Raw genomic sequence first — 72089 nt, 5'->3', positions numbered from 1 at the left:
GGCAATGGAGGGCGATTAGGGCTCTCGAGACTGGGATCGCTCGCAGTAAATGCAGGAGCTACGTGGAGTCGAGGGACCTGAGCCTGAGTAATGAGCAAAGGGCGAAGGCGGGGCGGGGTGGGCAGAGGGCGTGACCGGGAAACGAGACCGGGCTGGGAGCGTGTCATAGCGTTGCCAGAGCAACAAGGGTAAACAGGAAATGTTTTGGTCGAAGGAGATGACTCAAGAGTGAGCGCGGAGTAAGAACACAGACTCGATAAACAATCTCAAATTGATTAGAGACATTGGGATTAAGGAATTATACAAGTTAAATTGAGCAGGTATACATATCATGGGACACTGGTACCGAAGTGAGTATAAGAATAATGAATACTTTTACATACTCGGTGGACAAATTGAGATATTGAATGTACACAACGTGTGAGCCAGGATAAGTAGGTATACATGGGCGACTAAGGTCTGAAGACACAGTAATGGTGCTTTAGCAAGGGTTCAAGTTCACATGGGCACGTGGTTGATTTTGGTTACATTAAGGTGATGCCCAAAGGGCATGTGGTCTGAAACCAGTGGGTTAATTTACATCATAATTTTATATGAGCGGTGGGCGGCCTCAATATAACACAGGTAGTGGTAATGCTGGGCCAGAGAGATATAGAGATATCACAGTGCAACGTACATAGAAGTGTACACATGTAGCATTTGATAGGGGAAGAGGGTTACAGTATTAAACGGTAATGGTGTTATTTCACTCATCAAGTGTGTTGAGCCCATGGTTGACCGAGTCAACGCGTGAAATCCATTTGCATTCGGCTCTGTTTAAGAGGTTAGCCATATTGCCACCTCTAATAGGTAGTGTGGGTTTCTCAATGACCATCCATCCTAAATCTGTATCAACATGTTGCTTTTCCAGGAAGTGTGAGACCAAGGGAGCAGTCAGCACTTTACAATTAATTCTGCTCTTATGTTGAATTATCCGTTGCTTGACCATTTGGGTGGTTTGGCCAATGTAGGTGAGGTCACAAGGGCAGCGGATAGCATAGATGACATTTTGAGTTTTGCAGTTCGAATGGTGGGTAAGTTGGTGAGTATGTCCGTTGTAGTTGAATTCTTTAGTGTTGAAAGTCAGTTCACAAACACTGCAGGATTGACATTTATAGTGTCCAATGACAGGATCCATTCCCCAAGCAGCTGTGATAGTGTGTTTCTCAGCGGGTGGGTTTGGCCAGGTAATGGCATGTACAAGATGGTTGGCGATGTTGTTGCCCCTTTGGTATGAAAATAAGGGCGGTTCCTGAAATTGTTGTTGGGAGTGTAGGATGGGCCAATTTTTCTTGATTATTTTAGCAATCTTGTTGCTGTCAGGGCTGAATACGGAGACAAAAGGGATTCTAGTCAGTGTTTTTCTGTTGTTTGTTGTAAGGAGATCTTCACGATGATTGTACCAAGCCCGTTTCTTGGCTTTGGATACCAGGCGTCGTGGGTAGCCTCTGTTGATGAGCTTGGTGACCAATATGTCAGCCTCCCTGAAATAGTCTTTTCGCCATTTAGAATTTCGGCGGATTCGCAAGAACTGGCCATAGGGCAGACCATCACGTAAGCCTCTGGGGTGGTAGCTTGAATAATGTAACAATGTGTTACGTTACGTCGGTTTGCGGAAGAGTGATTTCCCAAGGGCGCCGTCCTCGGCATGGATGGTGACGTCAAGGAATGGTAAGTCATTAAGTTTGTATTCGCTTGTGAATTTTAGGTGATCCTGTGCGGTGTTCAGCCAGGCAACAAAGAGTAGGAGAGCGTCGGGTGATCCATTCCAGATAAGCAAAATGTCATCTATATACCGACGCCACAGATGAATCTGAGGTCGGTATGGGTTGACGGAAGTGAGGATCAATGATTTCTCCATGTCATGTACAAATAAAATGCCGAAGTTTGGGGTGGAGCAAGCGCCCATAGATACTCCTTTTATTTGCAAGTAGTAAGTGTTTTTATACAGAAAGTAGTTATTTTGAAGGGCGACACGAAGAAGGTCCATAATGAAATCAGTTGGGATCTGTGTGGGTTGAGGTCTGGAGAGTAAGAGATTTTTGATCACTTCGAGTCCTTCACTGTGGGGGATGTTGGTGTAAAGGGACTCGATGTCCATGCTAGCCAACAATTGGGTGTTGAGGTCAAAGGCTTTGTCCTCTTTGGTATTATTGAGGTCCATTGTGTCACGTATGTAGGTATCGGTGGTAGGTACGAATTCCTTGATGATTGAATCTAAATATTTTCCCAGAGGTTCCAATATGGAGCCACAGCCGGACACGATGGGGCGTCCAGGGGGTTTCCTGGCGTCCTTGTGTATTTTCGGGAGGATGTAAAGGACGGGTGTCCTCGGATGTGGGTCGATCAAGTATTCAAATTCCTTTTTGGTAATGATATCGCGATTCCTGGCTGCTGTTGTGATTGAGAGAATCTTTTCTTTGATGTCCATCAAAGGGTCTTTTGAGAGAGGGTGGTAATGTTCGGTATTTGAAAGTTGACGTTCAATCTCTTGGTCGTATTGGGTGTTGCTTAGGATGACAATACCGCCCCCCTTGTCAGCGGGCTTGATGAAAATTTCGCTGTTATTTTGAAGGGAATTGAGAGCCTGTTTTTCAATTAGGGGAAGGTTGTAAGGAATGAACCGAGGTGTAGCTTTGAGGTCCATAACTTCTTTCATGACTAACCGTTCGATCATGGGCTGCATTCTAATTGGCTGTGAACACTCTAAACCAGGAACTGTTGGCAGCCATCTTGTGCCTTGGTAGAAGCGAGGCACAAGATGGCAGTAGAATGAAGGTGGAAAACAAGAAGAGGGTGCAGGGTTGTAACACCCTGACCCCATAGGTCTGTTTAGGGGACCTAGAAGGACTTCTAGGGCTAAAAAAAGCTTTTTTAAATAAAAAAAGCTGTGATGCGCATAGGGTGTGCCGATCCAGCTGTGAAAATGAAAAAAAAAACGAAGTGCGGGCTCCCGTGCTTTTTTAAATTAAAGCCCTCCGGTGGGCCAGGTCCCAGTGGCATGTGAAAAAAAAGTGTGGGGCGGCCCAATCTCACCTCACACTGCCCAAGGGACTGCCACCCCCTGGGGCAAAGCATGAATATTTGTGGGGGCACACGGCCCCCGTCACCCCCCGGGGCTTGTTAGTTTAAAGTTAGGGGGCCTCTAAGGCCCCCCGAAGCCCCGGGGACCACCACCCCGGGGCATTAATTCATTATTATTGCAGGGGGGCACACTGCCCCCCTGCAGCCCCAGGGCCCGCCAGCCCCCGGGGCTTTTAAAAACAAAACAATTTAACCTGTGTGAGGGGGCTCGGGCTGCCCACACGCCCTGAGGACCACCACCTTCACGGGGCACTAAATATTCAAAATAGGGGGTCCGTTATGGACCCCAAGCCCCGGGGACCACCACCCCCAGGGCTTTGCATTAAGCAGGAGGGGGGCCGCGTGGCCCCCTTCCTGGAGCCAATGATGGCCCTTGGGACTGCTACCCCCAGGGCCGGCTCCTGCAGTGTCTCGGGGTGCCCACCCCCAGGACACTGCTGTTTGCTATGGCAGGGCAGAAGTCTCGTGGCTCCCGCCCTGCAATAGCAAACTTGGTTTGGATTTTGAAAGAGAGAGCAGGGAAACCGGCTCTCTCTTTCAAAATGCAAACCAGATTGCTTTTCCACACGGGGAGCTGCATGTTAGCAGCTCCCCATGTGGAAAATCAATGCCAGCTCCCGAAGGTCGCGTGGAGCAGGCGGGATTGTGGAGGCATTGGGGCTCCCCTCATGGTCCCCATAAATGTGTTTAGGCCTCGCGGGATGGGGTCCCCGGGGAGAAAATAAATTAGTGGTAGGTGCTAAAAAAAAAACATTACGGAAACATTTAGAGTTGCGACTCCAGCGCAGCGCTCAGCGCGACCCCCTGGTGTCAACGTGCTGGGAGCGCGACTCCCAGCGTGGCCCCCTGGTGTGAAAGGGCTGGGTACGCGACTCCCAGCGCATCCCCCTGGTGTGAATGTGCTGGGTGTGCGACTCCCAGCGTGGGCCCCTGGTGTGAACGCATTGGGTGCGCGACTCCCAGCCCAGCCCCCTGGTGTGAACGCGTTGGCTGCGCGACTCCAAAACGCACTGGGTACTTGACTCCAAACAAAAAAAATATATATTTTTTAAATATACATCAAGCTTATGTGTTTAGATCTAGGGTGGTTCTAAAAAGAGCCCTTGTGTTTCTTGGGAGATTTTGGTACCTACAAGTAAGTACCTATGCAGAGTCTAAAGTTGTTAAGAAAGACTCTGTTACCCTTATCCGTAAAATTTACACCATCTCTCCTGTAGATGCCATTCATATTAAAACGCAGATTCTTGTTGTAAATGGACCCCATCCTATAATCTCTGAGATAAGCAGAAACAGCTTTATTGAAATTTTTCCTAGCTTTCTCAATCTGTGTACAAAATTGATTGGACCAGTTCCATTTCTGTTTTTGGCATATGTTAGAATAGACAAAGGCAGTTTGGAGGAAAAGTGACATCAATTCTCCAAAGGTGTCCTTCATAAGCATTTCCAGATCTACCCCAGTCAAAGTGCCTAGGTCATTGCCACCACAGTGCAAAATTATGAGGTCAGGGTGTTGGAGATGCAAAAAGGATTTAACCATTGGCATCAATTGGTGCCACTTTAATCCTCTCTGTCCAATTCATTTAATGTCTGCATTTGTCAAAGCTAAATCTTTGTCAATACCTCTGCTTTCAGCATACATTTTGCTCCAGAAAATATAGCTGTGTCCCACAATCCACTCTCTATAAGCATCTTGAAGTGAGGTCTGGATGCACTCAGAAGATGTCTGTATGTGAAATGGGCAGTTTGAAAACTAAGACTTTTCTAAAATGGTTGATAAGATGAAGTTTTAAAAAAGAAAAGAAAGGATTGGCTGGTTGAGAACATTATAGACTGAAAAATAGGGTGCGTGTTTCTGTGTTTTAACAGCATGTTTCTTATTGGTAAGTAAAAACTGTTTGAAAGGAACATTAGATAGGATAAGCTGATATTTTGAAAAGTCAAGCGCACTTGCTGTTTGAATTTGCAAAATTGTGTGCTGAACTTGTGACTGGGTGTTCAGTTGACTGTACCATGAAGTGTTACTATGGTAACAGGCATTAAGCAGAATGGGGGTAGGGTTGAAAGTTATGTCAATTGGAAAGAGTTGAAATGTGTAACCAATAGAAATGGGTCTTTTGAATTAATGTGGGAAGCAATGTGATTTGATATTTACATGTATATGTGTGCAAAATGAGAGGAATAGTGTGCCATTTTTTGGTTTTGCTAAGAGTAGTGCACTACAGACATTGTGTGCATAAGAAAATCTGATGTGTGATTCAGATACTTCTTAATCTACAAATCAATTTGAAAGGTGAGTTATTAATTTGAGAGGTGTTGTATGTGGTGCCTTTGTTTTTAATTAGACTACTGAGTTTCTCCTGCTAAAGTCCAGGGAATAGTCCTGCTTGTCTAGAATCACACTGTGAGTCTGTGTCTAATTGTGCAACCATTGTGACAGAAGCATGTGGTTACTTCATCGCTTTCCTGACACATAACTGCTTAAAAACCTATTCTGTTGTGAAGTCTTAGTAGAATTAGAAGCCAGTCACTGCGTATGCATTCGCAGAAGGATTCAGGCGTTCACACTAGCAGTGCTGTAGTGAAATGTGTAGAATGTATGCAGTCACCTAACCACTTCTAGACTAATGAGACTCTTCTGCTGAAGAGAATAGTCTTGCTTGTCTATAATCAAACTGTGAGTCTGTGTGCACTTGTGCAACCATTGTGACTGAAGCATGTGATTACTTTATGTCTTTGCCGACACATAACTGCTTAAAAAATCTATCCTGTTGTCAAGTTTCAGTAGTATTAGAACCCAGTCATAACGGTGTAGCTGAGAGGCAAGATGGCCGCCGACAGTCCGTAGGGGATAGCAGCCTCATCCCACTCTCCCTATGCCGACCAGGATTGAATGGTAAAAATAATGACAAATAATTGTCCAAGATCAGAAAAGGATGGGGAGTAGCCTGGCTACGTTTGCTACATAACAGAGAGTACATGGTGATGGTCGAGGATTTGTATACTCCGGTATCTACTCACATGTGGCTGCAGACAGAGGGGCGCTTGCTGAGAAAACAGAGCAACCTTTGGAGAATAACAGTGACCATAATCAGGGAGGCAGTGGCACATCTCCTTGTGAGCTGGGAGGTGATCAGACGGACTATGGCCCCAAAGGCCCCATAGGTTACCAAAAGAGCAAATTGAACATAAGCGGAGGGAGGAAGAGACTGGGACACAGAGTGAGCCAGACACCCCTGCAGCGAGCCTGAGGGCAAAGGCTCGTCATAGGGCTCAGACACGGAGAGAGGCTGCAAAAAAGCGCGAGCTAGAACGCTTTGTGGCAAACGAGAAAAGAAGACAAGATCATCACAGTGACTTACCTGTGGACCCTGTGGACCCTGTGAGGGAAGCGATACTCCGGCAACCCTTGATATTCGAGTCGTTCTCGCCCCGCTTGGAGCGAGCGATTCCAGTACTGGCGGACAGATCTGAGGATGCAACTGAGGGTGTGATTGAGCAGGGAGATGAGAAGCACGAAGAAGTCAAGATCCCAAACCCGATGGCACAGCCCATCCTGCAGGGTTATGGAGGGTTGTCTGCAACAGGGGGAGCGGAGACTGCGGAGACTGCGGAGATCGTGCATACTGCAGCGGATCCAGCGGATTCAGCACTGGAGACTACGCTGCGAGATCAAGCCAATGTGCCGAAGGAAGCGACGGGGACTGCGGAAGCTGATACAGCGGAGCCAGACGGAGCCGAGACGCGAGTAGCGGAGAGTGTGGAGTGCTCTGAATCTGCCGAACCTGCCGAAGTTACAGAACAGGTGATTGGACCTGCTTTTATGGGCGGTGGCGATGAAAACACTGTCGAGGGTTGGACTAGAGATCTCGGTGTCAGCACAAAAAATAAACTGAAGCCGCTCGAGCCTCAGCAGCTTATGGAATTACAGTTTAATGAGCAGTGGATGGCGGAAACGACCATACAACTGGTAAGGCAATCGAGTGATGCGCGTGAACATAACGACGCGCAGGAAACGATAACTTGCCCGTTTAATGAAGAGGGGGCAGATTTGCTTTCAAAGATGGAAAATCCCGACTTATCATTGCCACATTCATTACTTCAACCTACTTCTGTTACTGACTCAATGTCATCTGAACAAGGCTCGATGCAACAAAAAAGCTCTGATACAGGGTTATCTGAGGTAACTCTGCACTCGGTACAGTTAGTCGAACAAATTGATTTCACAGACTTGACAGAAGAGGGAAATGAATTACCCTCTAGACGACTGGAGGCAGAGGTAGAGCTTACACACGAAAGTATTAATGGAGCTGCCTATAATGCTCAGCAAGGACATACACCAGCGCGACAAGAGGGGAGTATCCGCGCTCTAACAAGTTCATCATCGGGGATAAACAAAGGTTATACGGTAGTGGCAACATTTGCAATAAACCCAAGCAGTGGTGCTATCCCTAAAACAATAAAAACAATTATGAAACCAAAGCCTCATAGATTGGATGGTTCTATAAGGTCTATCAGATCAAATGATTCTACTTCACAAGATCGTAGAAAACTTGAAAAAGAGGGGGGCAGCAGCAGTATTAGACGCCTTTCTATTCAAGGACAACATAGGGATGAGGGCATCCTACCACGTAACAATGATAAAGATAAAGAGGGGGAGGAATTTACCATTACTGAAACTGAAACAGATTTGAGCTCCACCTCGCCTCGTGATTCATCAAGTAGTTCGCAGGAATCAGAATCAGACTATTATCCCTCGGTATCTGAGGTATTTGAGTTGGAGCAGAAAGAAGTTGTTAAAAATCATAAACACAGGGGGTCACACTCAAGAGCTAGTAGACAACCGGCTGCGACACAGAGAGGTCGACCTAAAAAGCTAAATTGGGATAAATTACCTCCATTACAAAAACAGCAAGATGGCGTAAGGCGAGATGACTTACAAGTGAAGGTGATTAAGGAACAGGAGCGGGGGAAAGCACAAGAACATGATCATCAACAACAAGAATCTCCAGATCCAGATACAGACATAGATAGATTTGATCTTTTATTCTCTACGCTCAAACAAATGCAAGAAGAAGCTCGACTTGAAAGCAAAAGAGCAAAAAGAGCAAATAGGAGAATACAGAAATCTCTTCATAAAGTAAACAAACTGTACACTGAATTTTCTGGTAGATTGACGGAGGTGGAGGAGAGAACTGGTAAAGTAGAAGACAAGGTGGTAAAGTTTCATGAATTCAGACAAGGGCAGGAGAAAACTGAGGCTGATATACTGTGGAAACTTGAAGGCTTTGAAAATAGGCAGAGGCGGAACAACATAAGACTGCTTGGGGTGGAGGAAGGGAAAGAGGGTGGAGACGTAAGAACATACGTGGTGGAGTTGTTGAAAGGAGCCTTCCCTGAGATGAATAATTGGGACTGGGATAAAGAGGTCCATCGATTTCCTCTGTCACAAAAAAAGGGTAATGTGAGTCCGAGAGCAAGAGCTATCCTCGTTTACCTGGGGAACTATTTGTTAAGAGAGGAACTAATAACTAAGGCTAAACCGTATAAAAAGCGTACATATAAGGATATAACTTTTTTTGCTCTCCCAGACTTCTGTCACACAACAGTCGAGAGAAGATGGCGTATGAGGCAACTTATAGTACCCTTCCAAAACCTAGGGTGTGAGGTTTATTTGCTGTTTCCATCTCGACTTATAGTAGGTTGCAATGGTCAGTTTAGAGTATTCTTCTCTGAAATTGTTGCACAGGAGTATTTGGCCTATCTCCGAGAAGAGAGAACACATAGGGAACAGGGTAGGGAACGGAATAACTATTCCAATCAGATTAAAGATACAAGACAAGTAGTTTCCATAACAAAGAAATAAAATGTTATTGGGATTGCGTAACTGGTCACTATTTGAATAAATAGTTACATAACAATGGAGTATGGGAGAGTGGAGGAGGGAAAGCCCCCTAGGGGCTCGGCTGTCACATATAGGTCAGGATTGACCTATTTGCCGGTAAGGGAGGGGGGGGGAATTGGGGGGGAACTAGGGGGGGAATTAGGGGGGAGACAGGACACGGCATGGTACGGCACGGCACGGCATATAAAAGAGAGAAGTACTTCAGTGAATGAAAAAACTGAACTGAGAGAATGGCCGGGGAAACGAAAATATGAAAAAAGAAAGAATAGAAATAATAGAAATAATGATGATACAGAGCTTTTAGAAGGGAAAAATGTATTTGGTGAGGGGGACAAATGTGAGGAAATGGGAAATAAGGTAAAAGGAAACAAATTGTACAATATGTATAATGCGAATCACTATGGTAATAAAAAAATGAATTACTTATGGGGACTAGATATGTAACGTGGAACGTGTGCGGGTTAAATGATACTCAGAAAAGGTTAAAAATCTCAATGTTATTAAGACAGATGAATGTGGAATTTATTTTTTTACAAGAGACACACGTTATGACTTCACAGGAATTCTATTTAAAACAATTGGGTTATCAGGTATTAGTAAGTTCACAGCAGGGTGTCAAAAAAGAGGGGGGTAGCAATACTATCTAGAAATAAAAACTTGCTCCTAAGAAAAAAAGCACTAGATCAATGGGGGAGGTGGGCAATGGTTGAATGTATGATAGATGGGGAATGGACTACGTTGGTAACTGTATATGGATCAAATGAGGATGATCCGGAGATTCTTCGATTTTTAGATGTGGAGCTAGCTACATGGGCACCCAGAATTATTATGGCAGGGGACTTGAATATCAATGGGGCTGATGGTTTAGGCTTAGGCTCATTCGGTAAATACTCTGGGAGAAAGAGGCGCGTTTGCCAAGCCTTGCAGGGATTAGTGGCAAATAATACTCTATCTGATGTTTGGGGAAAAAAAATGTTGGAAATAAGGGTTATACATATTACTCGGCCCCACATAAAATCTGTGTAAGATTGGATTATTTTTTTATATCAAACACACTCATACAGGAATCAACAATAGAAAGACTCCCACGGATCCTAAGTGATCACAATCCCCTAATCCTTACACTACCAAAACCATCAAATATTCGAGAGCAAAGACAGTGGATGTTTGAAAGAGGATTATTGCAGGAAGAGAAATACGTGAATCACATGAAAGTATGGATTAAAGAGTTTTTTGAGATTAACAGAGATAGCTCTACTGTAGGAGTAGTATGGGATGCTTTTAAAGCGGGGGTCCGGGGAGAAACCTTGAGTTTTAATTCTTATAAGAGAAAACAGGAGCAGATGAGAAATATGGAACTCGCAAAAGCAGTACTTAAGGCTGAGGAGAAATTAGAGGAATGTATAGTAGGCGGTATTCCAGTAGATAATGCAATCATGGAACTTCTAAAAGTGAAAGGGGATGCGGAGGGAGAAATCGCTAGAAAGGCTGCAAAATTATATACTGCAAAAAGAGAAAAATGTCATGAATGTAGTGAAACAGTGGGCAGAACTTTAGCTGTTCGAACAAGGCAGCAAGAAGCGATAGGAACTGTAATGGAGATTAGGGATACTTCTGGTAGGATCCATACAGAGTCAGGGGAAATAAGGGAGGTGTTCAGAAACTTTTATGAGAAGTTATATGAGGAATCAATAAAGGGAGATGCTACTAAAATTAGAGATTATCTACAGGAAATACCAGTGATTAGATTTTCGGATGAAGAGGCAGATACTTTAGAGGAAGTCTTTCAGTGGGAAGAAATTAGGAACGCTATTTATAATCTCCCCTCTGGAAAAGCGGCAGGCCCAGACCAGATCCCAATAGAGTTTTATAAAGTATTTTGGGACATTTTAGAAGCTGACATGGTTAGGATGTTGCAACAGGCACAAATTGGAGATTCAATACCTAGGTCATGGGGGGGGGGGGCTGAAATAGTGATAATCTTAAAGAAAGGTAAGCCTGCGGAAGAACCAGGGTCATACAGGCCTATTACCTTGATGAACACGGATACTAAAATCTTTTCTAAAATATTAGCAACAAGATATGCTAAAATAATAGATAGAGTAGTGAGTAACAATCAACACGGTTTTATTCCTGGAAGAGGCACCACGCACCATACACGTAAGGTAATAACTTTACTCGACGCCACAGAAGTCTCAGGGGACCCAATGGCGATTATGCTACTAGATGCGGAAAAGGCATTTGACCGAGTCTCCTGGGACTATCTGTGGCACATTCTTGAAAGATCAGGAGTAAAAAAAAAGTATATTAAAGCAATTCAGGGGCTATACATAGATCCTGTGGCCTCTGTGCGTGTGAATGCGGGGATTACAGCACAATTCCAGATAAGGAGAGGTACGAGACCAGGTTGCCCCTGCTCTCCATTGTTATTTGCAATGTATATGGACCCATTAATTCGGAGAATAGAGACTTGCGATAGAATTAAAGCACTGCCCACTAGAATTGGTTATTGTAAAATATTAGCGTACGCTGACGATGTTGCAATAATCACACCGACACCAATGGAGGCTATTATCCAAGTGGAAATAGAAGCTTTGAAGTTTGGTGAAATTTCGGGTTATAAACTTAATACTAACAAGACTCAGATAATAAAAAACCATAACACCACGTGTACAGATACACGAGTTGTCCAGGCAGGTACATAACTCGGAGTGTCTATTTCAGCCGATTTAGACCATCTAGTGGAAAAGAATCTATCACCCCTAATTAATAAAGTACGGAGAGATCTAGACAGATTAGATAATTTACACCTATCAATAGTGGGACGAACAAATGTGGTAAAGATGTTGATTTTACCTAAGGTTCTTTATTTTTTCAGGGCAATACCTTTATTATTCGAAGCTAAATTGTTCAAGAAGATAGAAGATATGATTAATAGATTTATATGGGCAAAGGGGAAAACCAGGAGAGCACTTAGATTTATGACACTTCCACGGGAGAGGGGGGGGTGGGCACTGCCAGACCTAAAGTTTTACTATTGGGCAGCAGCCATGCAAAATATGGGTGGTTTAGCGGGGGGTGCAGAATCTGATGGGTGGAATGTGCTGGGATCACTAACAATTTATGGTTTACTGTTGGGTCCGGAAGCAGAAAATGTTTTTTTGAAACACACTGAAACCAGCTATTACAAAAGGACACGATTTAGAACGCTACTAGCGGCTTATACTGTCTGGAAAGCCTTTACTAAAAGATTTGGGCTGGGGCGGTATAACTTCTACACAAGACTGAGAGGGAATCCATACCTACCTGTGGAAGTAGTCGCTGATACTATATTTATAGAATGGGAAAGAAAAGGAATTAGAAGGATGGGTGACCTAATGGATCAGCAAGGTGTCTGCCAGTTTTCCGAACTACAAGCCAAGTATGCAATAGATAAAAGACAATTCTTTAAGTACTTACAAATAAGGAGTCTTTTGCACAATAAACAAGGTGGTGTGTCAGGATTTAGTAAAAACACAAACATGGAAGTTATCGAAGCTGGCGAGGAATGCACTATAAAGAGATTCTACGCTGAGTTATTAAATTCAAAAGAGGATGATATTGAAAAATGGGCAAGTAAATGGAAAGATAGTCTGGAAGTTAGGGAGGAAAGTTTTTATATGTCTCTGGAAATGGGGTATACACTGTTATGCTCAGCACCTCTCCAGGCGCAACATTACAAAACACTATACCACCTATACCATACGCCAGCAAAGATAGCCCAATGGGGGGGACAGGAGGAACTAACTGCTTTAGATGTGGAAATTCAGAGGCAGATTTAATTCATGTATTTGCAACATGTCTTCACTTGCAGCCTCTTATAAAGAAGATACAGGGGTTCTTGAATCAAGAGTTAGGAATAAATACTCTCCTAACCCCCCCCAATAATTCTCTTGGGGATAAAGGAGGAGGAGAGACAACGTCAGGATAGATGGGAATCCTTTTTATTCTTAGCTATGGCAGTCATGAGACTATGCATTGCAACTGCATGGCTGGATCCATTACCACCATCATTTCAACAATGGCTGGCTAAATTACTATCAATATATAATTTGGAAATTGAGATATATGCAAGGAAAGGGAAAAAGGGAAGGAAAACTGGCAAACAAATTTGGGATCCCATTACTCGCTGGAAAGAAGGGACTATGGCTTGAAAGGTTTGAAATGCTTGAATAATATATACCTTGCTAAGATGTTTATTACTGTTTAAGATACATTTAGGTGCGCTGATTTTGGCCCAATCTAGGGGGAAAAGTTTGTAATCATGCTTGGATTTTATTTATCAATGCACTTACTTGTTTATTTTTCTCATGTCATAGTAATTTTTCATTTCTTCTTTATTTGCATTTTCTTACACTAAATATTTCTTTTTGTCTTAGCTTTATCTCTCATCTTGTTCAATATATGATATGCTATGTTTTATGTAAATGTTGCCGTGCCCTGTATGTATGTAAAAAAGAGGGGGAAAAAATTCTTCAATAAAAAAAAATATTAAAAAAAAAAATTAAAATAGAACCCAGTCATTGCTTATGCATTTGCAGAATGAGTCAGGCATTCAGACTAGCAGTGCTGTAGTGAAATGTGTAGAATGTATAAGGTCACCTAACGCCTTCCTGACTAGTGAGTCTCTTCTGCTAAAGTCCAGGGAATAGTTTTGCTTGTCTAGAATCACACTGTGAGTCTGTGTCCACTTGTGCAACTATTATAAACCAGAAACATGTGGTTACTTCATCTTTTTGCTGACACATAACTGCTTAAAAACCTATCCTGTTGTCAAGTTTTAGTAGTATTAGAACTCAGTCACTGCTTATGGATTCTCAGAAGGATTCAGGCATTCATAATAGCAGTGATGTAGTGAAATGTGTAGAATGTATGCAGTCAGCTAACCCCTTCCAAACTAGTGAGTCTTTGTAATTGCACTTCTCCAATCAGCCATCCAGCACCATGTACTAATCCATTCACTGCGCCAAAACCTAAACACTTATAAATTCACCCAGGCACTCTCCTTGCAGTACTCTAATCATTGAGTCAGTACCCAAGTAGTCATGCAGTTACCCAGGCCTTAACACATGCACTGCTACAAACCCCTGTCTACTATGCATGCAGTCCTCTAACCACCTACACACTTGTCTTTCACACCTTTAATTACTCAGACAGTATCCATACACTCCAGAAAACACCCTGTCACTCCCCATGCTTTCCTCCAGTCAACGATCGAGCACCATGTACTAATCCATTCACTGCGCCAAAACCCAACCACGTAGAAATTCATCCAGACACTCTCTCTGCAGTATTCTAATCATTCAGTCTGTACCCGAGTACTCATGCAGTGACCCAGGCCTCAACACATGGACAGCTACAAACCCCTCTCCAATACTCATGCAGTCCTCTAACCACCTACACACTTGTCTTTCACACCTTGAATTACTCAGGTAGTAACCATACAATCCAGCAAACACACTGTCACTCCCCAAGCTTTCCTCCAGTCAACGATCCAGCCCCATGTACTAATCCATTCACTGTGCAAAACCCAACCACGTATGAATTCATCCAGGTATTCTCTCTACAGTACTCTAATCATTCAGTCAATACCCAAGTACTCATGCAGTGACCCAGGCCTTAACACATGGACTGCTACAAACCCCTCTCCAACACGCATGCAGTACTCTAACCACCTACACACTTGTCTTTCACACCTTCAATTACTCAAGTAGTAACCATACACTTCAGCAAACATCCTGTCACTCCCCATGTATTCCTCCAGTTAGCCACCCAGCTCCATGTACTAATCCAAATACTGCACCATTACCCAACCTCCTATAAATTCACTCAGGCACTCTCCTTGTAGTACTTTAATCATTCAGTCAGTACCCAAGTACTCATGCAGTGACCCAGGCCTTAACACATGCACTGCTACAAACCCCTCTCCAATATGCATACAGTCCTCCAACCACCTACACACTTGTCTTTCACACCTTCAATTAATCAGGTAGTACCTATACACTCCAGCAATCACCCTGTCATTCCCCATGCACTCCTCCAATCAGACATCTGGCATCATATACTAATCCATTCACTGCGTCAAAACCCAAACACTTATAAATTCATCCAGGTACTCTCATTGCAGTACTGTAATCATTCAGTCAATGCCCAAGTACTCATGCAGTGACCCAGGCCTCTACACATGCACTGCTACAAACTCCTGTCCACTACGCATGAAGTCCTCTAACCACCTACACACTTGTGTTTCACATCTTCAATTACCCAGGCAGTACCTATACACTCCAGCAAACATCCTGTCACTCCCCTTTCACTCCTCCAGTGACCCATTCAGCAACATGTACTAATCCAAACACTGCGCCAAAACCCAAAAACGTATATATTCACCTCTCTACTCTCCTTGCAGTACTCTAATCATTCAGTCAGTACCTAAGTATTCATACGATGTCTCAGGCCTTAACACATGCACTGGTACACACCCCTGTCCATTACACATGCAGTGCTCTAACCACCTACACACTTGCCTTTCACACCTTCATTTACAATTTCAATTAGTCATTATAAAAGAAAGTGCTTACATTGTTTTTATATACAATGTGTTTGTTTAGTAATAGAAAAGTATAGTTTATAGATTTATTAAATTACATTTATTTATATTTATTTTTTACAGATATTGTTTAACATCATTAAAATAAACTCATCATGCCTAAAAATCAGCAAACAGAAAAGGACAGAAAAAGGACTATTATTTGAAGAAAATTCAACAAGTATTGGATGACCAACAACATGTGGGGAAAAGAATAAGTCTTTCCGTAAGAGAACAACACAATTTATCAAAAAACTTTCAAAGCCTACAAACAATGTGAACATTAAAGAAAGTTCAAATAATGCTTCAACGACAAAAAAGTATAATGAGAAAAGAAACGTACATAAAAGGAAATCACATTCAAAAGACACAATGTATGGTAAAAGGCGGAAAAGTCAGTATTCAGAAATTAGGAAGAAAATGTTTTACAATAGAGTTGTTCCTAATTTGTTGAAAGATGTGAAGAAATACAAAAAAAGAGCACTGTTTTATAAAAAGAAGAAGGAAATAGAAATTATTGTAGAGAAGGCTTTTGAATTAAAAAGGAAATTATTCATTTTACTTTTAAACAGACTTTGATCACTAGATAAACCAATCCATTTTATGAAGGCCAAGAGTAAGAAGAAAAGAGTAATTAACAGAACTAATTTGTGTGATTTTTTTGGCGTGAATAGAAACATAGTTCAAGTTCAGAGACTTTCTTTAATGAAGAGAGTTATTTTCAGACCAATAATTTATTGCATGCAGTTGATACCAGTGGCGAGCTTATGAGGTTAGAAATGGTTGTCCAATTGAGAAAGAGAAGATGGTTCCCAGAAATGTAGAAGAAGTGTTAGCTGATGAAGTTCTAGGGAGACGTCCTAAAGCCCCAGTGTATATTTGGGATTGCAGTAGTATTTGTAGTATACGACAGGAATCTATTGATATTTTACGCAATTTCTTATGACAATGTAGTAAAAAAAAGTGTTAAACAAAAGATTAAGATGTTGCAAGGACTAGATCCTTGCAGAGTGTGAAAATTACGGGTTTGCAAGGTCATTCTCTGTCTTGTCTTTCCAGAAAAGTATGTCAAAGTGTTTTTCATCATTTCAGGATGTTAGCAGTACATCATTCTCAAATGCGGAAGTTAGTCAGACGATTGTATTACGCAAAAACTCAAGCACTAATGTTAAATGAGTTGAACAGTGCTCTTTTGTGTGGGTCAGTATCAGATGTGAAGAAGGTTTGTGATGAAATTGGAAAAGGGGCGACCGCTCGGTCCCCCCGAATGTATGGATGGGTGCCCCGAACCTCCCGGGAAACCATTTTGGGCGGGGTGGGCGTAGCCCGGCTGGTATGCCCGAAGCGGCGTAGCCGGGACGCGCCTTCCCCCGCCTGAGAGAGGTTGTCCTAGACACCTCGACGGAAGACCACGCCCCGTAGGCGTATCGGGGACGGGTACACGCCCTCCCGCAGAAGAATAAAGGAGCGGGAATCCAGAAGATCGTCCTCTTGTTCCTCGGATCGGAAGGCTGCACCCACTCGTTGCTCGTGAGCCCTCGACGGAACAAGCAGCAATTTTGAACGTGGTAATCCTGTTTTTTCTCTTTCAGTTTCGAAGGACCTTGTGGATCGACCAAGGGCGGAGGACTCGAAACCATGCCTAGCAAGAAAGCAGGAAAGGGTTCCGAGACGGAAAGGGTGTTACGCCTGTTGTCGAACCGGATGGCTTGTATGGACCGAAAGCTCGGTCAAGTCCAATCACTCGGTAGAGGTTTGGCGGAGGTGAAGAAGCAATTGGCCGCATTGAACGACCCAAGTCAGCCGAAAAAGGTAATAGGCCCGGCCTTGCCGGGAGTTGTCCCCGGAGTTAGAGGGAAGCGGGTAAAGGAGAGGGCGGTTTCGGGGGGGGTCCCAGTCTCAGAGGTACCCCCTATCACCCCCCTCGTACCGACTGAGAATCCAGATTTAGGCCAGCCGATCCCGGTGGTGATAATCCCGGCCGAGGATGATGAGATGCCCCCAGAATTGGCCGCACAGTTGACGGCATGGCTCAAATCGAAGGTGGGGGGCACAGTGACCCAGGGAGATCCGGCCGAAGAAGCCAGAGTACTAATGAAGCAGTTACGGCAATCGAGAGATGTCGCAAAGGCGAGTGTTCCTCTTGTTCCCCCACAGGTGGCACCTGGAGTACCAGCAGCTGGTCAAGAAAAGATGGCGGCAGCAACGGCCGATCCGGGTAAGCTCGCATTGCCATTGATGGTGGGGGAGGGCTCAATACCCTCAAGGCGGGAAACGGTTGCACAGCACATTCCCATGGCCACGAAAGAGTTAATATGGGGAGACAAGTATGTCAACATGTTTTCATTGTTAACTGACCATCGCGAGATGGAGTATGCTAAAACGCAGAAAGATTTGTGGCACCCGAGTGTTTGGAGCACCAAGATGGCCGAGTTCAGGGTGGACGAGACAGTGACGAACTGGGTTAAGGCCTTCTCTATATTTACCGCAGTCATGGGGGAACGTAAACCCGAGGTTATGACTGAGTTGGTTTGCTATCAGAATCGTATTATGGATTTTTATTCAATGTATGAGGGAGAAGAATGGAAAGGCTATGACATGAAGTTCCGTAAAGCAAAAGAATATAATGCTTCTTTGTCTTGGGATTGTTTGGACTCGGTGTCATGGCACAAGCAACTCCTGCCAGGGGCGACAGGTACGTCCTCGCCAGGCGGGAGCGGGTCCGGAGTGGTCCGCCAAAAGCCCGGGGTGCCCTTTCGAGCAGGCACAGGTGGGGGCTACCAGCCTAGAGTTGGCGGGAATGGCGGAAAAGGGGGGGTCTGTTGGGGCTTCAATCGAGGCAACTGTAACAGACCACAGGGGACATGCAAGTTTAAGCATGTGTGTGCCGGCTGTGGGAATTCCTCACACCCGGAAAGTGCATGTAGATCAAAAAATGGCGGGACGGGGGGAAAAGGTGGGTCTAAGCAGGAGTGAGGTAGACCTTTGTGACCGATTGCCCACACCCGTTGATCTCATGGTTATGATTCCGTGGTTAAACAAATACCCTGATCATGTATCCGCTGGGGTGTTGAGGAAGGGATTCTTACATGGCTTCCACATCCCAGTGGGGGATTTTCGGGGGAACTCCTTTTGTAGAAACCAGTTATCGGTACAGCACGACCCAGGCGTGGCAGAAAAGAAAATAGCAAAAGAAGTCAGTTTAGGGAGAGTGGCTGGGCCCTTTCATTGCCCGCCGGTGGCCGAGTTCATCTGTTCCCCGTTAGGGGTTGTCCCGAAGAAAGATCCCGGGGAGTTTAGACTCATACATAACCTTTCTGCTCCTAGGGGTTCCTCGGTGAATGATGCCATTGACCCAGAAGTTTGTTCAGTACGATATGCATCGTTCGACGATGCCGTGGCCATGTTGAACCACCTAGGCCCTGGGGCGCTGATGGCGAAATGTGATATCAAATCAGCGTTCCGGTTGCTTCCGGTGCACCCGCAGGATCAGCGCCTGCTAGGTTTTGCATTTCAGGGAAGTTATTACATGAATAAATGCATGCCCATGGGTTGCTCCATTTCTTGTGCTTATTTTGAAATGTTTAGCTGTTTTTTGGAATGGGCCTTCACCGAGGCTACAGGGCATAGACATGTTATGCATTATCTGGATGACTTCCTTTTCTTGGGGGCAGCTGGTGATACAAACTGCGCACAGGCGCTGTATGATTTCTGCATTCTTATGAGTGAATTTGGGGTCCCATTGGCACCAGGTAAGACGGTTGGACCATCTACTTCACTGGAGTTTCTGGGAATTGAACTCGATTCTGTGGAGGGGTGTTTCCGATTACCAATGGAAAAGGTGGTCAAGTTCCGGGCTTCCTTGATGCAATGCATGGATGGGGAGAAAGTGACCCTGCACCAGTTACAACAAACGGTGGGTCAGCTTAATTTTGCCTTGAGGGTGATGCCTATGGCCCGCCCCTTTTCGCGCTCTATCGCGCAAGCAATGGTAGGTCTCAAGGAGGGTCACCACCGTACGAGACTGTCGGGGGAGGTTCGCCAGGATATGCGTATTTGGTTGGCATTTCTGGCGGACTTTAACGGTCGAGTCGTGTGGAACTCCCCGCCAGAGTCGTCGGAGGAACTAGGTCTATGGACCGACTTGGCTGGGAGCGTGGGTTTTGGCGCCATCTTGGGTAATCGATGGTCGGCACAACCATGGCCAACATGGTGGCACTCCAACGGTCTCACAGGTAACATTGGGTTCCTGGAGTTATTCCCCATCTGGGTTGCTCTGATGACATGGACTGACGACGTCAGGGACCGCTCGGTGGTGTTTTGGTCTGATAATATGACTGTTGTCGAGTGTATTAACCAACAAGCAGCACGCTGCAAATTGATCCTAAGATTGTTGAAAGAAATTGTGCTGCTTTGCATGAGATGGAATGTACAGTTCAGGGCGAAACATGTGCCAGGTGTACTGAATCATGCGGCTGATGCACTCTCTCGTTCACATATGCAGGCATTCAGGGGTTATCTGCCCACTGCGGACCTAGAGGCAGCACCATTCCCCGAAGCAATGTGGCTAATCGGTGCCCCGGATTACAAGACCTCGTGGCAGCGAGTCTAGCCCCCAGGACAAGGAAAGCATACGAAGGAGCGTTTCGTTCCTATTGCACATATTTGGGTCCCACAGAGAGTCGGAACTGGGGTCAGGAGGAATCCTTCCTGGGGTACCTGATTGCACTGCATAGAGAGGGCCGATCAGTGGCAACGGCCAGTAGGCATAGGGCGGCCATTTCCTTCATGGCCCAGGTACATGGAATAAAGGACCCTACAGGTTCCTTTTTGGTGAAGAAAGCCCTTTGCGGCTGGAAGCGCCTTGAGGGTTGCAAGCAAGATACGAGGCACCCGATTGGCTTAGACAGACTGTCTCTGCTTTTAGCAAAGCTGGATGAGACGTGTTACTCCCATTTTGAAGCAGTTCTGTTCCGGGCAGCGTTCACATTGGCATTCCATGGGGCTATGAGGGTGAGCGAACTTGTCGCAAGGAACAAGAAAGATATGGAGGGAGGCTTGTGCAGGGATCACATCCAAATAAGGGGTGATTCGATGGTAATCGTGATAGCCATGTCCAAGACTGACCAGGGGGCTATGGGAAATAGTGTTGTCATACAGCCCAAACGTGGGTCCCCCATCTGCCCGTTGAAGTGCGTGGAAGACTATTTGGCGCTAAGAGCGGCCGCATGGGGGGGAGTTTGCTCCGACATAAGGATGGCACCCCACTGACGAGATTTCAGTTTCAGAGGGTGCTAGCACTGGCAATCGCTGACGCGGGCATGGACCCGTGCGATTTTGGGACCCACTCCTTTAGGATAGGGGCTGCTACAGAGGCTACAGCCAGGGGTCAGAGTGCTGAGGAAGTGAAACAATTGGGCCGTTGGTCCTCGAATTGCTTCAAGAGGTATGTGCGATTGCACATGTTGTGAGTGATCAATTGACATGCACTCATGTTTTCTGTCTTTTGTTTACTTTACAGTTTCGCGAGCCTGCCACGCGGGGCGGAATTTGAGGTCGACCCAGCATCTGGAGACCAGCGGTCAGAGGCCACCGACTGGAGAGAGGATGGTATGGGTCGTGGGCCACTCATACGTGAGGCGCGCCGGTGACGTATTCAAGGAAGGTGACGCGATTCACGCACCTGGGGAATACGGGTTCAGAGTGGCCTTCCATGGGAAGGGTGGGCTCATTTTTGACAACTTTGAGCCATTTTTCGAGGGACTTCTAGGGCGCATAGGTCACCGCCATCTGTAGTCATAGTACACCTGGGAGGCAACGACTTGGTGACACTGGGTAGACGAGTGTTACTTGAACGAGTTTTGTCGGCTGTTAGCTGGTTGGCTAAAAGAGTCCCGGGGTGCACGATTGCCTGGTCCCACATGATTCCTAGAAGGAGGTGGCAGGGGGGCCTTTCGGTGTCAGCACTGAACCATTCAGTTAAACGGGTCAATAATAAAATTGGTAGATTGTTCCATTCTGCACAGTTGCATAACATTCCTCATGGGTGTATTTGTGGTGATCATATGTATCTGAACGATGGGGTTCACCTGTCCAGGGAGGGGAATGACTTACTCATAGGAGACTTCATTGCATGGCTAAGGGGTTTGAGGAAGCATGACCTTTAGGAGGAGTTGGGGGGACCGGATAGTCGGTCAACTATCAACTATCCGGTCTGTGGCGGTAAGGTCATGATCGGTGAGCAGTAATTTCAAGGTCCCTAGAGTGGGGCGCCACCCACAATGGATGGGAGCGCCCGGGGGAAGACGGCCATTGGCCCCTTCCACGGGGAGGCGGCACCCACTAAGGATGGGGCGCCTATGGGGAGATGGCCATGGGCCCCTCCCAGGGGGGGAGGCGGTTAGATGCCCCTCCTACTAACTTCCCGGGGGCCGGATATCCGCGACGGCGGATAGAGAGTGTGGGGATGGGGGGAGAGTCCACGCTGTCCTTCCTACAGAGACCTCATACGGGAACTCGGACGACCCTTAAGATGGCGTCGAGTAGTAAGGGGGCCCCCACCACGACAAGGGAAGTTACAGTTGGCAATGAGGGTAGAGCCCTCTGCGCATGCGCCGCTCACACAGTGAGGGCGGGAGTCTGGTAGTAGGGATCTGACACCGGTTAAGACCTTGCCGTTGGCCCTTAATGCTAGGATGTACAATTTGAGTTAGAGTGTATGCATTTTCAGGATGTTAGCCAAAGTACATGACTGCATCGAAATGTAATAAATGACAAATTGTACATAATGCATAATGATGAAACTTTTATTTAATGTTTTAAATTTTGTTTCATATTTTAATAAAGACGGCCGGGAGGGTGACTCCCTCCCGCCTTCCAAAAGTTCAACTATTGTCTGACTTCCCATCCTTGGGGATATGTGTTGGGAGGGGGTGGCGGGCATCCCGGCCATATGGAAAAGGGGCGACCGCTCGGTCCCCCCGAACGTATGGATGGGTGCCCCGAACCTCCCGGGAAACCATTTTGGGTGGGGTGGGCGTAGCCCGGCTGGTATGCCCGAAGCGGCGTAGCCGGGGCACGCCTTCCCCCGCCCGAGAGAGGTTGTCCTAGACACTTCGACGGAAGACCACGCCCCGTAGGCGTATCGGGGACGGGTACACGCCCTCCCGCAGAAGAATAAAGGAGCGGGAATCCAGAAGATCGTCCTCTTGTTCCTCGGATCGGAAGGCTGCACCCACTCGTTGCTCGTGAGCCCTCGACGGAACAAGCAGCAATTTTGACCCACCCACCAGCCCCTGATAGCAAGTGTTTGGAGGAAATAAAGTTTTATGTGTGATGAAAGTATAGGCCTCTTTTCCTTGGTGAGAGAATGAGGGAACGTTGAGAATAAAGATTTGATTTTAGCATTGCAGAAATGTCTTCTTGCAGGAAAGAGCAGTTGATAACACAGTAAGATGATGTGGAATTTTTCTTTCCTTAGTAGGTAAACAACTGTCGTATTTATTTGTCGGGCGGTAAGGTCATGATCGGTGAGCAGTAATTTCAAGGTCCCTAGAGTGGGGCGCCACCCACAATGGATGGGAGCGCCCGGGGGAAGACGGCCATTGGCCCCTTCCACGGGGAGGCGGCACCCACTAAGGATGGGGCGCCTATGGGGAGATGGCCATGGGCCCCTCCCAGGGGGGGAGGCGGTTAGATGCCCCTCCTACTAACTTCCCGGGGGCCAGATATCCGCGACGGCGGATAGAGAGTGTGGGGATGGGGGGAGAGTCCACGCTGTCCTTCCTACAGAGACCTCATACGGGAACTCGGACGACCCTTAAGATGGCATCGAGTAGTAAGGGGGCCCCCACCACGACAAGGGAAGTTACAGTTGGCAATGAGGGTAGAGCCCTCTGCGCATGCGCCGCTCACACAGTGAGGGCGGGAGTCTGGTAGTAGAGATCTGACACCGGTTAAGACCTTGCCGTTGGCCCTTAATGCTAGGATGTACAATTTGAGTTAGAGTGTATGCATGTTCAGGATGTTAGCCAAAAGTACATGACTGCATCGAAATGTAATAAATGACAAATTGTACATAATGCATAATGATGAAACTTTTATTTAATGTTTTAAATTTTGTTTCATATTTTAATAAATACGGCCGGGAGGGTGACTCCCTCCCGCCTTCCAAAAGTTCAACTATTGTCCGACTTCCCATCCTTGGGGATATGTGTTGGGAGGGGGTGGCGGGCATCCCGGCCATATGAGTTTTGTTACTTTGGTCCTGAACAAGAGAGTGCAGAAACTGACACATTAATAGAAGAAAATGTTAAGGAGAATTTGCAACATACTACTACAAAAAAATTTGAAGAACAAATTACATAGTTTAAGGTGATTTCAGGTGAAAGGCCAAATCATTCTTGTAATTTTGGCCGGCGAACTCACTATAAAAATCAGACTAGGAGTGTTGATCTGTATTTAAAAAGTGAAAGAGAAAATAATGTTAAGTGGAAGGAATTTGCAACATATTTGTTGGTAGAGAATTGTTTTGGTTTGTGTTCAATTCAGCATATTTGTAAATATTGTTATAACAAATTAGACGAGAATAAAATGCCTGCTAGAGCTGTCCATAATTATCTAGAGTTGGTAACAATTCTTCCAGAACTGATAGATTTAAATACGTATGAGTCTATTCTAATTCAATGTGTGCACCCATTTCACGCTATTGGTCATATGGAGCCTAAAACAGGTAAATTGCCTCCTACAGATTTACAGAGAGGATTAAAAGGAAGAGTTGTATATTTACCTCTAGATTTAAAGAAAAATATTGAAACTATTTGTGTAGAGAATGTAGAAAGTGAACCACTAGTTATTCTAGTGAATGGTGTTCCTACTAAGAGTAAGAAAATCCGTCAAGAGTTAGTGTATGATAGGAAAGTGCAAAAGGCAACATTATATCTTATAAAAAACAATGAGTACTGCGAAAAAGTGTATGTGGAAGAAGAAGAAATACTTTTAGGAGATGAAACTGAAATGTCAAGTGGTCAAATTGAAGAAGTGGACATGTACAAATGTCAAGAAATCTATGAACATTATAGTGTACATCCACTTCATTCAAAAGAAGTCATGGGGAAGATCCAAGATTTCGACAATGTATCCAATATATATTTCATCTTTTGTTTGAGAGTAACTTGTCTGGACTTTCATATGCAGTCAACCACATATTAAAAACAAGAGTACATCTTCAAAATGTTTCTTCAAAGGAATTTATGGATAAAGAACATCAGCGAGACGATCATTTAGAATCTCAGCTGATTAATTTAATGGCATGTCAGCGTGGTACTAATGAGTATTGGTACCGTCGTCATGGAGAACTTAAATGTATGCTAACGAACTTAGGAACGCCAACGTGGCTTCTTGTGCCGAATACACTTGGGATGATTTGCTTGAATTTCTTCGAGAGGCAAATTCAAATATAAAAAATATTGAATACAAGACACCTGGAGAATTGTGCTCTTTGGATCCTGTTAATGTATGCAGATATTTCAATCATAGGTTTGAAGCTGTGATGTCTTTTATCTGAAATAAAAAGAATCCTCCTCTTGGAGAAGTAGTGGATTTCTTTTGGAGAAAGGAGTATCAAGCTAGAGGTGCTCCTCATATACATATGCTGATATGGATCAAGGATGTACCCAAATTTAGAACTGATTCGGATGACACTGTTTTGTCTTTTATTGGAGAATATGCCACATGTGCTATACCAAAAAGAACAGAAGAAAACACCTTAAGTTAACATGTCTTACGATTCCAAAGTCATCGATGTGGAAAATACTGTCGACGAAAGTACTAGTCTAAGGAAAAGTTTTATACCAAATGTCGTTTTGGATTTTCACATCCTGTTATATCCAAAGGAACAGTAAACAGTTTTATGTCAGCTGTGAGACATACCATCACTAGAAAATCTCCCAAAAATACATACAATTTGAGAAGAAGTGAAGAATCAAAATATATCAAGGATTATAATCCAGTTATTCTCTCAATGTGGAATGCTAATATGGATATTCAGTATGTTGCGGATAATTCCATTGCTGTTGCCCCGGTATGTGACATCTTATATAACAAAATCAGAAAAGACGGAGTTAAAAGAAATGTGGGAAGAAATTTCTCACTAGAAGAGTCTTAGTAAAAAATTGTACAGTTTCAGTTTGAAGCTGATATTTCATCGAGAAATTAGAGAGTATGAATGCTCTGATCGGTTTTCATCTGCAAGTTTATACTCAAAATCTAGAAGAATCATTTTGGGTGAGTCTAGGTCTTGCTGCAACGCTAAATCGAGTACTTAAACCTGTACAAGTTATCGAATATTTAGCAGAAAAAGATCTGGAAAGTACAGATATTGTCAAAACAAACATGTTGGACACATATTTTCCAAATAGAAGTCATCATCTTGAGAACAAATGTTTCTAAGAAGTACTGCAATACTACACTTTTAAAAGGACTACTACAGAAAACATAAATGAAGGAAAATATGCAGTCATTGGTTCCGAAGGATGTTTGGTGAAACAAAGGAAAGGAAATTTGATTATTCACAGAAAACTGAGTTGTGATACTTCTGATAAAAGGGAATTTTACTATTTAGCATTTTTGCAACTCTTCAGACCATGGCTTACGGAATTGGAATTATTTGGAGATTTTCAGAGCTATGAAGATTCCTTCAATGCTTGTAAAGATACCATAGAATGTACAGTTATTCAAAATTATCTCAAAATGTTGAACGATTACATTGATCAAGAAACTACTATTGCAGCTGAGATTGCTAGAGACAGTTCCCAAGACAGTCAAAGTTCTGCTCCACTGAGTCAAGATCCACTAGGACAATCAATTCTTGAAAATGAAGCGGCAATCGCCATGAATGAAGTGGAAACAGCAATGCATCAAGCTCAAGAAGATATTATGGACTTAGGAAACTTGGAAGAACAACTAAAGGTTGGACAGAAAGAAATATATCAGCAAGTGAGACAACAGATTGACCATGGATTTGTTCATGAAAAGAAAGAATGCACATGCACATCATTTCAACCTATCCAAATGTATTTCAGTGGTCAAGCTGGAACAGTAAAAAGTTTCTTAATTAAAGTATTGACCAGTTATCTACAGAAAACAACTGACTCATTGGTCTTGTGTTGTAACTGCTCCAACTGGGTTGGCAGCACACAACATTAAAGGAATCACATTACATTGTTTACTTTTGCTACCTGTAGAACACGAAAACAAATTGCTATGAAGTTTCAAGAGTGCTAAAGAAAATGAAACTTCTGATTATTGATGAGGTAAGCATGGTCTCAAACTTAATGCTTGCTTTTGTTCATTTAAAAATGCAGCAAATTCTTAAAACAGAGTACGATGTCTAAATTGGAGGAAAACATGTAATAGTTTTTGGAGATCTACTGCAACGTACTCCCGTAAAAGGACAACCAGTATTTAAAACAGTTGTGCATGAAGTTACCAGAAAGTCCTTGGGAATTGTTGGAAACGTTAATATTTGGTCATATTTTGAATACAAAGAACTCATTACAAATATGCGACAGGCAAATGATGTTGATTATGGAACTATTCTTCAAGATATAAGAATTGGAGTACTGACAGAACAATACAAACAAGCTTTGCAAAATTGACTACTTACAAATTTGTTTCCAAATGAAAATATAGTTCCTGAAAAAATATATATGAATGTTGCAGAAAATACATCTATAATCTGCTTAATGTCAACACTGTGCGAGTGTTCAGTATTCAATGAACAACTTTTGAAGCTAGAAAATGAAGAAATAATAAAAATGGAAGCCATTGATAACATAGAGCATGAAGCAATCACTATTATTTTGACAGAAAAATTGAAAACAAAATTGGATTCTTTAGAAAAATCTATTTCTAAAATTGCTGGCTTAGAAAAGAATCCAAGATTTTATGTGTAAAATGTCGGGTCATTTTACAGCGTAATTTGGATGTGGAAAAAGGTTTAGTAAATGGAGCAATGGGTAAAGTTGTTGATTTTGTAAATTATCAAAATAGAGATGGAATAAAATTTTAAAAAATCAAATTTGATCAAATTGAAGAAGTAAAACAAATTGGTCGTTGTTCAGTTCGTTTTTTGCTTGTTAAAGATTTATATGTCTGTAGAAAACAGTTTCCACTTTCGCTGGCATATGCGGTGACTGCTCATAAATCTCAAGGTTTAAGTGTAGATAGTGCTTTGGTGAACTTTGGAAGTACCGTTTTTAAAGAGGGTATGACATATGTTGCTTTGTCCCGAGTCAGAACTTTATCTGGATTGTATTTGATTGATTTTGATGAGAGAAAGATTAGTGCAGATGCAAACTGTGTAAAAGAGTATAATAGGTTAAGAAGAGTGTATGCTTCCAATTTAGGTGAATATGCTGTATTTGAAAAGCGTGTAGTAGGTCGAAAAAGAAGATATGAGAATATCTGTAGTGAAGTTATAGAGAAGGAAAAAAAACAAGATAAAGTTGAGATTGCAAGCAAAAAGAAAAAGGACAGTATTGAAGAGATTGTTGGGTATCAGTTAGAAAATACTTCAGGTATCAACTGCTATGCTAATGTAGTGGTCAATGTTGTTGTGTTTTTTTTCAAAAATCGGTTTATTGGATATTACAAACTACAAACGGAATAGCATCATCACTTAATCCACGCAGGGGAGTAAAATGCCTCAGCCGAATATTAACATCGTACATAGTGCATTGAACAACGTAAACAGCTCCTCTCCTTTATAAGTAAGCCCAGTGGTAGATACAGCTTCTAAATGACCAGGAGCTTGGAAGGAAAACAATGATCATACAACCTTACAAAGCATAGAGGCAGTCCAAAAGAATCATGGCACCCTTCTGAGACAATATCTTCTCCAAGGTGTGCCACTGAAGTGCTGTGTGAGAGATGAACAAAAGACATAGACAAACGTATCCCAACATGTGATATGGGACAAAAGAACAAACCCCCCTACCCCAACCCACCCACCCACCCTACCCGTGGTGGCAGCAGAAACAAAACCAACGATAGATCGATCAATCGGAGATTGTGTTCAATATTGGAAAAGATGAAGGGCTCTGATGGTGGAGGGGCATACTGCCGACGGGAGGCCCCGAGAGAGAAAGGTGACCAGGGGTCCCAATTTAAATTCAAAGTTTTTATAACCATCCCTAAAAATGTTAGCCATACGCTCTAGGCTAAGCAGTCGCCAGAGGCGGGAGTGCCAGAGTGAGATAGCCGGAGCCTCCGTTCTCTTCCATGTGGCCTCTAAAGTGACCTTAGTCGCTCCAATGCAGAACCACATAATCATTTTGTCGGCCCTCATCTGGTGTTCTAAGGCCGAGTCGCGGAGCCCCAAAAGAACGCCTACCATGGTGATGGGAATGGGATAACCTAACATAACCTTTATATGTGCCAATATTTCCTCCCAGAAAGGGCGGATAGTCGGGCAGTCCATGTGGGAAAGATCCGATGAAGTTTGGAAGGATGTAAGTACCAGACCATCATGGTTTTCATGTGAGCTTCCCTGAGTTCTGAAGAATGATTAAAACGTTCTATATCGGACCAGAGATGTGTCCACTCCTCCTCGGAAATAGGACGGTGTATTAAGTCTTCCCACATGGACATGTATCTGGGGCATGGGGAGAGCACTGTTTTAAGTAGAAAGCTATAGATGAATGAGATCACCCCTTTCATGGTGGCAGATTTGGTGAGAAAGGCCTCAAATGTTGTTAAAGGTCGGGTGGCAGCCTCCTGTATCGAGGGGGCAAGGGCCCAGTGCATCAATTGGGTGTAATGGTACCTCTCCGGGTCCTCTGATTCAAAATCCCTTTTACAGTGATCGAAGGTGAGGGGATCATCATAATTATGGAACTGATGAGTTAACGCTAAGCAGCCCGCCTTTCTCCAGGCGTCAAACGGACCCTCGTGCTGAGCCGGTGGGAAGGCTGGAGTAAAGTGGTTTGGAGTAAACGGGGATGGGAATGTAGTACACCTATCGTCACCCAAAACAGAGTCCCATACTTTAAGAGTGGTGTGTGTGGGCGTACTAATATATGTGTTCTGGGGTCTATCCCTACGAGGCTGCCATGCCAAATCCCAAACGGTTTGTCCCGTCACGCTGCGGTCCATATGGAGCCAGTGTTTCTCGGATTCCTGCTGGGACCACTCAACAAGGACCCTCAGTTGTGCCGCTTTATAGTATAAAAGGATGTCTTGAAGGCAAACCCCATCTCAGCGCGGGAGCGGCGTAGCAGAGAGTAAGAGAAGCAAGCTCGTCCACCCTGCCAGATAAAGCGTAATATCATGGCTTTCACCTTCAGGAAGAAATCACGGTCCAGCTCAATGGGAAAAGCTTGAAATAAATAGAGAAGCTTGGGCTTCTTTACTGCATGTATGCGTCCTAACCATGAAAGGAAGAGAGGCTTCCATTTTGAAAATGCAGCCTGAATGCACGTGAGAATGGGCGGGAAGTTGGCAGCGTACAACCCCTCAAGTCTCTGTGTAAGTTGGATACCCAGGTATTGTATAACGGAAGCCGCCCAGGATAGCGGGGGGAGGGATTGAAGCCTTAGAGCCTTCGCGGGTGAGAGGGTGAGATTAAGTATGTAGGATTTTCCTAAGTTGATTTTGAACCCTGACACCAATTCGAAGCGTTCGAGTTCCGATTGTACGCTCAGAAGGGACGTCTCAGGATCGGACAGCGACAAGAGAACATCATCTGCGAAAAGGGATATTTTGTGGGATTCCCCCGTAAACAGGATGCCTTGAATATCTGGGTTGATACGGACTGCTAAGGCCAAGGATAAACCGGCGGTCAAATTAGGAACAACCACCAAAAAAGACCGACCCCGGCGGTAGCGGGCTAACAAAAACCACCCGACGCGGGCAGTGTCGACCAAAAACCAACCGCGGTGGTCGGAAACGCAACGGAAAAGCTACATCCCGCCGCAAGCATAGCAGAGACTCCGCACAGGAAATTAGTATATCCCCGATGGTCCCGCTGTACGATCTGCTGTTACCGACCGCTGCAGTCGCACACTGCAGTGAATGGGAGAGCCAGTGGAAGAGCTGCAGCATGGCCACCGCAGTTGACGATCCTCCAAAAACATGGCGGATGATGCAAAAACACCACAACAAAAGCAAACATTGCACATAAAAAGTATCCATGCCCCCCAAATACACAAAACACATACAAATAAAATAAATAAATGCCAAACAAAAGCATACAATTTCCAGGACAACTCCCACAACACATCTGACAGCAAAACCCCATTTGGATACACCCACACAGCTGAGTATAAAACCAGCCCCTTCACTGACCACAATCCTTTGCAACACTCCAGAAGAGAAGGGCACACACCAGACCTGACAGGAGAGGCAAGACAACACAGGACACCCACCACTACCACCACCATCACACCAGCACCAACAGTCCCCCAGCACATAACACACCTCACACAAAAACACCACACCCACCACCCACACCCCTTCACCAACAAACCCTTCAAACACCGCACACCATGGCATCACAGAAAATGCCCAAATTCACAGAGAGTGAGTTGACAGTCATGGTCAATGAGATAGTCAGAGTGGAACCACAACTGTAGCCTGGTCCAACAGACACCTTTAGCCACAAGGACTCAAATGTGGGAAAGGATAATACAAAGGGTCAATGCAGTAGGGACCACCCCAGGATCCAAGAAGGAGATCATGATGTGGTGGCATGATCTCAAGAGGGTTGTAAAAGAGAGGAGAAGCAAGAACTGGGAGCTGGCTAACTGGACTGGCAGTGGCCCTCCCATCCCACAGAAAACATTCACAACATGGGAGGAGAAGGTGCTTGCCATACTGCATCCTGAGAGTCTCACAGGAGTATCCAGGGGAGTGGAGGCTGGTAAGTACAAACAAATGTCAACCAACCCACTGATATGTACTGTTTTGCACATCCAAAAACACACACCATACAAGACAAATCACATCCATCTGCACCACACACCCACAAAAACCTCTCTCGCATATCCAACAGTCACCCACTCCCAAATACCCTAAACGTAGTTAGCAATATTACCATGGGAGCATGAGCACAGTCACCCTGCAGTCCTATGCCCACCATGCCCCCTGTCCCACACCCCAGCAAGATGGAGCCCACCCCCCACACCACCCAGGAGCACATGGAAGCCATTGCATTCTTAACCCTCACCTTACAGGTAGGTAGCCATCTTCTCTGGGAGACCTGTATTTGGGAGGGAGGCCTGCACTCCTACTCCTACGATGCCCCCTGTCCCACACCCCTGCATTATGGAGCCCTCCCTCCCTCTCAGGAGCCCCTGGATATGGCCCTCCCACACCCAGGAGCCCCTGGAAGCTATTGCAGTACACCAAGCAAACTTACAGGTATGTAGCCATCTTGTTTGTGAGGCCTGTTTGGGAGAGGGAGGCCTGCACTCCTACTCCTACCATGCCCCCTGTCTCACACCTGAGCAGGATAGAGCCCTCCCTCCCTCCCAGGAGCCCCTGGAAGCCATTGCAGTACACCGCACAAACTTACAGGTATGTAGCCATCTTGTTTGTGAGGGTGTTTGGGGGAGGGAGGCCTGCACTCCTACTCCCACCATGCCCCCTGTCCCACACCCCTGCAGCATGGCGCCCTCTCTCCCTCCCAGGGGCCCCTGGAAGCCATTGCAGTACACCAAACAAACTTACAGGTATGTAGCCATCTTGTTTGTGAGGCCTGTTTGGGGGAGGGAGGCCTGCACTCCTACTCCCACCGTGCCCCCTGTTCCATACCTGAGCAGGATAGGGCCCTCCCACACCCAGGAGCCCCTGAAAGCCATTGCAGTACACCAAACAAACTTACAGGTATGTAGCCATCTTGTTTGTGAGGTCTGTTTGGGGGAGGGAGACCTCCACTCCTACTCCCACCATGCCCCCTGTCCCACACCTGAGCAGGATAGAACCCTCCCCCACTCAGGAGCACTTGGAAGCCATTGCATTGTCCAGCAAACAAACTAACAGGTAGGTAGCCATCTTCGCTGGGCTGGCTGTTGGGGGGAGGGAGGCCTGCATCACTACACACAGCACCAATTGCATGCAATGCATCGATACCTGACATTTACCAGTAATTGATGTACCACTGCATCATGTAATGAGGCCCAGTATTTTACCTTATAAAAATAGTAAAGATCAATCAATTTTTGTAGTGTACAGACAGTGGACGACACACAACTATCAGAATACTTGCACAGTGCACAACACTGACCATTCCCCATCTAATCCACAGGTGACAAAGAACTCCCTGCTGAGGACAACAACAACGACCAGCAGAGCCAGTCTCCACCCCCGTACATGGACTCTCAGATATAGACGCCCAGAATTCTCTGGACGATGAGCTCCAGGCCAGTCCATCTGGTGTGCCAGGGAGTTACAGGTCCCAGGCCCCCATCATCTCCACCACCACGTCTGCTGCAACAACAACTGCACAGCAGACCCCTGCAGTTACGGCCTGTGCCTCCACCACCGCCACCACCGCCACCATCACCACCACCACCAGTGCCACCTGCACCACCCTCCCTGTCCCAGGGGATGACCAGCCCACACCAACAACTGTGGATGGCAGGGAGAGTGTGCGTGGCCCCACAGTGATGAGGCAACAGGTTCGTGGCAGCAGGGCAGGGGGTAGGGCCCGGGTCACCCACAGACCTCAGGAGGTTGGCACATCATCCATGGACCACTTCACCAGAGTCATCGGGGCCAACGAACAGGTCCAGGGACAAAGTGGCCGGTCTGACTAACTATTACGTGAGCTCATCCTGCTGATGAGGTCCATCGACACCCGCTTTGGACAAATGGTGGACCACATGGGCCAGCAAGTGGCGTTACTAAGGGACAGGCCTGTGTCCCAAACACCTCTGCCCCCCTCTGTTGTCCTGCGGCCACAGAGAGGGGTGAGTCCTCAGGCGCCACTGGCCATGCAGCAGGGTCCCCCCAGCCAAGTGACCAAGGGGGCATCCAAAGAAGAGCCTGGGAATCTCTGGTGGCAAAGCACCAGCCAAACGCTAGTCACAGAGCAAGCCCTGATGGCAACCCTCTTCACCACTGCATTGACTGTTTGGACTGTCCTTCCCCACACTGCCTTGTGAATGGCACCTGTCTGTTGGACTGGGTCACCACATCCATGTGGTATCTACTCTTACATCTCATTTACCATGACTGTCAACTCACTGCTCCATCACCACCTTCATGTAAATCTGCCCGCACCCCTCATATGTCAACTTTGTAAATAAAATACCTTACACACTTCAATTGATGTAGATTTGTCTTTAGTGCAATATTGCCACTGTTCAAAATGTCCATAATGTATGCCAAAAGATGTACAGTACGTAGGCCTCGATAATTTTGAGGCACCTAGGGAGACATAACAGAACAATAGTCACTGGTGTGAGTGTGGCATCACAGACATTTCACTACACCAACCATCTACACAACAGGCAGACAAGACAATGTGCAACACGTGTCAACAAACAGAGTTCCGTATACGTTCACAGGTGTAATGTCACTGCCACATTTCCACACACAGGTGACTCCACATGTGCCTGTCTGTACCATCCACACATAGCCCTTCACGACAACAGCAATCACACCAGACAATATACAAGTTGTACCTCGTCACAAACCTTCAAGTGAAGTAGCGGGTGATGAGCTGTTGACGCATTTCAACTCCTTCCTCCTCTCCACTGTCCTCATCATTGGACTCAGCTCCTTGAGCAGGCGGTGCCTTGGGTCCACACCATCATCGAGGAGCAGGGGAATCCCCTTGTAAATGGCCATGTTGTGGAGCATACAGCATGCCACAACGATCTTGCAAACTTTTCCAGGCGACTATGACAGTGCACCTCCAGTCCTGTCAAGGCAGGGGAATCTTGACTTGAGCAGGCCAAAAGTCTGTTCAATGACACAACGGGTTCGGCCATGGTCCTCATTGTACCTGATGTCAGCCGGGGTCCTGGGATTCTGTAGTGGGTTTAGCAGCCATGGCCGGCTGGGATATGCAGAGTCACCTGGGAATGACAAACACACATTGCAATGTTGCACAGGCAGAGGGTAGCCGGTCACACACACAGCACATCATATTACTAGGCATACTCACCCATAATCCTAGCACGCTCTGGAAGCAGATTTGCCATCATCCGGGGCACAATGCTGTTCCGCAGGATGTACGAGTCATGGGCTGAGCTGGGGAATCTTGCACACACATGCGATATGGTCATGTCTGCAAGGCACACCACCTGCACATTGATCGAGTGATAATGTTTACGATTCCTAAAAATGTGCTCACTCGCCTGTGGTGGCACCAGATCAACATGGGTGCAATGGATGGCACCCACAACATGGGGGATGGGACCAAGGGGATAGAAGTCACCCTTCACACCGTCCGATTCTGCGCCCCTGGGGAAATGTATATATCTATCCTTATATATCATCATGGCTGCAAGAACATCCCTCAGCACCAGGCTGAACATGGGTTGCGACATCCCAGCTGTGCTGGCCACAGTCTCCTGGAAGGAACCAGTTGCAAAAAAATGGAGGGCTGCCATCACTTTGTACGTTGGTGTGAATGCTATTGGGTAGTGGCAACGAGGCTTCAGGTGGGGCTCCAACAGATCACAAAGGGTCTTCAGTGTCGGTCTGTCGAGGCGGAATTTGCGAATGATTGCAACATCGTCCATGTCCTCCAGCAGTGTCAGTTGACGTATTAGATTAGGCCTCCTAGTTGAGATGTAAATGGACACATGTCAAGGACAACCATCATGAGATGGCCACAGAACATCCCGTTATGGATGTCACGGAAAAACAATGACTGCCATGGGAAATGCGTGGCACACCCGGTTCCATGGGTGGACATTTGAGACACACAGAGGGCACACCTCTCCATTTACCATACCCAAGTGTTGCAAACAACACATAGGTCAATGTGAATGCACACATGCAGAACCCTACATTTCACATGTGCACGCCTTGTAGCGTAACATCCACCAATGTGTGTAAAAAGAACATGACAGTCTCATACTCATCTGCTGTACCTGTCACACTTCAATGCATCTTGTAAACTTGGCACATATCAACAACACAATGACCACAGTAGGCAGCAAACTGTCAGTGGTGTGCATGAGCAGATATAAAAGCACAAGTAAGTAACAACACCATACAGTGAGACAAGCCTTGCAAAGGTCAGCACTGATCCACAACACGTTGATTGATTACACATTGTTGAGTCCACCTTAATTAACACTGTCAAGCATCATCAACCATCAAATGCATAAGTGACATGGCAGGGAACACAGACCAATGTGTGTCAGACATAGCCAACCATGGCACGTGCGTCCACCTGTGGATAACAGGGAATAATGGCATTGTGTCCACAATGATGTGCCCTTAACCATGTTGCTGCTGTGTATTGATGCAGTGTTCACGATGGACATTGCCATTGCATGTGCCCCAAATCTTGGTAGCTACCGCCTGGCCACAGCGGTGTGACACCAGCACCACCCCCTTCACAAGTGTGGTAGCCATTGGTATGGAGACATGGGTAGATGGCGGTGGGCGTGCTCCGCCACCCAAATCACGGTTGATACCGCCTGGCAACGGCGGTGTGACACCAGCACCACCCCCTTCACAAGTGTGGTAGCCATTGGCATGGAGACATGGGTATATGGAGGTGGGCATGCTACGCCACCCAAATCGTGGCAGCTACCGCATGGCCATGGTGGTGTGACACCGCCATGAGGCATTGCCTACAGCCAATGGGAGCGATGATTGCGGTGGCATGATGCAGTTTTGAAAATCGCAGAAGGCGTGCTCCGCCACCGCGGAGGCGGTCATTGGATGCCTTTGAAAGATGCACCATTGCTGTAGCACACCCCGGGCCCCTGCGGTGCATCACCGTCATGGAGCATGCCCTAGAGCCAATGGCAGTGATGTTTGCGGTGGCATGATGCAGTTTTGAAAATCGCGGAAGGCGTGCTCCGCCACCTTGGAGGCGGTCATTGGATGCTTTTTAAAGAGCAAGACCTGGACAACCAATAGTTGCAGCCTGGCACCTAAGAAACAACCCCAGGGGGAGTGAGTCTCACATTTCCACTGCTCACATAGACTGCTGCCTGGGACCCTCTCCTGCTGCTGCCTCAAGTGACTGCTGCCTGGGACCCTCTCCTGCTGCTGCCTCAAGTGACTGCTGCCTGGGACCCCCTCCTACTGCAGCCTCAAGTGACTGCTGCCTGGGACCCTCTCCTGCTGCTTCCTCAAGTGACTGCTGCCTGGGACTATCTCCTGCTGCTGCCTCAAGTGACTGCTGCCTGGGATCCTCTCCTGCTGCTGCCTCAAGAGACTGCTGCCTGGGACCCCTCACCACTCACTTCCACCACAGGTGTTCCATGTCAACAGGGATGGCAAGGACAGAAAAGATCCGTGCCAGTCCATTCACAAGCGAGGAGCTGGAGGTCCTTGTGGACGAGGTTCTGGCACAGTACCCAAGGCTGTATGGTGGCCCCAATGTAGTGGTAAGTCATCATAGAGGGTGATATAGGGCAGGGGGGGCAGACATGTAGTTGTGCTGCTGCAGTAAATGCCTGAGGGTGTGGGGTTGTGTCATACACTGAAAACAAGCTGTCTCCAGGGCGAGATAGTGTGTGTGTCCCAATGTTACGGTTTTACCTGCCTGCAGTTGTATGTCTGAGTGGAGTGTGGTACATTTTCAGCCATACAGAGCCACAGAATGTTGGACATGCAGGTGCCAGGGCAGTTCTTGCTTGGGTGATTGTCTCTGTGTGCCCCTGCTGTCCGACTCAGTGTGAACCCACAGACTATGCCCAGTGCCCGCCCACCAAGACGAGATCACATCACTGCACTTACTGGGGCCTTCCTCTTGTTCATTCACACCGAAATGAAGATATGCACCATCTCAGGCCTGTATAATTGCACATGACCACACTTGTGTAGATGGCTATTTTGTTGGTGAGTCCATGTACCCTGAGGCCATACACATTACAAACACATATGTTCACAGGACATGCTCATTGAATGCTGCACAGTCATGCACACAGTGATTTTACACATAGACACAGGTAGATATGTGATGAATGTAGTGGCCAGACATGCATGGGACAGGAGATGTGTTCAAGCCACTGAGGGGGTTCAGTGCAGTCATACTGCATGTATGTGAGATTATGAGGGACCCTGTACGCCCTCATGAATGCATGCAATCACATCTGTTTGGTCCAACCGACAATGCACCCACTGCCACTAGAGGTGGGATGAAATCATCTGGCTGGCAAAGAACGTGGCAGAGATGACATTGGGGCTGCTACCACACACTGGGCGTTTGGCACGGCGTAACATGGCAACACTGATGGCCCGCATATTGACAGTGACTCATCCTGAGCTGGATGCATGATTGAAAGAGCATCGGCAGCAAGGCAGGGGTGAGTATTTGGGGAGGGTGACTTTGGCTGGGTTGGATGCATGTGTACAGGGCCTGTGGCAGCGGTGGGCCATGTGATGTTTGTGGGGTGGTGCTGTGCTGTGTCATGTGAGTGGGTGCTGGGATGGGTGCCAGTGTCATGCATTGGTTCAAAGTGGCCTTACAAAGGTGATCCTCCCTGCTGTGCTTTCCCATAGCCAGATGTGTTAGGATCTACATGGTCATTCAGCATTGGGATAGTGTGGGGAATCTTTTAGGGGTGAAAAGCAGTGTCCACTATCTGAGTGTGATTTCATGTTTGCCTACATTGCATGCACCATGATGGGTGAGTTCTCACATCTGACAACAAGGTGCCCAAGAGTACCACATGGTGCTTGGTATGGCCTACTTGCCATTGTGGACTGTCATGTCCTAATGGGTGTGTGTGCTGTCCCTTCCTGTTATCTCAAGGTCTGTCAGGGGTCATAAGTGCTGTCCCCACATCATGTCCCTAGGTGTGGGCACGGCTAGTTGTGTGTCTGTTATACTTCATGCACAGGCACGGTGTTGTGCTGTGTGGCCTCAACATGGCTCAGTTATGGCAGAGATTCAGGTTTACAGGCACTGTTGTGGTCTATGTAGTGTGTTGCTGCAATGTGATTGCAGGGTGTGGTGGTCATCATGTTGATTTGGGCATCTCCTGTACTGCATTGATTGGATTACTTTGTCCTGCTGATGACACTAACACAACCCTGCGTCTCTCTCATGCAGTATCGCCAGTAGACACGGAAAAACAGGAGCCAGAAACCGGTTGTGGCGAGAGTAGCACTACAGCTGCACTGGAGGCCAGTGACACAGAGCTCACCAGCACATCTGAGGGGGACCGGAGTATGCAGGAGGAATCCGTGCCTGAGACACAGAGTACAACATCATCTGATGCCAGCTGTGATGCATCCATGTTGGCAGGCACAGGGAATGGGGACTCTGCATCATCGTCTACCACACAGCGGCCACTGCCCACCCTCCCATCCACTTCCTCTGGTGCTGCCCGTGTCTGTGTCAGTAAGAGGGGACGTGTTCCATTCACACCTGGCACCGCTGAGCCTGTACCTGTCCCCCCTGCTATCCTCAGTGCTGAGTTTGTAGAGCTCCTGCGCCAGCTTTGTGTGGGCCAGACAGCCCTGCTCAATGCCTTCAGTGACCATGACAACAAATTAGGCCAGGTGGTTGCCTTCATGGAGGGCATACACTCTGACGTGGGTGGGCTACACCGTACAGTCCAGGCTTTGTCATCCGCAGTGATGTCTGCCCCTCAACAAGCACATACTCCCATTCCTTCTCAGGTGCCTTTGTCCACCCCCCAGTCAGTGGCCACATCAGATGATAGGGACCACGGTTCTCATGCGTCACAGTCACAATATAGCACAAGAAGCTCCCAGCAGACACAACCCAAGCGGGCCCACCCATAGACACCATCCCCACAGAAGAGCAGAGCCACCCTAGAATGCAAAGACAACAGCCCATCAGGGAAGAGCAAGGCCAAAAAAGCAATGAGGCAGACATCAGGCTCCCATGCCTCAGAGGCATCACCAACGAAGGACTCTACTGACCCTAAAACCTCACGCAGAGCTAGGCGTGCAGTGTCTATGCCCACTGAGGAGGTGTTGTATGGCAAGGGTACACCTAGGAAGGGCACAGGGCCACATTCCCCCTCCACATAAACTCCAATTCCAAGCCCAAAGAAGCAGGCGGAGGAGGGCACTGTAGGGGCTACCCCTGGCAAACAGGCAAAGGAGGGCACTGTAGGGGGGACACCTGGCAAACAGGGAAAGGTGATAGAGAGGCGTAGCCAGACAAAGCGTTCCGCAGGATCCAGTAAGTCACCAGAGAGAGTGCCAGTGTCTTCACCTGATGCTGGACAGTTGGTGTGTGTGCCTGTTGTGTCATCACAGTTCCCATTAACCCCAGTACAGGGAAGCCATTTTGATTTCCCAAAAAGTGGAAGGGCACCCCTTAAAACTCTCCCACCAACACTGTGTCACAGGTCTGTATGACTCCACCTCCACGTGCCACGGAGCACTTGGTCCAAACAGCCCTCCAGCTTGTCAAGCCACTTATAGCCCTATGTCACCTGGGACTCTGTCTCCCCAGTCAAATGGGCCTGCTGTCCCCCCCCACACAGCCAGCTCCCAGTCCACCTGAAAACCAAATGTGAGTGGCAGTCCCCCTCATACACCTGTCTCTCATTCAGGTGTGCTAGTCCTGACCAATGTTTGCCACCTGGGTGTGTTGGAAGGGTACAGTCATACACACTCACTGTGCAGCTTCTCATGTCCTGACTCTGCACTTCTCCCTGGCCACTGGCCTTGTCATTCACTGCTGCTCTCCCCTTGCCTGTGCAGCTTCTCAAGTCGTGACTCTGCACTTCTCCCTGGCCACTGGCCTTGACGTTCCTTGCTGCTCTCCCTTTGCCTGTGCAGCTTCTCATGTCCTTACTCTGCACTTTGCCATGCCCACTGGCCTTGTCGTTCACTGCTGCTCTCCCTTTGCCTGTACAGTCTCTCATGTACTTGCTGTGCTCCCTGAACTGGACACTGGCCCTGTTGCTCTGCTGTGTTGGGCTCTCCCCTGTGCCATGGATGCTAGCCCTGTTGCTCTGCTGTGTTGGACTCTCCCCTGTGCCATGGACAGTGGCCCTGTTGCTCTGCTGTTCTGCTATTCCCAATGCAGCCTCCCATGTACTTGCTGTGCCACCTGCCATGGACACTGGCCCTGTTGCTCTGCTGGTTTGGACTCTCCCCTGTGCCATGGACACTGGCCCTGTTGCGCTGCTGTGTTGGGCTCACCCCTGTGCCATAGACACTGGCCCTGTTGCTCTGCTGTGTTGGACTCTCCCCTGTGCTATGGACACTGGCCCTGTTTCTCTGCTGTGTTGGTCTCTCCCCTCTGCAGCCTCTCATGTACTTGATGTGGACCCTGAACTGGACACTGGCCCTGTTGCTCTACTGTGTTGGGCTCTCCCCTGTGCCATGGACACTGGCCCTGTTGCTCTGCTGTGTTGGCCTATTCCCAGTGCAGCCTCTCATGTACTTGCTCTGCCACCTGCTTTGGACACTGGCCCTGTTGCTCTTCTGTGTTGGGCTCTCCCCTGTGCCATGGACACTGGCCTTCCTGTTTGTTGTTAGCCTTTGCAGATTATCTTGCATATGATCAGCATGTTGTGCCTTGCTCTTGTCTACTGATGTTCTACTGTCACATCTGTGCAATATGTGAATAAAGACAGTTACTCCTGTGGTGTGTTTTGTCAGTGTCCTTGCTGATTAAAGTTCTTTTGGTGTGTGCATTTGGCTGCCTGTGCACCATGCTCTATGTGTCACTACATTGCCAAGCTCTTTGCCCGCATCACATTTTCAAACAGGGGTGACAGTGTCTTCAGTCCATTTAGACACTGATACTAGTGTTATCTATGATGGCTCCCTGTGGATGGCTTGCCTGTCATGCAGTTCTCTTTTTAGTGGTTTGCTATTGTTGGCTACATTGATGCCATATCATGTTGGGGTACACTGCCAGCACAGGGTGTGTTGGTGTGCACAGGTTTGCATGCAGGCTGGGCAATGTCATGATGTATGTGTGTTATTCCTTTATGTGTGCCCAGCTGTGTATGTGTATGGTCATCTTGTGGTGGCCCTAAGTCCTGATCCCATGGCCTACATGAGATGTGTGCTCTTGGGTAGTCAAGAGGTGTGCAGTGTGAAGGGTGTGACTTTGTAGTGGGTGTGGATGTGTGTGTGCCCCTGGATTGTGATAGACGCACATGTGTCACCCAGGAGTCGTGTGCCTGTTGTTTGGATTGTCCTGCCCTGATATGGTTGTATGCACATGTGTGAGTTGTCTGTTTTGCACTGTGCAGATGGTTGGTATGTGCATGTTGTTCTGTCTGACTCCTCCTTGTTGTTTTGCTCACTTATGAGTGTGCAAAGTGTGTGACTTGCACATCAGTGTTGTGTTTGTTTGATCATCACTGTGTCTTGAGTGTGTTTGTGTAGACTGTGTAGCCCTGCTGCTCCACACTGCCATTGTGTTTGTGTTTCTCATGCATTGCAGGCACATGGTGCTTTTTATCCTCTTGTAAGGCATGGGGTGTGATTTTGTAATGCCATCCCCTATGTGTGCCACTTAAACCTACGCATTGTGGGTCTGCACTCACTCAATTTTTGTATGTTACACCCCTTACAAGTTTACTACTGACATGCGGGTCAGTTAACTTTGATGTCAGCTGTCCCCTTGGTTTACATGTGTGTGTGCCTCCACATCACTTCATTTGTGAGACTGTGCTTTGTGGTGCAGTTCTTGGGCCAAGAGTGATGTTACACTCTGGCATTGCCCCAATGGTTTATGTGTGATGTTCTTGTGCTATTAGTCAGTGAGGATTGCTCATGTGCACTTCAGCTGTGTGTGCTGCCCAGTGCTCTGGTCAGGATGGTTGTGCTCTTGTTTCCCTTAGTGGTGCATCTGTTGATGTTGTGTTGGATGTATGTGTAATGGCTGTGGTATAGCTTCACTTCCTGGGTGTGCCTTTGTGTTTGTGCTGTGCTAATTTGTGTTGTATGGGTTGAAATTGTGTCAGTCATATCTGTGTGTGACTGTTGTGCTTGTTGTGCACACACTGCTTGTTGTGCATACAGTGCTATGTGTATGTGGCCTTGGCACTGCCTGATGTGCATCCCCTGATCTGCTGTGGTGTTTGTTCATTTTTGATTTCATGTGCTTCTGTGGTTGGTTTGATGTGGCAGTGTAGTTCTGTGCTGGTGCACTTCTTGTGTGATTTGTGGTATGTTGTGTGTGGTTTTTTTCTGTGTGATGAGGTTGTGAACTCCTGTTGTGTGTGTGCTCCCATTGCCTTTCCCCAGTTTGGCTGACGGGGTATGTGTAGTTCTGATGGGGTTCTGTGTGTGTTACTGTGGTGTTTTTGTGTTGTTTTTGTGCAGGCATCTGTTCAGGCATCCCTGTGTGTGTGTTCTGTTTGTGGCTACACCCAGGGTGTGTGTTTGTTTGTGTGTGTATGTGCTGGCAAGTATTGGCAGCCTTCAGTGTGTGTGGCACTGGTGTTGTGTGTTCCTTGTCAGCCACTCCTGCAGTGGCTGTCTCCCTGGTTATTTGTTGTGTGGTGCAGGGTGTGGATTGGGCTTGCTTGTTGCTGCGCTTGCTGCTTGTTGCTGTGCATGGGGGTGCAAAGGATGGGCACCTGGCCTGTGTCTTGATGGGGTGTGTTGAGGTGTGGTTGGGGGTGGTGTGGTCTTTGTGCCCAGCCCATGCCTTGGAGGGTCCCTGCCTTCTGCATTGTGCGCATGTGTTGAACGCTGCGGTGACGTGACCGGGACGTTGCTGCAAATTTGCGGTGGATGTGTGTCCCGGCTGCAGTGGGGTGACTTGGTGGCAGGTGGGTCATGTGTTGGTACCCTTGTGGTACCCTTGTGGATGTGTTGTGATCCCCAGCAGGGTGTCTGTAGTGGAACTAGACCCTGTGTCAGCCTGTGTGGTGTGTGTTGTTTTTTGTAGTTGCGTACCTGCTGCGTCGTCTGCAGCGGCCCATTTGATGATAGTGGTGTAGCAGGTACAGCACCAGAAACACATGTAGAGCTGGGTCCATGGGGGTCGTGTGGATCGGGTCTCTGCTATTGCGCTCTGCTGTCGAGTTTCCGCCGTCTCTGGTTGGGCGGTGTCTCCGCTGCGGTGCGTCAGCTTGTTTGGGCCATCCTAATTTGTGGAGCGGGGCGGACATCATTCCGCACTGCGGTGAGTCTCCGTTGGCTCCCACCGCTGCAGTGGCGGGCGCACTTTGATGGCGGTGCGTGTCGCTCCGCGGCAGACGGGATTTGACCTATGTTTTCCTATACTAATATGACGGACGTGTTTCCCGCTGCTCGCGGGCGGAAAAGGGCATTTTTCCGCACCGCGGTGTGACCCCGCCCGAAATCCTAATAGACCCCAAAGTGTTTCTGAAATTCGTAATCTTTTGGATATATGTTCTGGTTCTACACAATTTACGCAGAATATTCAACAAGATGCTCAGAAATTTCTATTGTATATACTTGCACTATTGGAAAATGAAGGAATAGAAATTGAAAATCTTTTTGGCCTTCATTATGAATGGCAACATGAATGTGAAAATTGTACGTTTACATGTAGCACTAACATAGACACTGAAAGATTCATATATTTGACAATACCAGACTGTAAAACAGTGTCTTTCAACAAACTAGTTAAAGCAGCAAATCAACACATGAAGTGAAGCCAATGCAAATCAGAAATGTTATCAACATTATATATACAAAGATTTGGACAATATATAATTTTAATGATACAACATTGTAGAGCTGATGGAAGAAAATTGGAAACTTTAATTTTGTAGCAAGTCAACTATCAATATCAGGAAGAACTTTTGTAGCAGTAGCAATTATTTTCCATGATGGTCCTTTTACAACATCTGTACATACCACTGTCTATTTAAAATGCAATAAAGGATGGACATATTTTAATGATGCTCAAATGGTTTTTAAACAACGTTTGCCTAACGAATTACCAAATTCCTTCCTAATATTTCTTAAAGCCAAAGTCTTAAGAACAGAATTCAGCCTATTAGGAATATGTTAAAATGTATTAAACGATTACTATTGGACAATTTCATTATAAAGAATTTCAAGAATACCATTTGGCCTAGAGGAAAGGTATAAATTTGAATTAAGGACTTTTTCTTGCACATTCTCACAGCATATATTTTTAAAGAACATCATTTACAGTCTATAGAAATTAAAAAGAAATGTTCATTGAATTATTATTTGAGTTCTTTCATATTCAAGTAAGAAAATTCTCTTAGAGGGAAGCATTTTATATATTTGTGATTTGTATTATGTGGTATGTTATTGCGGATGTTGTTTTTATGGAATGTTCAGAAATAGTTGAGTATATTAAAAATATTTTTGACAGAGATTTGTTTTTTTTAAACGATCTTATTGATTGTTTTTTACCACTGTTATGTGATGAGTAACATTGAAATCACTGTTTGTAGTAAAATTCAATACATTCTGAGAACAGCAAAAAAGGCAAACAAAATAATGTATATAATGTTAAAATTATGTTGTGTTGTAAAACATATAATATTATATATTATAACTAAATTTGTCTTCTCTTTCACAGATCCTAATTCTAAAATATGAATTTTTCAGGAATTTAAAATATAAAAAACAACAGAATTTTTTTAGCATTTTTTCATATCTACTACTGTCAAAGTAATATTAACTAAGTATTAAAATGCACAATGGGCTGCATGTGCACAATGGTGAAGAAAGGGGTGACTGAAGTGACATGTGTGCAAACATGCTCTGTGGGCGTTTTAAATTAGGGGATAAAGTCCCCTTGAATCCTGAGGGTCCCTGGGGGCCAACTAACCCACCAGGTATGTGCAGTAAGTGCCACAGAGTTGCATTGCAGCGAGGTGTAAAATGGGGCATGGCCTTGGACCACCTCTCTGCAACGCAGTTCTATAATATTTAATAGAGAGACATGGTGGGCTCGTAGGACCCAGGGACTTTCAGGATTAAACTTAAAACAAGCCACCGGCTGGGTTTGCACATGTCACATTAGGCTCCATCCCCTCCCTTCACGACTGTGTAAACACGCCCTATAACCTTTTTATGTTGAGAGATTAAGTCACCTTGAATCCTGAGGGCTCTTACAGTCCAACTAGCCCACTACGTATATCCAGTAAGCACCACAGAACTGTGTTGCAGAGAGATGCAAAAAGGGGCACAACTTAGACTACCTGTCTGCAACGCAAAACAGAGGTGCTTACTGGTAGCATGCATTCTCTTTAGAACAATGAAATTATTTTATTAACTAGTCAAGTATCAAAGAAATGGCCTAAACAGAAAAACTAGTAGAGGTAGAATATTTTGTGAAGTATGTATGCAAACTTCTAATCATCTATATAGAATTAATACACTCTTTTAAATACTCAGTTAGTAACTAAGCAGTCTAGGAAACCTTTGTCTGTCCCAAACACTTGTCCATTCATCCATCCAGCACTATGTATGTATCCTATCACTTTGCCAAAACCTAAGTACTTATAAATGTATCTTGTACTCTCTTTGCAGTACTAGAATTACTCTAGTTATTAGTCATATACTTAAAGATTGGCGTTGTCACTAACCTTAGTACAAATACATTTCTTTATATACTATGTATGCAGACCTGCAAGAAGCTACAAAGTATTAATACATTCTTCAAAATACACAGTTTATATCTATGTAGTTTTGGAATCTCTCTGTAATAGGATCCGATGTGACTAGAAAAAAAGATTTGATTGGTTCATAACATTTCCCCTTGTAACTATTGAAGGACTGCAACTATTTCAATCATTCTTTTTTGAGCATCTTTGGAGAGATATCTCTGTGCTTACCTTCTGTCACTCTCATGCAATTTTCTATTAATTAACTAGCAATATGTTTTTATTGTAATAGTCTGCCAATACCTAAGCACTTATGGGGCAGATTTAGAAGCATCCTGTACCAACAATATGTCACTTTTTGTAACATAGTGAAGGCGCCAGACACTCCTTTATATTTACAAGAAGAGGAAAAGGCAGCCTGTGTAGCTTTTATTCTCCATGTAAATACGACCTCATCATACACACCACTTTGCATTGAAGGTGTGTTCCATAGGTGTTGCTGTGAGTGTTTGCACACAACACTCATAGAACAATACACATCTCCACATTTATCAGGAATCATAAATCTGGAGATGAGTGTGAATGCTGCATCATCCTCCAGTTGGTGTAGCAAGGCACATCAAGGAGAATTGTTTTAATTTCCCCTCATTTATTCTCTTTCAATGTATGCTGCATTGCACAGCATACATTGAAAGAGAAAAATGCCTTCACTGATTGTTTTTGTGCAGGAAGGTGTCCCTTCCTGCACAAAAAAACAATCTCTTCACAACACAGACATGCTTGCACCATGGTGCAACGATGCCTGTGTCACTGTATGTCTGCACTTTGTGCGACAGTGCAGAGGGAAGAAAAGAGTTGCAACATACATATGTACATATGTTGCATCCCTGTGCTTCAGAAGTACCACAGCACAGTGCAGCTAAAGAGCTTACAGTGTCACGCTGCAGCTCTTCCTTATAGTTCTGCACTTATACATTCACCATACACTACTAATACATTCTTTCCGTCAATTATGCTCTACACATACATTCAACCAAACTTTCACACATTATCATACAAATATAGTTCTTTCTATAACCAGAGAAGTTACTTCTGAAAAGAACTTTTCTTTTCTTCTTTTTTGTTTTATTTTTTTGTGTGTTTTTCAGAACAATTTTGTAATTTTTTTGTGTTTTTAAAAAAAAAGAATGAAAAAAACAGGAACATTCAGGAATTATGTGTCATTCCCAAAAAACAAAACAAACGAAAAACTAGCAACGATGGTTACGTTGCGCAGCACAAACTGCTTCCACAGACTGCTCTCCAAAAGAAATTAGTTTGTTGCACTTCACGCAGTGCTGTTTTAGAAAAGCGAATTCAGGACGTATGTCCGGTGGTGATGCAGTTGTAGAAGTTCCAGAGGTTCCAGGAACTGCAAGTGGAGGGTTTCTTTTGGCTCTCCTACACTCCTCCTGAGCCAGATTAACCGTATGGAGAGTCTTAAGGTGTTTGTCGACAAGACTCTCTCACAGATCCGGCTGGTGACTTTTGTGGCATTGACCTTTTTCTGCCCTTCCGGAAAAGTAAAGAACTTCCACACCACCGATACAGACCTTTGAGGACGTGGAGCTTCTGATAAAAATTCGTCTTGACTCCTCCTGTGGCTGCTGTCCTGAAGCCATGTTCTCTTGGTTTTCAAAAACACCAAAAAAATGATTCAAATAGGGTTCTTTCAAGCACAGAGATGTCTCTCCAAAGAAGCTCAAAGAAGAATGATTGAAATGGGTAGGGTCCTTCAATATTTACAATGGGAAATGTTATGAACCAATCAAATCTTTTTTTGTCAGGTCACATGGGGTCCGTGCACCCTGCCCACAGGCAGCACGCACCCTACGCGACTTCGCGAAATTGCATTTAAAAGTAATATAAGTTCATTATGTATATATTTATCATTTTTATGAATAGCTTAGATAATGTCTAAGGTGATGTCATCAGTGATGTCACTGACCATGTCATGTATGATGTAATATGATGTAATATGTGACATCATCAGCAGTGGATTAGCAGTGGATTGCGGGTGAGCGAGTTATAGTTAGCAGAACTAACTATACCGGAGGAATTTCAATGTTTTTGTATGAGTGAAATGTCCCGCTAACTATAACAGCCGTGAATTTCTTAGGTTTTTTACATGCTGATTCCTAACTATAACATGTCTGAAACCTACGTTTTTTTCAGTGAATATATATATATATATATATATATAAATGGCAAAAGATTCTCTGCCAGCTCGCAGCGCTGCCAGCACTCGCATCCACATCAGAGGTACAGGTACTTAAAAGAGGAAGAAGTTGTTGAATTAGTAGTGAAGGGGAGGAAAATATAGAAGGAGAAGTTACTGACTCTTTCTTTAAGGACCAATGTTTTAGATGTGGGAAGGTAAGCTATATGGCTAATTTGAAAGAGTGTCCTGCAAAGAAAGCAGAATGGAACAAATGCAGATTAAATTGCCACTTCATGGTGTGCTGTAGAAGTGGAGGAAGTATAAGCAAGAATAATAACTACAAGGTTTCTGAAGAGTGTGATGAGATATTTTTGCAGATGTCTGATGCTAACTGGAGAAGTCCTAAGCACAAGGTTCTTATAGAAGATGTGGAAGCGGAAACTAGGTTTGACTCTTGTTCAAGCTTAGCTATAATATATGATGGTGTATTTCAGAAATTCTTCAAAGATTAGTTCAAACTTAAACTCATGGGTAAAGTTGAATATATAAATAGATTTGCTGTATCCAAGATTTCTATCTCACTAAGAGGAGATCATATGTTAGGCTTGCTGGTACAGAAAGAGTTATGTGTGTACCTTAATTCTAATGCATCTCCACAAATTCAGATTCAACCGGTTGATCAGGTTGCTGGAAACTGCACAATGTTTGAAGAGGGATTTCTAGGGTTTTTAGAGACAAATTAGGGAATTTAAAAACATATGTGCACCAAAAATAGTCGCTAAAGGGGCCTGCCCCACTGTCAGCAATAGTGAGGAATCTCTACATTGGAGTACAAGAGGCGGTAAAGGAGAAATTAGTGAAGTAGCGCAAGATAAGAGTGATCGTACCAGTGGCAGCCACAGAATGGTTGGCAACAATTGTGGTGGCCAGTATGGCTAATGGGTTTATTCACTTGTGTATCAACCTCAGGGCCTTGAACAAAGAAGTCTTTGTGGACAAGTTTCCATTGCCATACACTACTGAGATGCTGATAGTGCTTGCAGGATCTACGTTTTTCCGACTCTTGACTTAAGGTGGGCATGCCGTCAACTATGGTTACACGATGAACCACAAGATCTGACTTCATTTATTACACCTATGGGGATATATAGGTTTAAATGCATGCCATCTGGCCTTGTGTCAAGGACCTCTGTATTCCAGAGTAATGTCATCCTTACTTGCAAGTGTTCCGGGTGTGTTTTACTACCAAGATGATGTTTTGGTACATGGAAGGTCAAAGATTCAGCATGATGAAAGAGTGAGAGCTGTCTTGAGGAAATTCAAAGAGATACACATGGCAGGGATTCAGCTGAAAAGGGAGTTGGTAGAAACATCTTGAAGTTAGTTGCTCTTTAGAATAATGAGGAATTATAGTAATTTTTAGGGATGATCACATTTTGCAGTAATTCCATTGATAATCTAGCTAGTACAACTCACCATACAAGGTTATTGTTGATAAATAAAGCAAGTTTTGTATGGAGCAAAGTGTTCAATGAAGAGTTTTATAGAGTAAAAAATATTTAGTTAATGCACCCAACATGAAGGCACTTGTTCCTGGGAGATATATGACTGCAGTAACGGATTCAAGTTGTAAGGGTCTGGACTGTCCTTCTTCAAGTGAATGGGTCTTTAGAAGAAACCAAAGCGTTTTCATCCATGGTTTTGAGACAAGCTGAGTAGAATTGCTCAGTAATTGAATTGGAAACATTGGCTGCAATTTGGGCACTCATTAAATTTAAAAATTTCATTTGGGGCAACATTTCAAGCTTAGAACTGATCAAGCGCCCCTTAAAAAAGTTTTTACTAAAAAAGGCTTGGAAGCTAATTCCAACAGGATAATAAGATGGGTAATCAGTTTTTAAGAGTTAACTTTTGAAGTTATACATATTCCTGGTATGAGGAGCTATTCAAAGGACTATCTTTCTAGAATGGTGAATGAACAACATTTTGAGTTAAAACTTGATAAAATGTATGATTAGCCAAGAGAAGAGGTTTGTGTGGCTCAGATTTCATTTTGAACAAGGTGAGGCAGATGCTAGTGAAAGGACGGCAGGATAAAGATGATGAATGGGAAGATATAAGACTGTATTGGAGGGTTAGAGGGGAACTAGCAGTATTTGATGGATGCTAATTTAAAGGTGCAAAGTTGAATGCACCTGGTAATTTGCAATTAAATCTGGTTGACATGGGTCCTGGAGGTCATTTTGGAGTTACTGTATGAAAAGAGAGATTGCGATTGGATTTTTAGTGGCCAGCCTTGGATTTCATTGTAGAAAGAAGCATAAAAGAGTGCATACCTTGCTGTATTAGTGAAACTAAGTAAACCTCCTCTATTTTGCTGTACGCTTCCTGAAGGGATTGGGAGTGGATGTTGAAATAGACATAGTGGGCCCCTTGTCGGGGGAGGTGAATTCTCCATACTTTTCGTTCTTAATTGATTTATTCTCCAGATTGCCAAAAATTACGTTTTTTTCTGACATTAGTACCAATGCCGATGTAAAATAGTTAGTGGAACTCTTTGTCTGAGAAGGTTTTCCCAATACTATTCTATCTGACAATGGTTTGGTTTGAGGGATATGAGAGAATTTCTTGTGTGTGATAGGATTGAGCACCTATTTGTGCACTCTATCACCCCGAAACCAATGGGGTTGTTGAAAGGTTTAATAAAACATTGAAAGAAGGCATACGAATTGAAGCTTATTATTTAACTCCATACCAGCCTGCAGATAAAACTTCCTTTGAGTTGTTTAGAGGTAGGTAACCTAATTCTAGATTGGTTCCAGTGTGGATGAAGTAGCCCACGGTTGGGCCAAAGTGGATACTAAATTAACCTGGCAATACAGAGACTTGAAATTACAGGTGGAAAGAAATACAATACATGATCAGACACAAATACTAAACAGGTGGATTTCAAAGTTGGAGAATGGGTATGAATAAAGATTCTCACAGGTAATTGTGAGTAGCCAAAGTTTACTAGCCTATGAAGATTGTAAGGTTGTTTCGATTTACTTGGAAAACTCTCCAACCCCAGTGCCAACGTCAACGACATACCGCCCTCACAAGAACTCTGCAACTCACTGGCCATCTTCTTCCGCCGCAAGATCGCTGACATCCATGACAGCTTTAACACCATGACCACACCGACTACGCCAGACCCCACCTCCCCTGTGAACACCACCAGTGCCAACTGCCTGACCTCCTGGTCCAATGACAACGACAACGAGACACGCAAGGTCATGAACTTCATCCACTCAGGATCTCCGTCAGACCCGTGCCCACACCACGTATTCAACAAAGCAGACGCTGCAATCGCACCCCAACTACGGAAGATCATCAACATCTCCTTCGAAACAGCGACATTCCTGGAAAGCTGGAAAAACGCCGAAATCAACGCCCTCCCCAAGAAGCCCAAGGCGGATCCCAAGGACCTCAAGAACTTCCGGCCTATCTCCCTGCTCCCGTTCCCGGCGAAGGTCATCGAGAAAATCATCAACATGCAACTGGCCCGCCACCTGGAAGACAACAACATCTTGGCTCCGTCCCACTCCGGGTTCAGACGAAAACACAACACCGAGACAGCCCTCGTCACCGCCACAGATGATATTAGGCGCCAACTAGACAACGGCGAAACATCAGCCCTCATCATCCAGGACCTGTCAGCCGCCTTCGACACGGTCTGCCATCGCACTCTAAAGACACACCTCCTAGAAGCCAGAATCCAAGAGAAGGCCCTTGACTGGAACACGTCCTTCCTCTCCGTCAGAACCCAGAGCGCCCGCCTCCCGCCCTTCCGATCTGAGGTCACCGACATCATCTGCGGTGTCCCCCAGGGCTCAGCCCAACACTGTTCAACATCTACATGGCCCCCCTTGCACAAGTGGCCCGCCAACACAACCTCAATCTCATCTCCTATGCTGACGACACCCAGCTCATCCTCTCCCTCAACAAGGACCCGCACACTGCCAAAACCAACCTCCACGAGGGAATGAAGGCCATCGCCGACTGGATGAGGAACAGCCGTCTGAAGCTGAAGTCGGACAAGACGGAGGTACTCATCCTCGGACCCACCCCCTAAGCCTGGGACGACTCCTGGTGGTGGACGACACTGGGAATAGCACCGACACCCACTGACCATGCACGCAACCTAGGATTCATCCTCGACTCCCTCTCCATGTCTAAATAGGTCAACGCCGTCTCCTCCTCCTGCTGGATTGCAGATCATCTATGGCATCTTCTATGGTGTCCTGAATGGAATTGAATCTTCTGCACTGCGGCTGCATTGGGGTAGCTGTGTGAGCTGCAATTCATTCGTGCAAATACCCCAACTATACGGAGGTTTGCCCTGAGGCTGAAGCTGCCAGGATAGGGAATACTGTGGCATGCTATGAACTGCTTGAGGAGGGAGAAAAGCATGTCAGGTACAACTTATAACATATTTGAGGCATTGGAGGCAGTGAAGTATCCTAGTGCTGGTGCCGTGTCTGTAGTGTTTTGCCTGTGTCATCACAGGCGTAGGACGTCAGGGTCATGTGACCCATAAGCAAAAAAGAGGGCCCTGCACGCACGTACTCCAGTTGGGCTATGGTGGCTGGACCAGTGAACACTCCAAAACAGGCTCCGTGTGTTCCTTTCATCAGGCCCCCTGCTGGTATCCATAATTGCCCCCCCCACTAGTGTTAGAGTGGTCCATAGCCTCGGGCTAAGCCCCCGACACAACAGCTGGTGACGAGGGTGGTCGCGACCCCTACGCGTGTCCAGGAACGGTGTGGCGGCTGCGAGCACTGCCTTCGGCTCGTGGCGCTTGTGCCCCGGTGTGCGGCGCGCTGCGCCCTGAACGTCCTGCAGCTGAAGCGGATTGCCCAGTGTCCGGGGGGGTGCTGTGGGGACATGGTCTAAGTGCGCAGACCGTGAGGTGAAGTGCACATCAACCCCCGGCCCCGCTGCCTGTCTTCTGCCTGCTTGCGGCCTACCCGCCACGTGGTGCCCCGCCCATTGAGGCGCGCGTTCTCCCGCTGCCGGCCCCCACACGAGGAGATGCTGAATGAGCTCCTGCTGCGGCTCCGACGGCCCTGCTAAGATCCCAGGCTCCTAATTAGTGGCGCATGAGTGGGAAGTGAGACGCCAGCCCCCCATTACTGCCCGAGGGGAGAGAAGTTCATTAGTGCTCCATCTGCAGCCTCAAGAGGTGCAAGTACCTAAATATCCTGCCGGCCAAAGTACTGTTCAGCCAACAAGCATTGGCACACACCAAAGGACAGGAAAATCAACAAGCACTGGCAAAAGGAAAAAGTTTGCTCAACAAGCATTGGCCAACCCAATCAAAAAAAAAAGGAAAAGGGGCACGTGTACAGAACTCCCCAGACTGCAGGACGCAGGAGAGAAGGAGGGCACAGTGTTCAGGAAGTGTCTGAGAGACAGCGCAGGAACCGTCAAAGGCCACAGACACACCGGTCAGAGTGCCAGTCATGGCTACAATACCCCCTGTTGAGCCCTTCCTGGTTGAGGGGTCACCCTTGTCACTCGCGCCCAAATGGAACGACTGGGTAGATTGCCTACTCATATTCTTTGAGGCCACAAAAGTCCACAAGGACCAGAAACGAGCCATGTTACTCCACCTAGGGGGCAAGGACATCCATAACATTGCGAAGACTTTGGTGGGAGTCACGACAAAAAACCATCACACATTAATAAATGCCCTCAATGGGTATTTCGTACCCATGGCCAACCAAGACTATGAGAGGTTTATCTTTAGACAAGCAAGACAACTACCCGAAGAGTCACTAGACACCTATCATGCTCGTCTCAAAAACCTGGCGTCAATGTGCGGATTCGCCGACGTCACAGAAGAGATCCGAGGACAAGTGATTCAGGGCTGTGCACCTGCCAAGCTCAGAGAGCGGAAACTAGAAGAGTTAGGGAAGTCACTTGCTGACATACTGACCCTAGGACGCACCAAAGAATTGTCAAAGGCACAAGCTGCGCACATGGAGGCCGCCCTCCAAGCACCCGTGAAAGCTGAACCAATAAATGCTGTGATGACAAAGACCCCGGCGAGATGGACGAAGAGGGGACCTGGAACCTCAGCCTTAGGACAGCCCAAGTCCTGTGGATATTGTGGAGGACCACCCCATCAGGCGGCGGAGTGTCCGGCAAAAGGCAAGAGATGTTCAGGATGCGGACGATTCAACCACTTTGAAAAGGTCTGCAGGTCCAAGAAATACCGCATGCCCAGGCAAGTGGTCAATGCCGTACCCAAAGGAGACAGAGGCCAAAGCGACATGGACGATAATGAGGAGGAATAGAGGGTGGTGCACAAAGTACACATGATTGGCACCACAACTCGAAATGCGCGACGACTACCCCAGTGCAGCGTCCATGTGGGTTCTCAAGACGTCATGGCGGTTGTCGACACGGGTGCCACCATCAACATCATGGCCTCGGCCCTACATCAAACCATGAACCTGGCGCCTGTGCTCTACCCGTCAGCAATCACCGTGTTCGCCTACGGTCAGGACACATCCCTGAAAATACGAGGAAATTTCAGGACATCAATATCACATGGCGCTCAGTCCATAACCACCAACGTCTTTGTCACCGAAGATGGACAAGGCATGCTGCTAGGGTGCCAAGCAGCTGAGGATCTAGGTGTAGTGACATTCGCCTTCGGGGTACACCAGGAGTCAATATAACACATTCTATCAGAATTCGCGGAAGTCTTGCATGGGATTGGGAAGTCCAGAGGCAAAGAGGTCCATCTTCACATCGATTTCACTGTCCAGCCGGTTGCATTGAGGCACCGGCGAATAGCGTTCCACCTGCACCCCCTTGTTGAGGAGGAGCTCAAAAAGCTGGGTCTCTCCAATCGTGGTCACCCGAAAGCCTAAGCAGCCCGGGGCAGTTAGGATCTGTGTGGACATCCGCCATCGAGAGGGAGCGCCACATCACGCCCACAATAGACAACCTTATTGGGGAGATGGCCGGGGCGTGCTGGTTTTTCAAGCTAGATCTACGGTCTGGCTACCATCAGCTGGTGTTAGACGAGGCCTCCCGCAACATAACAACCTTCTCTACACATGTGGGGCTCCGAAGATACACTCAATTGAGCTTCGGGGTCTCCAGTGCGGCTGAAGTATTCCAGAATGTCATACAGGAACTCATCACGGACATACCTGCCGTAATTAACGTTAGTGACGACATCATGATACACGCTAAGACAATCCCGGAGCACAACCATCACCTAACTCAAGTACTTCATTGCCTGCGAGAGGTGGGACTGACCCTTCACAGGGAGAAGTGCGAATTTTTGAAACGGAAGTTGCAAGTTCTTTGGATATAGGTTTTCCACCAATGGAGTCAACCCTGACCTGGAAAAAGTGAGACACATCAAAGATGCTGCTGCTCCCACCACCACCACCAGAGCTTCCTCTGTATGGTAAATTACTGTGGGAGGTTCATTCATGACCTTGCTAACTTGACCCTACCTTTGGGAGACCTCACCAAAGACTCCTGCCCCTGGAGATGGGGCCCGGAACAGGCCAAAGCTTTCGCGGAGATCAAAAACGCCCTCTCCGAGGCCACCACGCTGGCCTTCTTCGACCCAAAGAAGCTAACACTAGTGGCCGTGGATGCTGGCCCTATGGGGCTAGGGGCTGTATTGCTGCAGAGATGACACCCGGATGAGGACTGGGCTCCCGTGGCGTTTGCCAGCTGGTCCCTCACAGAGACTGAGCAGAGATACTCTCAAATAGAGAAGGAGGCCATTGCCATCCATTGGGGGAGCCGACACTTCCACGTATACGTTTATGGCAAGCCCTTCGTGGTGGCGACTGATCACAAGCCACTTGTTGCTCTATTCTCAGGGACCTCCACCAAACCACCACCACGGATAGGGAAGTGGATGTTGCAGCTCCAAAACTATAATTGTAAAGTAGAATACCTACCGGGTTCCCGGAATCCGGCGGACTACTTTTCGCGACATCCCCGAGCAGCCACCAGAGAGGAGATGGAAGATGCGGCCGATACCGAAGAATATGCACGGTGCGTCACCACTCGGTCTTGCCCCCTGCCCCTATCCATGGAAAGCCTGAAAGAAGCCACGGGCAAAGATGACTGTCTGCAACGGGCCAAGGCGGCCCTACAGAGTGGCAACTGGCATAAGGCCAAAGAGGAGTGGAAAATCTTAACCATCGAGGCGCAGCGTGTATTGGATAGCCTCTACCACATCCGAGACGAGCTCATGGAAGATGATACTGGATGCCCATTGAAGGGACACCGGCTGGTGATCCACACATCATTAATGGCTCAAGTCATCCAGCTCACCCACGTTGGGCATCAAAGCATGGTTAAGCCTAAGTCGCGACTTAGAACCAAAGTGTGGTTCCCACTTATGGATGAACTGGTGGAGGCCGCTGTCCGATCATGCACTGCCTGCCAAGTGACGGGGGAAGCACACCGACCTGCTCCGATCATTGTGGAACCCCGGCCGACATCTCCGTGGTCATGTGTCAGTCTGCACTTTGGCAGCCTTCCTGATGGACGCTACACGTTTGTGGCCATTGATGACCACTCCAAGTATCCTGAGGTGGAAATTATATCGGCACCGAGTGCCACAGAAGTGATCCCGAAACTTGAGAAAATCATGGCATGAGATGAGAACTGACAATGGCCCTCCCTTTCAAGGGCAAGAACTAGCTACCTACTTGAGTGCTTTGGGCATTCATCATCGCAGGATCACACCCCTTTGGCCCCAGGCGAACGGTGAGGTGGAGAGATTTATGCGAACTTTCAATAAAGTAATTTAAATCGCCCATGACAAAGGACAGTCCATAGAATCTTCACCTTCCTGTGGAGCTACCGTCAGACGCCGCACACCACAACGGTCGTAGCCCCGTGCACCTCCTCATGGGTCGAGTGGTCACGGATTCGATACCGCACCACCCCCAGTGGCGATCGGAGGATCCCTATGACAGTCACATTGATGCCAGGCGACGCCAGGCACATGCTCAGGTCAGTCATCGGCGGAGAGCCAAGATCCCCCAGATCACATGAGGGGACATAGTACTGCTCAAAAATCGCATCACCAGCGGCAAGTTTCGTCTGGCATATGAAAAGGACCCGTGGACCGTAGTCAGCGTTAAAGGAACCCGAGTTGTTGCCACGCGAGGAAGAGAGACTGTGACCCGTAACGTAACTCACTTCAAGAAGTACTTATCTGAGAGGCCGGAGTCATCCCCGACGGGGCTTGGAAATGGGTGCACATCTGTGTCAATGGAAGATGTCAACTCAAGTGGCTCAATGGATCTGTTCTCTTCAATGGACACTCTAGCGTCACCTGGCCCCGCAGTGACTCAACAGGAAGGAGCAGTAGGTGGAGAGCCCGACGATGGTGGCAGCAATCCCGAGGCCCATCCAGACAAGCTTCCATCGAATGCCAGAGTACAGGAGACCCAGAGCCGAGGCCTGTCGCAGCACCAACTGCGGGGCAATCTGGCGCCATCCTGCCGACTGAGGGACCATTTCACGTAAGACTGTTCTCAAATGTACCTGTCAAAAGGTTGTGTTAAAAATACAATTAATAAGTTAGGACAGAAGTTCAGAATGATCAGCGGAGCTGTCTGCTAATGTTGTTTTAAAGTTTGTTGGGGAGAAATGTAGGGCCATATGTATCATAGTTCCGTTTTGCGAATTCTAAATAGCGATTTTTAAGGAATCGCTATTTAGAATTTGCAAAACGATACGTATGTACAAAATCGCTTTTTTATATCGATTCCTCACCATTCCTAATTTGCGATTAGCAAATTGCTAATCGCAAATTACCCATTCATTTCTATGGGCCAGGAGGCCCATAGGAATGAAGGGGGAATTTGCGATTAGCAATTTGCTAATCGCCAATTAGGAATTTTTTCAAGGGTGCAGGGGTGTCTCAAGAACACCCTGCTGCACCCCTGAAAATGACATGTGGGGGCATATGGCACCTTTGTTTTTTTTGTAAAAAGCTTTTTTAGAAGAATTCGCAACTTACCACCAACTAGAAGTTGGTGGTAATTTGCGAATCCTTATGGGCATTTTTTGCATATTTTGTCTTTGATACATTGCATTTAGGGAATCGCAAAATTTGAGATTTCTTAAGTGCAACCGTAAAATAAGGAATAGCAAATTTTGCGATTCCTTATTTTGCATTAAACATGTTACATACATACCATTTAGCTAATTAGCATTCGCAAAGGCCGAAATTCTGCGATTTCGGCCTTTGCGAATGCTAATTAGCTTGATACATATGGCCCGTATTGTTTTGACTGTGTCGTCACAGGCGTAGGATGTCAGGGTCATGTGACCCATAAGCAATAAAGAGGGTCCTGCACGCACGTACGCCAGTAGGGCTACGGCGGCTGGACCAGTTAACACACCAAAACTGGCTCCGTTTGGTCCTTTCATCAGGCCCCCTGCTGGTATCCATAATTGCCCCCCCACTAGTGTCGGAGTGGTCCATAGCCTCGGACCAAGCCCCCGACACAACAGTGTCATAGCTGTGATATCCCTCGTATTGACCTTCATTTAATATTTGTTAGAAGCGAGTGATAAGGGGCAGGGTGATGCCTTTCTTTTTTCTTTTTCTTTAATATGGGATTGCTGCCCCCTTATGAGAGCCAGGAGGCACGTCGTTCAGGGTGCTCAGGGTGTGTGCCAGGCATGTGCTAGCAGCAGCAGTTTGTTGCGGATTTGGGCAAAATTAAGTACCCTGCAGCCCTGCAGCTGAGAGCAATTTACTCTGGAGCCCGGGACATATAGTATGCACCAGATGGTTCTAAGAGGATTAAGAGCAAGAGCTATAGCCGAGGCTCCTACACCCCCAGCACTGACTTTAAAAATAAAGAGAGAAGCAGTGCAAGCACGTGTATTGACAGCTAAGAGAGGAAGAGCCATACAGAGAAAGGCGAAGCAATGAGTATTACAATTGAGTGGGCATGCACTGGCATTTCCCCTCCTGCATCTAATCTCTCTGAGAGATCTTCAGTCTCTTCAGGGTCCTCACCATAAAGTGTCACCTGTACCGCCAGCACCGCCAGCACCGTTGTTGATAGGACAGCTTGGAAAACAGAAACTTTGGTCTCAGGAAGGATAGCAGATATGGAAACTGCATGACCCATTAACATACATCAAGACGTAATGGTGGGGGGAGCGAGGCCTCTGCCCTGCAAAATCCCCTAGGAGCAGTAGCTGAGTCAGAGAGTAAAATGTCAGAGTATGCAAACCCTCTGAAAGACTATCCTCTGTTTGTAAATAACCGCAAGGGCGCCCAGCCAGTCATCAAATTTCCCTCAGTGGATCTGGTTTTTCCGGGGGTACCAGTTCAAACTACCTTGGATACACTGGTTGTAAGCAACATGGTACAGGATTGTCAGGATCCATGAGAAAGCAACCCAGATGAGTCTATACTGGCAGCTCCGGAAGAAGGTGCTGACACATGACAGGAGACATTGGGGTTCCTGGGCTTCCCTCTCCCTTACTATCCAGTGGTCTCCAGCGGAAATTTGGGGCAGATTTATCTATCCAGCAGAGAGGCATTAGCACAAGCATAACTGTAGCTGCCGTAGGAACTACTACTATGCCCCAATCTTCAATGGTTTCGACGGATAAAATGCATAAACTTTTCAAAACTATCCTGGGAGAAATACGCAACTGTAAGTCTTTACAGGCCCAGGACTTATTGCTACTACATCAGAGACTGGATAAAATTGAGTCTATGGTACAGCAAATACCAGAATGTTTAAAAGAACTGAAGCAACGTGTGTCAGATATTGAGGATCACTCTCTAATATGTGACACGGATATTGCCTCTCACCAGAAATTGCTACAAGCCTCACAGTTAAAGCTGGACGATATGGAATCCATGCAAGACAATCACATTTACGATTTACAGAGATACCAGAGGATAGTGAACATCTAAATGGCCAACCTAATCCTCTAGTCTACATAGAGTCATTAATCAGAGACCATATACTTGGTAAAGTGCCAGAGGACCTTACTATAATGAGAGCCCAGAGAGTCCCCTTTCAGAGACCTTCGGGGGTCAAGTATCCCAGGACAATGATTGTGAATTTTTCAGATTACCGGATTAGAGAGGCTATCCTAACCAAAGCGATTCAAAAAAGAGACATTGTTTTACCAGACAGAGCCAGAGTGAGAGTGTTTTCAGATATATCAGCATCTGCAGCACATAGACAGAGGTATTTTTTTGGTGTAATGGGTCAGTTTAAGAGTGCAGGAGCACAGATCTCTATTGCCCAGCAATCTAAGCTGAAAGTTTTATAGAAAGGAAAGTTCCATCTTTTCTCCTTTTTGGAGGTAGCTCAAGAATTACTACAAATGATTATACAAGCACGTGGCAAATAGGGAACGATCAGGACAGAGTATGATTCTTGGTCCTCAGAACTTGGGGAATATAGACAGTAATTTAAATTTGAAATAAATCTTATAGCCAGAGCCCTGTACTTTAAGCCCTTTATGGACTTTGTGATGCACTTGTGTTCACTTTAACTTTGTGCACTTTATGAGGATAGCTTGCTTACGGAGGCCATGCATATGTTGCTACCATTTTTAGTTTTTTGTGTTTTAAGGATGCCCTTTCTCTATGAGGGCAACTGTATTAGTACTTGACGCTTTTGATGCACAGAATTCACTTTCTTTTTTAGATAAGTCTTAATGGCCTTAATTAGGGGTTGGCCTGCAGAATTCTAAATGTAAACGTAATGAGTTGTAAATGTTATCAATTCCTTGTTTGCTTCTCTTTGGCTTCTCATCCTGAGGTTTTCTCTTTTTCAGGCATACCTTTTTAGGCAGCCTTCTTTCGGCTGATAGTGCTCTTTTTTTCTTTATTTTCTGCTTTCTTTCCTTTTTCTTTACACTGAATGAGGGAGAGGGATAGGCAGATCAGCAGCGCCTGGCACCAAGTCATAGTGCCAGTTCAGGAGAGGGTGGGTTAGCCTGTTATGTGTGAGCAGGGATGGTAGACTGCTCACCGTGGCTTTGGGGGGGAGGGTGGGGTCACGGGGGTGGCAGAGTGAGCATAAGGGAAAAAAGAAATCCATTTCTAAAACTCAGATACATCCATTATTGATGAATAAACTCATTTTTGGTTAGGCCTAAAATAGAGTTATTGAGTGACGCTGTAGTTTTCCAGAACACTTTGATTCATTTCACTAGGTTGTTCGGACTATATCCTGCCGTCTGCTAATGGCTAAAAAGGAAATTCTGAAAGTGGTCTCCTTCAATGTTAATGGTCTTAACAGTAAAAAGAAAATGCTGGCCATTGAGTCTTGGATAAAGACAGAAAACCCAGCTGTCATTTTAATCCAATAGACTCATATACCGGCGGGGAAACTAGTAGATTTTCCAATGTTCAGGTCCTGGGCAGCTTATAGGGGTCTCTCCTCCTCCTCAGCTTCTCATCGGGGCACAGCGATCTTCTTGGGTCAAAAACCTCAGGCTGAGGTGGTCTATTCTGCAAGTGATCAGAGCGGAAGGTTACGCTGGGCTACCTGTAATCTCGGGAACAGATTTCTAACTTTTGCCCGCATGTATGCCCCAGTACAGGATAATCCTTCACCATATGAAGAGTTTTTCCAATCTTTAATTCAAATTCTGGAGAAGTGATCATAGGGGCGATTTAAATTTTTTAATGAACCCTAAAATCGATTCCGCCGCTATATCTAAAAAACAGCTTAAACCGAAAACTTTAAGAGTCTTACAAAATTATGGAAAGACCCTGGACATATTTGATTCCCAACTAAGATCACGCATACCTGCTTTTCGGGTAGATTTCATACTTCCTCACACATTGATTTTTTTTCTCATCTCTAGGAGACTGACTTTTAGCCAGCAGAGAATCCTTCCAAATGGATTTTCGGATCATGCTATGGTCATTCTGGAGTTAGAGCTAAGTAAATATATTACAAAGTCTAAAAGATGGACGTTAAATAGGCAATATCTATTAGAAGAAAGTTGGGTGCTTCTTGTCACAATGGAGATAAAGGAGTTTCTTGAGAGAAATCATGGCTCAGTACCACCTCAAATGGTTTGGGACTCGATTAAAGCATATGTACGGGGACTAGCTATTCGAAAAGATGCCAAGAATTTTAGAAAAGTGAAGGAGGAAAAGCAAATTTTAGAACAGAAGGTGCAAATCTCTTTTGATATCTTTCTTAGTTGCCCCTCTGCTTGTATTCAACGGAAATTTTTTCAGGCTAAACGGGATCTTAGCGAAAAATATTTTATTAAAAGTGAATCTTTTTATCAACATCATAGGCAAAAGGTCTATGAAGAGAGCAATTATACAGGGAGGTTTCGTGCTTGGCAGGCCAGTGAGCCGGCAGTAAGCAATCTGATAAGTGCACTGAGATGCCCTATAACTGGTCTACGTTCTGATGCTCCAGGGCCATAGGGGATATAATGTCACAACATTACAAGAATATGGCCAAAAACAGTCTATCGACAAGGTATCTTTGGGAAATTTTCTCCAGAGATATGAAATGCCCGTACTCTCAGATGTTGATGAAATGAGAATGGTGCGTCCTTTCTCTAGAGAAGAAATGGGTGTTATTATTAAAAATTTCCCAAATGGCAAAGCCTGTGGCCCGGATGGTTTCCAGGCTGAATTTTTCAAAATAAATTTGAGCGCCTTTTTGGAATATCTTTTGCTGATTGCAAACTCAATTTTGGAGGATGGTTTAATACCATCTTCATTTAGAAAAGGGAATATAGTCATGTTTTTTTAAAAAGGGAAAGGATTGTGAAGACCCGAATTCTTATCGCCCTATCACGCTTTTAAATTCTGACTATTAAGTTATCACTAATCTTTTAGCTAACCGATTTAATGCAATTCCTTCACACCTGATCTATCCTGATAAAAATGGTTTTATCACAGGGAGGCAGCTCGGGACTAATACGCACTATTTGGCTGAAGCCCTTGACTATTTTGAGACTCAGAAGATTCCAGCGTTGGTCCTTTTATTAGAGGCTGAGAAGACATTTGATCTGGTTGTTTGGGAGACCTTATTTTGTATTCTGTTAAATTTTGGTATACCTCCCAAAATTACGCGGCTGAATGAGAAATTGTATTTAAATGCAGAAGCCAACATTATTATTAATGCCTCTGTGGCAGGCCAAGTCAGTGTTAAACGGTGGACTAGACAAGGCAGTTCACTTCAATGGAATTCCCTTCTATAAACTAATATTGGTAGGGTCGCATTGATTAAAAAGTCTGTTCTTCCGTTATTCCATTTCTTATTTTCAGCTATCCCCTGTGTTTTAACGGCGTCTTTCTTTACTATTCCATGTTTACATCTTTTCTCTGGGTTAAGAAAGTCCCCTAAATTGCACTGAGAACTTTATTTGAGGAACTGGAAAACAGCAGATTAGATCTCTCCAATTTTAGGGATTATTATTTTGCATATTTTGCACAATATATGTCAAGGTTTAAACCAAAACCACAAACTGGTCTATTTATTAACTATTTCATGGCGATAATCTGTAAAGAGAATCAGATACGCTGCCCACTAAAATCTTAAAATCTCCTAAATTAGTAGGTTATACGTGTATGCAGTGTTTTTTTATAAACATCAGGCTTTTTATAGAAGATATTCAGTTCCTGTAATCAACTCCGTTATCTGATCTCATTTCACTATCCGGGATTAGAGATTTGATTGTAAATACACAAAAATGGGCCAGCACTGGCATGGGGAACATCTCTGATTTCTTAAGGTATGATAGATGGCTGAATATAGCGGAAATGTATGAATTAATTCCGAATGACTTCCTTCTCCTTTGGTCATATAATATTTTTAGTAAATTCTTGAGTAGTCCCGATTTGGCACAGATTATCGAACGTAAAAACTTAGTATATGAATTACTAGATGCAATTATAGTTAGGACACCTGGGGAATAAAAACAGCATTTAGCCTTTATCAAGGGTATAGATCTTGCGGAGAAAGCAATATTTAAATGGGGAAAACTTGAGGAGTTGGAAATCACAGCGAATATGTGGTCAGTATTAAATAAACTTAACTTTAGTGCACTAAGGGGAGCTCACTGGCTTAGGATATTATTCTTTAGCAAATGGCTGCTTTATAGAACCCCACTTTTTTATCTAAGGTTTATCCCATCAATCTGGACAGTGTTTTCACTGTCTTAACCAGCCTTCAGCCAATTGGACACACATTATATCACAGTGCATCTCAATCCAGGGGTTCTGGAACAATATTTTTGGGTATTTGGAAACCGTATGCTCAATCACAATAGATTTGAATATTCGGCTGAAAGTGTTTGGTTATGACCCTTCTATATATTTTCCTTTCCTGACAAGGTGATCAAATAATATATTTTGCAATGGCAGTTGCTAGATCATTCTTGCTTCCGAGATGTCATTCAGATCTTATACCAACCAAAGGTGAATGGGTTCGGAAAATGAAGCAGGTAAAAAAAAAAAAAGTGAGCTTGTTTATGCACTGCGAATAGGGGGGGGCTTAAGAAGTTTGAGCATGTTTGGGCAGCCTATTTCTATTAAAATCTCTAAAACTGAGCCTTCATCTCAGGAGGTATTTTCAGGATGTTTGAATCCTATCCACTGTCATATTTTTGATATAATTTCATATCCTTGGGCATATGATTGCACTATAGACACTTATTCTTTAGGACTTTAATGCACTACAAGACACTTTAGTTTTTATTGCTATGTATCTGTATTCGCTGTTATAGGATGAAATATTATTCATGGCATATGTCGATATCTCCACATAGTGTAATGTACCCAAGGTACAATCAATTGCTTAGTTTGTATTAATGCAGGCAGATGGCATTGTACTAATATATCAGGAATTGCATTCTTTAAAGTCATATTTATAAGATTTATAAGATTCATCTCGCACATTTTAACGGATTATTCGAACGTTGGCGTAAAATTCATATATTGTTTCTTCCTTAATGGGTTTAGGATTTACTGTTTTTAGACTTATTTGTGGTGTTTAATGATTCTGTATTGTCCGACACGCTAATAAATTTAATGGATGTATGTATTGATAACATTTTCTTTATGGATTTCAATAAAAAATAACAATTAACAAAAAAATTACTCCATTTATAATGTCACTTTATTTATATATAAATTCACAGAAAAAAACCATAGCTTTCAGGGACATTATAGTTAGTTGGACATTTCACTCATACAAAACAATAGAAATTCCACTGTTATAGTTAGTTGAGCCAACTATAACTCGTGCCCCGGTTATGCACTGCTGATGATATCACATATTACATTACTCATGACATGGTCAGTGACATCACTGATGACATCACTGATGACATCATCCAGTGAATGTGTGTTTCTGTAAAGTTTAAATATTTTTCACATATATCTATGCCAAGGTGTATTGAAGAATGAGTGGATTTACCAGTGCCTGAATGGAATATTTAGTAGGTGCTTGACTGACTTTATAAGTGAGTGATTGAATGTGTCTTACTGAATGCATGGGTTAGTGAGTAAACTGTGTGGAAGTCTGTATTAGTCTCTCAGTTGGCGTGTAAGCGGCTGCATGGGTTGTTGAGTAGCTACATGAGTGTCTATATGGGTTACTGATTTGTTGTCTGAGTATCTGATACTAATATGAATAGATGTAGGTAATGCACTCAATTTTTTATTATATGTGCTTATTCGTTTGTGCGATAGGTGTGCCACGCTAGATCAGTGCCTGCAAACTGTGTATCAATGTATGTAAGGCCAGGAATCGCTAAATATCCAGGACTCCAGCGTGCACTACAGTGAAAAAGTTTATCAATCAGACGTTTTCAAAATAACATTTATCAGTGATATACCAAAGAATTATACTTTGCAATACATGAGCTTTTTATATGATCATTCAAAATAAACATCTCATTATATCATGTACATATGTTTCATAATACATTAATACAATAAATTCTTAGAAAAACCCAATGCATTTCGGGGTCCCAGCCCCTTCGTCAGGGGTTGCTGTAATAAAGAAGAAAAAGAAAACTTAGTAACTAGGGATGCTGTGGGGGTTTTAAAGGGCTATATGGGGTGACGATTAGGAAATCTTACCAAGATCTAAGAGACGTTTGGAGGAAATTGTTGAATATTCCTTAATTCTCTGATCAATCTAAAAAATGAGTAATAGCTAGAATTTTCTTAGACTCATATCTATTAAAGCGAAGTTATATAACTTGATATGTTGAAAAAATATTACCTGTACCGTGATTGCAGGATATCTGCGAAAGATATCTACAAAAAATATATGCAAAAATATACACATGTAAGTATTTCATACATCACGTCTTGGCGTGATGCAAACAAAAAAGGGATTGAATATGGGCACCTTAGCAAATGTTTAAATGCTCACCAACGGGTCTTTATTTGTTGCCAGTATGGTTGGGAATCTAAAAAGGGGGAAAGCATACACTTTGTTTACTGCTTTGAACGTTAATAAATTGCAGTCATGACGAACCTAAGTTCTAATGATGTTGGAATCTTTACCTGCGAGCCTTTACGCTGTTAACAATGGTCTCGCTTAACAACGCTTCATCGCAGTATCTGAAACATAATAAAAGCGGGAAAGACCGCGTTTATACAAGCGGTTCACACTCGGGTATATTAAATATTCCGATTGTAAAGTCAATAATTTCATTATTGCTCTTACCGGTTGCCGAAAACGCTCGCGCCGTGTATATTTTCAAGCCTCGTTTGCGATACCAAGGTTTGAACGTTATTAACGTAGTCCCTTTTCTCGCGTGTGCATGGGAAGTGTAAGAATAGAAGAAGGACAATTAAATGTGTAGTAAACGACCGCCATTATTAAGTAGGGTATTTTCATGACTCGTATTAAGTGCTGACTTCTTCGAGCACAACAATATTGGTTTTTATGGCGCAAAAAGAAGGAAGCGTGAAACAAAGATTCCCTAGTTAACCACAATTAGTCTTAAAGTCAGGTATGACATATTAGGCGAAAATTAATGAGTCTAAAACATCGAAATTGAATGTGACCTTGTTGTCACACATTACATTACTCAGTTCAAAATGATACATTATATTTGGTGAACAGTAAATGCCAATGTGAAAACATATACATAACCTGCCTATTTACATTCTAAAATACTATAAATTAATCCGCTAAGGTGAATTTAAATGTGTGCATATGTATAAACATATATGAATGTCACTGTGTATTAGAAGTCCTTAGGGGTCAGATAGCCCTAAGTATTTTTGTGTATTCTCAGAGGTAACAGACCATTTCGATTTTATCATTAAGTCCATTAGGAGTCAGTGTCTGTAATTTACTTATCCAAAAGGTTTCTCGTTGAAGAAGAATTTTAGCATTGTTCAAACCCAATCGTTGAGGCACATGTTCGACTATCTGAAATCGAATTTGGGCTATTGTGTGGCTTTTCTCAATCCAATGCTTCGCCAACGGGGACGTGAGGTTCTTGTTTCTTATGCGACTCTTGTGTTCAGAAAGCCGTTTTTTTAATTTACGATCTGTTTTGCCAATGTACAATAGTCCACATGGACATTTGATTGAATACACGACATGTTCAGCATTGCAATTAGCAGAGTGCCTAAGAGGTATCTTTTCTCCTGTTCGTGGATGCAGTAACATCTCTCCTGTTATGACATTATTGCAGTTTTTGCAGTTATGACATTTCGTGGTCCCTTTATATGTTATTGCATGTGGATCTGTTTCATCATTTACAGTGGGTTTACTGAGGAGTTCTTTGAGGTTACATGCTCTCTTATATGCGAATAGTGGCTTCTGGGTAAACAGCGTTCCAAAATCTTTTTCAACTTGTAGAATCTCCTATCGCTTATGTACTATTCTTTTTATATCTCTTGACGCTGTAGAGTACTTAGAAACGAAAACCATTCTTTTATTCTCCGATTTGTCTCTTTTCTCCAGTAGTTGACTTCTGGGTATTACCTTGACCTTGTCTATTTGTGCCTCCACAAGCTTTCTAGGGTAGCCTCTATCCAGATACCGTTGCTTTTGTAGTTCAAGAGTTTCTTTACATTGGACTTCATCAGATGATATTCTCTTTATTCTCATAAATTGAGAAATTGGAAGGTTAATAATCAAGTTTGTTGGATGGAAACTTCCATAAATTAAAGCCGTGTTTTTGTCAGTGGGTTTTTTGTACAATCTAGTATGTATTTCATTGCCAGATATTTCAACCAAGACGTCTAAGAATGGTAGTGATGTTGAACTCATCTGACTTGTGAACTGTATCCTGGGGTCTACAAGATTCAAACTTCTGATGTTTTGGTCAAGTTCTGCAACTGGTTTCTTCCAAATAACAAAAATATCATCAATATATCGTTTAAAATATATGATGCCATCTTTCCAGGTACAATCTTCAAGAATGTAATCAAGTTCAAACTTAGCCATAAATATGTTGGCGTAGATACATGCCCCAGGAAAACCCATGGCTGTACCACTCAACTGAGTGTAGTATTCTTCTTGCCATATGAAATAACTGTTGTTTAGACAAAATTCTAGGAGTTGCAGTATCAAAATCTTGGTTTCTTCAGGTTTGTCTGTTGTGAGGAGGGCCCATTCCATGGCCTCCAATCCTAGCTTATGAGGGATAGACGTGTATAATGATACCACGTCTATCGTACATATTGTCAAACTTGTACCTTCTTCCAATTCGATAGCAGAAATACTCCTCAGAAAATCTGAGGTATCCTCTAGATATGTTGGCCCTTTACGAATGAAGGCTTGCATGTGCGTGTCAATAAAAATACCGACGTTCTCAAAAATTGATGAGCAGCCAGACACAATAGGTCTGACTGGAGGATCGAGCAAATGTTTGTGCACTTTCGGCAGAAAGTAAATCTTCGGTCTTCTCGGGAATAATTGCCTCAAGTACCTCTTGGTGTTGTTATTAATCCAATTCAGTTCCTCTGCTTTATCCAGAATTGTATCCAAAATTCGTGCAATTTCTATTGTGGGATCTTGCTCAAGTTTAGCATATGTTCTGCTATCCTGTACGTGTGCATTGCCTTTTTGAATGTAAAACTCTGAGGCATAATAACAAGGCCTCCCCCTTTATCCGCCTTTTGGATGGTAATCTCTTTGTTGTTGGCCAAGGCGCAGATTGCGCTGTATTCAGTGGAGAGGTGTGGCTCACTGGTTAGAGGCGGCAGACCTGTAAGCAGAGAACGGCCCGGGACCAGGGTTCAATTCCCGACGCGGCAGGGTCTTGGACCAGGGTCAACGGACTCGATAATTCTCGCTTCAGTGCCTACTCTAATCAGGGAACACACTCGGTAACTCTGGGCATTAAGCTTGCCTCATCTCTACAATGGCCCCCCACAGACGCCGGGGATGCCTGGTTTCACCCTGGAGATACCTAGAAAGGGACCATCTCACAGGGAAAACCAGGACGGGTTCCCCAGCGGTCTACAGCGCCAGGACACTCGGGTAGAGTAACAGTGCGCTTTACAAGTATCCAACATTTACATTTACATTCAGCTCTTGTCAAATTTTTTAAATTGCTCCTGTAATGTATTTTACTCATGTCTGCCTTAACCAAGGTTTGAAATGTATCTAGAGTCTTGTGAGATATTGGAGCCATGAAGTTACTCTTGGGCTTGAATTGCTCTGTAGTATTATCCGATGTTTCTACTGGGTTCAAAATGGTGAAGAAATATTTCAGACGCAATATCCTCATAAATTTGAAAAATGCGATCTCAGTTTCAAGTTCGTTGGTACGATAAGTGCTAACGAAAGATGGTCCTTTGTTCAGCAATCTTTCCTCAAATTTAGATAATGGATATTTGGAAATGTTTATGACTAAGTTCTGTTCTGACTCCGTAGACCTGTCTTCTTGGCTTGTTCTTTTTCCTTTGCCTTTTCCTCTTCACGTTTTCTTTCGCTGACTTGCATTGCTTCCTGATCTGGAGGTTTGTTGCTGGGCGTGCCCTTCTCTAAAAAAGGATCCGATGTTGATGAAGATGCCTGATAAGGTGCTGTGGATTTTTGAAGTTCCTTCGAGCGAGATTGTTGTTGGGCTAAAGGTTGTCTGGAAGTGTTTGCTTCACTGTCCGATACCACACTTTCCTGTGATGATGTTGTTTGTTGTTTTTTACCGGTGAAACGTCTAGAGGCAAACACTTCGGCCCAAGTATAGGCCTCATTCAACTTATAATCAATCGTATCGCGTTTAAACTTACGCAGTTTTGTTTCCTGTAATTCCTTTCCGTATTTCTCCAGTTTTATTTCTATGTCCTCCAAATATTTATTCCATGGCTCTTGTTCCATCTTGGCAGATAATTCCGTTTTGACATTAAATATCTCTTCTTCCAAATCTCTTATTGTTTTAGCTAATTCTTCCACCAATAGTAGGATCAAATCCAGGGAACACTTGTTTATTATTTCAAACCATTTCTCCATGAACTGTGGATTGTTATTCAGTCTGTAGAGCTGCAGAGCATAGGTCGTATGGCCAATCTGAGACCTCTCGGAATTCTTTTTACACGGTGGTACCGGATAAGTGTAGACGCATGTAAGCGTTGGTTTAGTTCTCTTTTTGAAAGATATTCCAATTGTTTTAGCTGCTGTACTACAGAGCCTTCTCGGGCATCGAAAGTCTTAGTTTGCTTAATTAACTTATACATTTGAGTTGCTACATCCTGTGTGTAAACCTTAGTGTTTGCTCTATTGTCCGTGATTGCTGCTATAGAATCAAACGACATCTTAAGGGTGGTGCGAATACCTATTTTTTGCAGTACTGTAACTAATATGAATAGATGTAGGTAATGCACTCAATTTCTTATTATATGTGCTTATTTGTTTGTGCGATAGGTGTGCCACGCTAGATCAGTGCCTGCAAGCTGTGTATCAATGTATGTAAGGCCTGGAATTGCTAAATATCCAGGACTCCAGTGTGCACTACAGTAAAAAAGTTTATCAATCAGACGTTTTCAAAATAACATTTATCAGTGATATACCAAAGAATTATACTTTGCAATACATGAGCTTTTTATATGATCATTCAAAATAAACATCTCATTATATCATGTACATATGTTTCATAATACATTAATACAATAAATTCTTAGAAAAACCCAATGCATTTCGGGGTCCCAGCCCCTTCGTCAGGGGTTGCTGTAATAAAGAAGAAAAAGGAAACTTAGTAACTAGGGATGCCGTGGGGGTTTTAAAGGGCTATATGGGGTGACGATTAGGAAATCTTACCATGATCTAAGAGTCCATACTGGCAACAAATAAAGACCCGTTGGTGAGCATTTAAACATTTGTTAAGGTGCCCATATACAATCCCTTTTTTGTTTGCATCATGCCAAGACGTGATGTATGAAATACTTACATGTGTATACTTTTGCATATATTTTTTGTAGATATCTTTCGCAGATATCCTGCAATCACGGTACAGGTAATATTTTTTCAACATATCAAGTTATATAACTTC

Source organism: Lissotriton helveticus, chromosome 5_1, assembly GCF_964261635.1.
Source record: "Lissotriton helveticus chromosome 5_1, aLisHel1.1, whole genome shotgun sequence".
Classification (NCBI taxonomy): Eukaryota; Metazoa; Chordata; class Amphibia; order Caudata; family Salamandridae; genus Lissotriton; species Lissotriton helveticus.
The sequence above is the reverse complement of the archived record's forward strand: the minus strand, read 5'-3'. Positions refer to the sequence as shown.